Source organism: Hibiscus syriacus, unplaced genomic scaffold, assembly GCF_006381635.1.
Source record: "Hibiscus syriacus cultivar Baekdansim isolate YM2019G1 unplaced genomic scaffold, ASM638163v2 tig00111769_pilon, whole genome shotgun sequence".
Taxonomy (NCBI): domain Eukaryota; kingdom Viridiplantae; phylum Streptophyta; class Magnoliopsida; order Malvales; family Malvaceae; genus Hibiscus; species Hibiscus syriacus.
Window position 1 is genome coordinate 1,274,538 of NW_024063172.1, and position 72,089 is coordinate 1,346,626.

General features: G+C 35.7%; 3 protein-coding genes and 3 pseudogenes across 3 annotated transcripts in view; 2 read left to right on the top strand and 4 right to left on the bottom strand.

Moving 5' to 3' along the window:
* Nucleotides 1-25,573: 25,573 nt before the first annotated feature.
* Nucleotides 25,574-28,280, top strand: LOC120170005 (annotated as a pseudogene).
* Nucleotides 28,281-31,592: 3,312 nt separating this feature from the next.
* On the top strand, nt 31,593-32,175 carry LOC120170007 (annotated as a pseudogene).
* Nucleotides 32,176-32,584: 409 nt separating this feature from the next.
* Nucleotides 32,585-34,543, bottom strand: LOC120170008 (growth-regulating factor 1-like). Its single transcript, XM_039178073.1, has 4 exons — nt 34,146-34,543; nt 33,803-34,041; nt 33,271-33,628; nt 32,585-32,958 (listed from the first exon to the last, which is right to left on the bottom strand). Exons 1-4 carry the CDS (start codon nt 34,499-34,501, stop codon nt 32,826-32,828), a joined length of 1,086 nt encoding a protein of 361 aa, XP_039034004.1. The 5' UTR covers nt 34,502-34,543; the 3' UTR covers nt 32,585-32,825.
* A 10,058-nt stretch (nt 34,544-44,601) lies between these two features.
* LOC120169810 lies at nt 44,602-54,531 on the bottom strand (annotated as a pseudogene).
* Nucleotides 54,532-55,898: 1,367 nt separating this feature from the next.
* LOC120169655 (auxin-responsive protein IAA9-like) lies at nt 55,899-58,580 on the bottom strand. The gene is made up of 6 exons (XM_039177760.1): nt 58,438-58,580; nt 57,131-57,786; nt 56,795-57,021; nt 56,550-56,691; nt 56,259-56,320; nt 55,899-56,018 (listed from the first exon to the last, which is right to left on the bottom strand). Exons 2-6 carry the CDS (start codon nt 57,748-57,750, stop codon nt 55,981-55,983), a joined length of 1,089 nt encoding a protein of 362 aa, XP_039033691.1. The 5' UTR covers nt 57,751-57,786; nt 58,438-58,580; the 3' UTR covers nt 55,899-55,980.
* Nucleotides 58,581-71,667: 13,087 nt separating this feature from the next.
* The window catches only part of LOC120169587 (AP2-like ethylene-responsive transcription factor AIL6), a 2,731-nt gene continuing 2,309 nt past the window's right edge, over nt 71,668-72,089 (bottom strand). The window contains exon 8 of the mRNA XM_039177704.1: nt 71,668-72,089. This exon is cut by the window's right edge and continues 41 nt beyond it. Within this exon, the coding sequence (XP_039033635.1) occupies nt 71,672-72,089 (418 nt within the window). The 3' untranslated portion in view covers nt 71,668-71,671.

Genomic DNA, 72,089 nt, shown 5'->3' on the forward strand with positions numbered 1-72,089 from the left:
AGTTATAGGCTCTCCGCCTCTGTATCACTCCACCACATTTTTTTCTTTCTGTTTTTCGATTCTAAAACCAAACTTGTTCACACCGCTATTGAAGCCTTTATCGGTGGCAGAAGGCGCCGACACCGCTAAGCAACCGGCATTCTAAGTTAACCCCCCCCCACATGGATAGTATATTCTCTTTTACTCATAAAGCTTCCAACTTTGGTATCAACCCACCACAAGACCATGACCGAACCATCCGAAGAAAGATCGGGAACGACCAAAGGCCGGAAACCCATTTTCCCAAAACCGGTCGCGACGGCGGTGAGTTGAAAATTGATCGTTTGAAGCAAGGAAACGGCGGAGAGAATGAGCCGAAGAAGAAAGACCACCCCGAGAGGGGAAACGAAACGACTGCGTTTTGGACGGTTTGTCCGTATTGTTATCACATGTACGAGTACGAAAAGAAGTACGAGGACTGCTGTTTGCTTTGCCAGAATTGCAATAGAGGATTTCATGGACTGGCGGTGATGCCGCCACCGGAGAGGTTTCAGGCGAACGGGAACGTCGGGGAGTATTATTTCGGGTATGATTTTTTCCCATTAGGCTATTCTAGGGATAACGGTTTCTTCAGCGACAAGGAACATGGCGAAAAGCAAGCCGTTGTGGAGATTTCCGATGACAGTGACGATGAAAAGAAGGTTTGTGAAGCGAAAAAAGATGGTTTGACGAGGAGAGTGAAATCCGTTCCAAAGAATCCAAAGAAAGTGTTTGGGAGAGGGATAAAGATACAGGCAAAGGAGATGATTGAGAAGATGCACGTTGTTGAAATGAATGAGGAGTTTTGGAAGGAAGTGGATAAGAATGGCGGTGGTGGTTCCAACGAAGATGACGGGTTGGACTTTGTTGATGATATATTTGTGGGGTTGAGGGATATTTGCTGATGGGAATCAATGCTTTTCATCTTTTTGCTAAGCTATTTCGAATACAGTGGTTGGATTAGTATAGAGAGGTTTAGGGTTAGAGAAGAGATTTATGGAAATATTTAATCTCATAGCTGAAAGTGATATATACTGTTTCTTGAATTCACAATGCTTGTTATTTTTATGGTCCTAGTAACGGCAGCTTCGATTATGTGGTTTCCACCTCAATTCTCATGCTTAATTTGTTCTTCAAGCTATTAGTTTGCATGATTTGAATTGTAGGTTAGAAGCAGGGATTTAAATCTATAGATATAAAGATTGCGGTAGTACTTTTGGTTGTGATGTGTGGATATAACACTATTATTACGTTCATTGCACGTATCGTAGTTGAACAATAATATTTTCTCAGAAGATATTACTATCATTATGTAACGATCATTACCTTAATAACGGATCATTATTTAAATTGGTGACTAGAAGACTAGTTAAGAAGAGTTTTGTTGTTAATATTTTCTATGTTGTGTAATTCCAACTTATTAATCTGTTCCTACTTTAGTTTTTCAGGAATAGATCGAGATAGAGATTAACAAGGTGATTATTCTTGAAAATTTTAAATTTTTATATAATTTAAATAGTTTTTCATGAATGGATAGAGATAGAGACCAACGGTGATTATTCTTGAAAATTTTAAAATTTTATATAATTTAAAATGTTTTATTAATATTTTTATTTTTATTTTCCAAATTTTATAAATTTATTTTTTGATACGAAACTATATCATCATTGATAAAAATAGAAGCACGACAAAATCATTTGTCAAGGAGAAAACTCCATAAAATTTTGACCAAACATGTATACTTACAAAATGGATAATTTAACATTTATTATTCTTTTATTAAAATTTAAGCACAAACAACTAAATATATTATATATTATTTATTATCATACATTAAATTTATGTGTTGAGTAACAAAATAGGTGATATAAATGAATTGTTATATATTGTAAATTTAAAAAATACATCTGATCGAATTGGGTGACCAAAATAAAACAAAAATTTAAGTTTAGTGATGATTTTGAAAACAAAAAAATTGACTAACCAAAATAGAATCGCACGAATAGTTGAGTAACTAAATATATAATTTACCCGCGTATTTTTAACATATTGGGAAAAATGAGGTAAAGATTTAAACTTTAGGATCAAACGTCCAAATAGTACAATGCAGGGGAAATGGTGTATTTAAGCCTAATATATAAGGGTTAACTACATGAATTATTAATTATGTTTATGTTTTGTCAATTTGGTCATCGATTTCAAAAAACTTAAGATATGGTCACTTTCGTTTTTATTTGATTAAAATGTGGTCACTCTGAGTTAATTGCCATTAGCCGTAGTTAAATATTTTGATATAATCGCATATTTGGTCCCCATTATTTGCATATCTCTCAATTTAATCCCACTTTTAATACATTAAAATAAATTTAATCCTCCAATTGAATGATGTCACATGTCATGCCATATAGGGGTAAGCGTTCGATCAAGCCGAGTCAAAAAATTTTGTGTTATTCGAGTTGAGGAGTTCTATTTTACAACTCAAAGTTGACTTGAAATTTTTTCGAGTCGAGTGGAGTTTATAAAATTCAAGTCGATTCGAGTCAAATTTTCAAGTTTCTGTTTAAATTTAACTATAAATATTTATAATATTATGATATTATTTGATCCTAATTATATGTTTTTTATAACTATACAATACATGTGTATTTCTTCATATTTTTTCATATGCGATATACATTTATGATACAGAGTCGATGGACTCAACTCAAACTTAAAAATCAATCCACTAATTACTAAATATTTCAAGTTACTATTCGAGTTATTCAAGTTGTTATTCGAGTTATTCAAGTTGTACTTTACAACTCAGTTTGAACTTGAAATTTTTTTGAGTCGAGTTGAATTTATGAAATTACAACTTGAAGTTAATTTGAGTCAAATTTCCACGAGTCGAGTCTAAAAACCAATTTTTCGAGTCGAGTCGAGTTTATGAAATTACAACTTGAAGTTAATTCAAGTCAAGTTTTCACGAGTCGAGTAAAGTCGAAAAAATTGATTTTTCGAGTCAAGTTTTGCTCACCCTTAATGTTATACGTCACCATTCGGATGGAGAACTAACTTTATTTTAATTTAATATATTTATTTTTACCAATCAAAGAGTGACATGTGTTACCCTCTGATTGAAAGAAAATTGGGAGAATATTTTTTTTTATTTTCATTTAAAAATATAATTTTATGTTGAATTTTATTTAAAAGTTTGACTATATTTAGATAATATATAAGTAATAGGGAGCAAATGTGTGATTATACCAAGTATCACGTCACATGTTCTGTTAATTGTTAGCAATAGTTAACCCATGATTATCATATCTTAATAAATAAAAACGAAAGTGATCATATCGTATGGTTTTTGAAATTGTGATTGGTTGACGATCAATCGACCACAAATAGACGCTTTAAATCTCACGAACCCTAAGATAAAAATCGTGATCCCATGTAATTTCGACGGTTAATTAACGGCGAATTAAAGTTAGGATTTAGTATTTTGGATTGTTTTATAATATAAGAAAAGTTAGAATTTTTTTATAAACCTAATAATATTTTTAATATTTTTTATATGTCGGAACCGTCTTTCGGTTGTGCCCCGGAATTGGGCTTCGACTTAAAAAAAAATGGATTGGAGTCGCCACCGATTATTTATTTAAAATAAATAGGTTAATCGGATACCTTATACCTTACCTGATCTGCGTCTTACCAAAGATATGTCGGATTCGGGAGTCGGTTACAGCTAAGGAAGGATTAGCACCCTTGAACTGCCCTTTCGGTACTATATAATTTCCAGTTGTCTTTAATTAAGAAAGTTGTAAATTTAAATTAAAATGTAAAATGACGATCCAAATTACTTACCTTAGATTGCTTAAATTGTACCCTTAGAAAATCAAGACACATATTAGATAAAGAATGCAAATAAAAACACCTAAGGTAAAATGGAAAACAAATAAGATGAGGAAAATACAGAGTATAAAAATAATGTATATGGTGGTAATAATGATAAAGATATAAACAATGGGAAAAATAAAAAGATATATATAATAGTAATAAATAAATAAAACTAAAAACTAAAATAAATCACCATAATCAAATATGTACATGTAAAATAATAATAAAAAAAATAATGAAAATAAAATAAGAAAATATATATATATATAACAATAATAGAAAAAAAAATTGTAACATAATAGCGTATAAAGTAAAACACATAAAGTTAATACAAACATATAATAACATTAATACCATTTATATAATAGCTAAATATAAGAGGGAGGAAAAATATAATAATAATAGAAAAAAAATAAATAATGTAAATAAATATAATAATAAAGAAGTAAAAAAATAGGGTAAAATACAAAATGTGTACATATATACATATATATATATATAATATAACACATAAATGAAATAATACTATACTAATAATAAATGTATACGAATGTATAAAAAACTAATAATAGTATAAAATATATATAAATATTATAATGTAATATAAAAAGGTAATTAAAACTAATGTAAATAAATATAATAATAAAGAAGTAAACAAATAGGGTAAAATACAAAATGTGTACATATATACATATATATATATATAATATAACATATAAGTGAAATAATACTATACTAATAATAAATATATACGAATGTGTAAAGAAAAAACTAATAATAATATAGAATATATATAAATATTATAATGTAATATAAAAAGATAATTAAAACTAAAATCCCGAGAAAGGACTAAAATGAAAGAACTGCAGCTAGAGGTCAAATTCAAAACAATATCAGGGTCAAGATAAATCTTTAGAAGCTGCGAGGGACCAAAAGGGTAGTTTACCCTAATTTATTGCAAAACGCGGATCTGATATAAACGGATCAAATGTTTTTTTTTTTTCATTTCATTTTATCTTCTTCTCTCGCCCGAGAGCAACCCCATCTCTTCTTTTCTCTGCCTTGTTCTTCAGAAATGAAGAACACAGGCAACATTTTCCAGAAACCAACCGTTGGCCTCCTCGCGCCGCCTCGCCGACCGCCTCTGATCGGCGCCGGCTGCCAGTCATCGGCGGCAAAACCCAAAAAAATTTTACTTTTCCAAAAGCTTTTTGAATTCCCTCTTCAAAAACCGAAAGATTTTTTTTAAAATAGGCCTACCGGGGTGTAGATCTCGAAAACAAGTCTCGAAAAAAAAAACATATCTTTGCAGGTTTTACCCAGAGCCAATTTCAACTTCACAACGAAGGATATTGGACTCCAGACAACGCAAGTTCAACTTCACGACGAAGGGACCGCTAGTTGTCAACAAACATTTCTCAATTTCAGAGCCAATTTCAACTTCACAACGAAGGATATTGGACTCCAGACAACGTAAGTTCAACTTCACGACGAAGGGACCGCTGGTTGTCAACGAACATTTCTCAATTTCAGAGCCAATTTCAACTTCACAACGAAGGATATTGGACTCCAGACAACGTAAGTTCAACTTCACGACGAAGGGACCGCTGGTTGTCAACGAACATTTCTCAATTTCAGAGCCAATTTCAACTTCACAACGAAGGATATTGGACTCCAGACAACGCAAGTTCAACTTCACGACGAAGGGACCGCTGGTTGTCAACAAACATTTCTCAATTTCAGAGCCAATTTCAACTTCACAACGAAGGATATTGGACTCCAGACAACGCAAGTTCAACTTCACGACGAAGGGACCGCTGGTTGTCAATAAACATTTCCCCATTTCAGAGCCAATTTCAACTTCACAGCGAAGGATATTGGACTCCAGACAACGCAAGTTCAACTTCACGACGAAGGGACCACTGGTTGTCATTAAACATTTCCCAATTTCAGAGCCAATTTCAACTTCACAATGAAGGATTTTCGGGCTCAGTTTGAACTCAACCTCACGGCGAGGGAGTAATTCTGTGATTTAGTCCAATTATCGGATTTCAACTCTACGACAGAGGACATTCGATATTGTTAAAATTTGTGTCTTTAAATCTTTGCTCCATTTTCGTTACACGATAATGAGCAAAGAGGGGCAGCTGTAGACACACATTTTATATATATTTATATTATACATTATAATATATGAGTATTATTATTATTTCAAAACTAATACATTTACATTTCTGTAACAGGCCTTTACAAATTCGTTAGGCCTAACTGTGGCCCATCTTCAGCAGCCCAGAAGCCCTAGCACGCCCTCACCAGCAACGTCGTTTCCTCTACAGACTCCTCCACGTCGAAGACTCATTGTCCTTCACGTTTCCCTTGCTCAGTAGTTGCAACACCAATCTCGCCAACAACTCACGAAGATAACAAAGAATCAGTGTTGTAATCATATTAGAACTCTAAAAAATAGGTTTTTTTTAGACTATAAATAAGCTATAATCAACACACAAAAGGAGGAGATCGGTCACTGGATTCACACACGAAATCACTGTGTAACAACTACTCACACACAATAGCCAAGAAAGTTCAAGCACTTGTCAATATTTTCGAAAAAGATAATAAAAAGGTATCGTTTTTTTACCTTGGTTTGTGCTTCATCGTTGCATGTTGATTTGTTGCTGGGTTTTTCGCTTGGAAACGACCAAAAAGACGAACGGCCGAGGACCATATGGGTTTTTTTTTTTCGAGACTTGTTTTCGAGATCTACACCCCGGTAGGCCTATTTTAAAAAAAATCTTTCGGTTTTTGAAGAGGGAATTCAAAAAGCTTTTGGAAAAGTAAAATTTTTTTGGGTTTTGCCGCCGATGACTGGCAGCCGGCGCCGATCAGAGGCGGTCGGCGAGGCGGCGCGAGGAGGCCAACGGTTGGTTTCTGGAAAATGTTGCCTGTGTTCTTCATTTCTGAAGAACAAGGCAGAGAAAAGAAGAGATGGGGTTGCTCTCGGGCGAGAGAAGAGAAAATGAAATGAAAAAAAAAACATTTGATCCGTTTATATCAGATCCGCGTTTTGCAATAAATTAGGGTAAACTACCCTTTTGGTCCCTCGCAGCTTCTAAAGATTTATCTTGACCCTGATATTGTTTTGAATTTTGACCTCTAGCCTGCAGTTCTTTCATTTTAGTCCTTTCTCGGGATTTTAGTTTTAATTATCTTTTTATATTACATTATAATATTTATATATTATATTATTATTAGTTTTTTCTTTACACATTCGTATATTTATTATTAGTATAGTATTATTTCACTTATATGTTATATTATATATATATATGTATATATGTACACATTTTGTATTTTACCCTATTTGTTTACTTCTTTATTATTATATTTATTTACATTAGTTTAATTACCTTTTTATATTACATTATAATATTTATATATTTTATACTATTATTAGTTTTTTATACATTCGTATACATTTATTATTAGTATAGTATTATTTCATTTATGTGTTATATTATATATATATATATGTATATATGTACACATTTTGTATTTTACCCTATTTTTTTACTTCTTTATTATTATATTTATTTACATTATTTTTTTTCTATTATTATTATATTTTTCCTCCCTCTTATATTTAGCTATTATATAAATGGTATTAATGTTATTATATGTTTGTATTAACTTTATGTGTTTTACTTTATACGCTATTATGTTACAATTTTTTTTTTCTATTATTGTTATATATATATATATTTTCTTATTTTATTTTCATTATTTTTTTTTATTATTTTACATGTACATATTTGATTATGGTGATTTATTTTAGTTTTTAGTTTTATTTATTTATTACTATTATATATCTTTTTATTTTTCCCATTGTTTATATCTTTATCATTATTACCACCATACATTATTTTTACTCTGTATTTTCCTCATCTTATTTGTTTTCCATTTTACCTTAGGTGTTTTATTTGCATTCTTTATCTAATATGTGTCTTGATTTTCTAAGGGTACAATTTAAGCAATCTAAGGTAAGTAATTTGGATCGTCATTTTACATTTTAATTTAAATTTACAACTTTCTTAATTAAAGACAACTGGAAATTATATAGTACCGAAAGGGCAGTTCAAGGGTGCTAATCCTTCCTTAGCTGTAACCGACTCCCGAATCCGACATATCTTTGGTAAGACGCAGATCAGGTAAGGTATAAGGTATCCGATTAACCTATTTATTTTAAATAAATAATCGGTGGCGACTCCAATCCATTTTTTTTAAGTCGAAGCCCAATTCCGGGGCACAACCGAAAGACGGTTCCGACAGCTTGGCGACTCCGTTGGGGAATTTGAGCTTGAGATCGTAACCCCCTTGTTGACGTTGTAGGTGTTCACATTGTTGATCTCTCGCTCCTTGTTTTTTGTGGGAGGCTTTTTACTGGAGTCTCCTCCCTCAATCTTTCCTTGTTTAATGGCCAACTCGATCATTTCGCCGGCCATGACTAAATCTGAGAAACTTCCCGATGTGATTGCTACCAAGTGCCCGAAGTAAGGTGCCTTCAAGGTCTGTACAAACAGCTTTCTTGTTTCCTTTTCGTCCAAGGGCGGATGAACTTGCACAGATAAATCCCTCCATCTCTGTGCGTACTGTCGGAAACTCTCATTGTGTTTCTTCTCTAGGCCTTGTAACATGACCCGGTCTGGTCTCATATCGTTGATATGCTTATACTGCTCCAAGAAAGACTTGGCTAAGTCTTTCCATGTCTTGATATGAGTTCGACTAAGCTGGTTGTACCACCGAATAGCTGAACCGGACAGGCTCTCTTGAAAACAATGGATCAGGAGTTGATCATTCCCTCCATATCCTGTCATCTTTCGACAGAACATAGTGATATGGGCTGAAGGGCAGCTATTCCCGTCGAACTTCTCAAACTCAGGAATTTTAAACTTTGGTGGAAGCACCAAGTCTGGAACTAGGCTTAGCTCCAATGCGTCCACTCCATAATAATCATGGTCTCCCTGGACCATCTTTATTTGATCTTCTAATATTTTTATCTTTTCTTCCATCTTTTTGGCTTTATCTTCCTCGTCAAAGTCTGGGACATTATAATCATCCGGATGATCATCAGGGATGATTGTAGAAGTTTGTATCTTCACAGCAGGTGCAACTTTTGCTTTGGTAGCGAATGAGTCCCCGGGTAGTGCTGCTTTCCCTTTAGTAGCAGATGCGTCCCCGGGTAATATTCCGGGTGAGAGAACCACTTGCGGGGTTGGTGGTATGGCCACCCCCTCGGAAGAGATGCCCCCTGACGCACTAGCTTGCTGTAGACCTGACAACTTGGCTACGATTTGGTCGACCAAGGACTCCTGATTTTTCTTGATGGACTCAAGAGTACTTTCACTGTTCTGAGCCATCTTATCTTCTAGCTCCTTTTGAAGTCTTGCCATGTGTTCTTCGATCTTCTCTATTCTGGCTTCCATTTGTCTCTTTTCTCTTTTCATGATAACTGGGCTGAAAACCGAGCCCAAATTGGTCTAATTTTGTGATAGGAATGACAGGATTGATCACCCCTTGCAAATATTTCCCAAAACCTCTCCCGGTTCTGGCGCCTCGGCCTAGAGTTTGCTTGATCTCCATAATCAAATATGTACATGTAAAATAATAATAAAAAAAATAATGAAAATAAAATAAGAAAATATATATATATATAACAATAATAGAAAAAAAAAATTGTAACATAATAGCGTATAAAGTAAAACACATAAAGTTAATACAAACATATAATAACATTAATACCATTTATATAATAGCTAAATATAAGAGGGAGGAAAAAATATAATAATAGAAAAAAAAATAAATAATGTAAATAAATATAATAATAAAGAAGTAAAAAATAGGGTAAAATACAAAATGTGTACATATATACATATATATATATAAATAACACATAAATGAAATAATACTATACTAATAATAAATGTATACGAATGTATAAAAAACTAATAATAGTATAAAATATATATAAATATTATAATGTAATATAAAAGGTAATTAAAACTAATGTAAATAAATATAATAAAGAAGTAAACAAATAGGGTAAAATACAAAATGTGTACATATATACATATATATATATATATAACATATAGTGAAATAATACTATACTAATAATATATATACGAATGTGTAAAGAAAAACTAATAATAATATAGAATATATATAAATATTATAATGTAATATAAAAAGATAATTAAAACTAAAATCCCGAGAAAGGACTAAAATGAAAGAACTGCAGGCTAGAGGTCAAAATTCAAAACAATATCAGGGTCAAGATAAATCTTTAGAAGCTGCGAGGGACCAAAAGGGTAGTTTACCCTAATTTATTGCAAAACGCGGATCTGATATAAACGGATCAAATGTTTTTTTTTTTTCATTTCATTTTCTCTTCTTCTCTCGCCCGAGAGCAACCCCATCTATTCTTTTCTCTGCCTTGTTCTTCAGAAATGAAGAACACAGGCAACATTTTCCAGAAACCAACCGTTGGCCTCCTCGCGCCGCCTCGCCGACCGCCTCTGATCGGCGCCGGCTGCCAGTCATCGGCGGCAAACCCAAAAAAATTTTACTTTTCCAAAAGCTTTTTGAATTCCCTCTTCAAAAACCGAAAGATTTTTTTTAAAATAGGCCTACCGGGGTGTAGATCTCGAAAACAAGTCTCGAAAAAAAAAAACCCATATGGTCCTCGGCCGTTCGTCTTTTTGGTCGTTTCCAAGCGAAAAACCCAGCAACAAATCAACATGCAACGATGAAGCACAAACCAAGGTAAAAAAACGATACCTTTTTATTATCTTTTTCGAAAATATTGACAAGTGCTTGAACTTTCTTGGCTATTGTGTGTGAGTAGTTGTTACACAGTGATTTCGTGTGAATCCAGTGACCGATCTCCTCCTTTTGTGTGTTGATTATAGCTTTTTATAGTCTAAAAAAAACCTATTTTTTAGAGTTCTAATATGATTACAACACTGATTCTTTGTTATCTTCGTGAGTTGTTGGCGAGATTGGTGTTGCAACTACTGAGCAAGGGAAACGTGAAGGACAATGAGTCTTCGACGTGGAGGAGTCTGTAGAGGAAACGACGCTGCTGGTGAGGCGTGCTAGGGCTTCTGGGCTGCTGAAGATGGGCCACAGTTAGGCCTAACGAATTTGTAAAGGCCTGTTACAGAAATGTAAATGTATTAGTTTTGAAATAATAATACTCATATATTATAATGTATAATATAAATATATATAAAATGTGTGTCTACAGCTGCCCCTCTTTGCTCATTATCGTGTAACGAAAATGGAGCAAAGATTTAAAGACACAAATTTTAACAATATCGAATGTCCTCTGTCGTAGAGTTGAAATCCGATAATTGGACTAAATCACAGAATTACTCCCTCGCCGTGAGGTTGAGTTCAAACTGAGCCCGAAAATCCTTCATTGTGAAGTTGAAATTGGCTCTGAAATTGGGAAATGTTTAATGACAACCAGTGGTCCCTTCGTCGTGAAGTTGAACTTGCGTTGTCTGGAGTCCAATATCCTTCGCTGTGAAGTTGAAATTGGCTCTGAAATGGGGAAATGTTTATTGACAACCAGCGGTCCCTTCGTCGTGAAGTTGAACTTGCGTTGTCTGGAGTCCAATATCCTTCGTTGTGAAGTTGAAATTGGCTCTGAAATTGAGAAATGTTTGTTGACAACCAGCGGTCCCTTCGTCGTGAAGTTGAACTTGCGTTGTCTGGAGTCCAATATCCTTCGTTGTGAAGTTGAAATTGGCTCTGAAATTGAGAAATGTTCGTTGACAACCAGCGGTCCCTTCGTCGTGAGTTGAACTTACGTTGTCTGGAGTCCAATATCCTTCGTTGTGAAGTTGAAATTGGCTCTGAAATTGAGAAATGTTCGTTGACAACCAGCGGTCCCTTCGTCGTGAAGTTGAACTTACGTTGTCTGGAGTCCAATATCCTTCGTTGTGAAGTTGAAATTGGCTCTGAAATTGAGAAATGTTTGTTGACAACTAGCGGTCCCTTCGTCGTGAAGTTGAACTTGCGTTGTCTGGAGTCCAATATCCTTCGTTGTGAAGTTGAAATTGGCTCTGGGTAAAACCTGCAAAGATATGCATATATGTGATGTTATGGATGTCATGCTCTTAGGTATGCCTAAAATGCATATGCAACATATGTTATTCTGAGCTCTGGAGAGTTCTCCGGTGGCCTGTCGTGGTTGACTCTTGAGCTTGAAGTTCCGATCTCTGATCTTGAATTCTTCAAATGTTTGATGATTTTTTTTTTTTTTTTCGAAGACGCTCCTCAACCATCTCAAGCATGTGCATGGGCCTTGATCGGCTTCTGGGTACCTGTACTTTTCAATGAATCTTTGTACAGTAATATGCGATTACCTTTCATAAAAATAAATAAACCATTAGGTTTAAATCTAATTCAAGATGCTCAAAAGGAATTGGAGGAAAGATGGTCTTTATTCATAAGGGAGGAGAATAACAAATAATACATGGCAAACATTCTGGAAAACGAATACACAATGATGTGTAAATGAATGTCTTAGATCTCGATAACGTGGGTCTGAGCTGAAAAGCCGTTTGGTGACTTTGAATGCAGCCTTTGCCAAAGGATCTTTGAAAATGCGACAACGTTTGGGAGAGTGCAACATTTCTTCGATTTGTTGAGTTCGTAGAGGATTCATGTGCCGGGATGTTTCCACCGTTAATATCCAAATCGCCCTTTCCGGGTTTTCAACTTGGACCCATCCTTGGTTGCAAGACGCCCTTTGCGGGTTTTCATCTTGAACCCACCTTATCTTCTTTCTTCTTTTTCTTTTTTCAATTTAGGGCGCCCTTTCGGGTTTTCACCCTAAACGTTTTTCTCTTTTTTTTCTTTTTTTTTTTCAACTTTTTTTTTTTCAACTTTTTTTTTTTTTTTTTCAACTTAAGACGCCCTCTCGGGTTTTCATCCTAAGCGAAGTATTTCTTGACTGCGTCCGAGTTAATGGGATGTGGCAGCTCAGGTCCGTCCATTTCAGCCAGGATAAGGGCTCCTCCGGAAAAGCCTTCTTCACGACATAAGGTCCTTCCCAATTTGGCGTCCATTTTCCTCGGAAATCTTTCTGGACTGGCCAAATTCTTTTAGCACTAGATCCCCTTCACGGAATATTCTCGGCGCACCTTTTTGTCGTGTGCTCGGATCATTCGTTTCTGATAGATTTGACCATGATGTATGGTTTTCAGTCTTTTTTCATCTATCAGATTAAGCTGATCATATCTGGATTGTGCCCACTCTGCATCATCTAGTTTGACTTCTGACAAGACCCTGAGAGACGGAATCTCGACTTCAATGGGTAGCACGCTTCCATTCCATAGGCTAGTGAAAATGGAGTTGCCCCAGTCGATGTACGTACCGAGGTTCGATAAGCGAACAAAGCAAAAGGCAACTTCTCGTGCCAGTCTTTGTAGGTTTCAGTTGTTTTCTCCACTATCTTCTTAATATTTTTGTTTGCTGCTTCTACTGCTCTGTTCATCTTTGGTCTGTAAGCAGTGGAATTGTGATGTTTTATGTTGAACTGTTCGCAGGCCGCACCCATCATCTTGTTGTTCAAGTTTGTTGCGTTATCGGTGATAATCCTTTCAGGTAGACCATACCGACATATAATTTCTTTCTTCAGAAACTTGCAAATAGTGGATTGAGTGACACTGGCGTATAACGCAGCCTCTACCCATTTCGTGAAATAGTCAATTGCTACGAGAATGAAACGTGACCATTCGAAGCCTTCGGATGGATTTGCCCGATAACGTCCATGCCCCACACGGAAAAAGGCCATGGTGACGTCATTACATGAAGTGGATGGGGTGGAACATTTATCTTGTCTCCATAAATCTGACATTTATGACATCTCCTAGCATAGTTGATGCAATCACTTTCCAGTGTGGACCAAAAATATCCGCATCTCATTATTTGTCTTGACATCATATGCCCATTTGCATGTGCTCCACAAACCCCATCATGTACTTCTTCCACTATCATTTTTGCCTCTTCAGCATCGACGCACCTTAACAGAACTTGGTTATGGCTTTTCTTGTATAAAACCTCTCTGTCAAGGACGTATCCAGCTGCCAACCTTCTAAGGGTTCTCTTATCGGTTTCGGTGGCTTTCTCTGGATAACTCCGATGCTTGATATACTGCAGAATGTCGAAGTACCAAGGCTTAGTATCTTTCACTTCTTCAATTTGGTAACAATGAGCTGGGTACTCATACGACTGCATGTTAATTGGCATCATTTCAGACTCCCCGCCAGCCTTGAATGTGGCAGCCAAGGTAGCTAAAGCGTCAGCCATTTGATTTTCTTCTCTAGGCACGTAGTGGAAGGTGACTTCGTCGAACTCTTCGAGCAGATCCAACACTAATTTTCGGTACTCTAACAGCTTTATATCCTTGGTTTCCCACTCTCCTCGGAGCTGATAGATTACTAAGGCTGAGTCTCCATACACCCGCAAAGTCTTTATATTTTGTCCCAGTGCAGCCCGAATTCCCAAGACACAGGCTTCATATTCTGCCATGTTATTGGTACAATCAAAGTTCAGTCTGCTGGTAAATGGGTAGTGACTCCCTTCTGGGAGACTAGAATTGCCCCGACGCCATGTCCTAGTGCATTTGATGCCCCATCGAAGTGCATTCTCCAGGAACCGTCCGTTGAAATGCTTGCTTCCTCTAAAGATATGGCCATTAAGTCCTCGTCCGGGAAATCAAAGTCCAGCGGCTCATAGCTCTCATCAGTTCTGCTTGCCAAAAAATCGGATATGGCGCTGCCTTTTACCGCTTTCTGGCTCACGTATTCGATGTCAAATTCAGACAAAAGCATCTGCCATCGAGCTAACCTTCCGGATAGAGCAGGTACACCCATCATGTATTTTAATGGGTCTAACTTGGAAATCAGCCAAGTGGTGTGATACAACATGTATTGTCGAAGTCTTTTTGTAGCCCATATCAGGGCACAACAAACCTTCTCAATAGGAGGATATCGGACCTCGCCATCGGTGAACTTCTTGCTTAAGTAGTAGATGGCTCTTTCCTTCTTCCCAGACTCATCGTGTTGACCCAGAACACACCCCATGGAGTTCTCGAATATGGAGAGATACAAAAACAGAGGTTTTCCTGGGATAGGGGACATCAGGACAGGAGTGTGAGACAAGTACTCTTTTACCTTCTCAAATGCAATCTGACAATTTTTATCCCATGCTCCAGGGCTATTTTTCCGGAGGAGACGAAAGATGGGGTCACATTTGTCGGTTAACTGAGAGATGAACCGAGCTATGTAGTTTAGTCTGCCCAGAAAACCTCGGACTTCTTTTTGGGTTCGTGGTGGAGGTAGATTCTGGATAGCCTTAACCTTATCAGGATCGACCTGTATGCCTCTCCTGCTGACTATAAAGCCTAATAGTTTTCCAGATGTTACCCCGAAGGTACACTTGCTAGGGTTTAGTCTCAGTTGGAACTTTCTCAATCTCTGGAAGAGCTTCCTCAATTCTTGATATGTTCATTCTCGGTTTGTGCCTTGACAATCATGTCGTCGACATAAACCTCGATTTCTTTGTGCATCATGTCATGGAACAGGGTCACCATAGCTCTCTGATATGTTGCCCCAGCATTCTTTAATCCGAAAGGCATCACTTTGTAACAGAAAGTTCCCCACATTGTGACGAAAGTGGTCTTCTCCATGTCTTCGGGATGCATCTTGATCTGATTGTACCCCGAAAATCCATCCATGAATGAAAGTAGGCGTTCCCGGCTGTATTGTCCACCAGAGTGTCTATGTGTGGCAGAGGAAAGTTGTCCTTGGGACTGGCCTTATTAAGGTCCCGGTAATCGACACACATGCGTACTTTCCCGTCCTTTTTCAGCACAGGCACTATGTTGGCCACCCACTCAGGGTATTTGGCCACTTGGAGAAAACCGGCATCAAATTGCTTCTTGACTTCTTCCTTGATCTTAAGGAGCATTTCTGGTCGCATTCTTCTCAGTTTTGCTGCACTGTTTGAATTCTGGTTTGATTGGCAGTTTGTGAACTACCATATCTGTGTCTAGTCCCGGCATGTCTTGATACGACCAAGCAAACACATCTTCGTACTCCTGAAGTAAGGCTATCAGTTTTTTCTTGCTTCAGTCGAAAGAGTTGTGCCGATTTTAACCTCCTTTCGATCTTCCTCAGTGCCCAAATTTAAGATTTCGATCGCCTCCTCATGTGGCAGTATTTGCTTTTCTTCTTTTTCTATCATTCTCAACAATTCGGTAGGCAAGTTGTACCCTTCTTCATTATCGCATTCTTCAAATTCCCCAAGACAAATGGTCGATTCAAAATCCACCTCCGGATCAGGTCATTAGTGCCCACATTATCATTATCTGGGAACCTGAAAGGAGGAAGATGTGTATGTGTGAGAGGATAATATCCCACACGGAATGGTCAAAAACTAACTTTGAGAGTAACTGGAAATGAAGTACTGGAATGAAGGAGATAGAGAATGAATTCAAACATAAAAGAAAAATTTGTTTGCCATGAAAAAAATGCATCTTTTATTAAACTTAAACAAAACATTTATTCACCCTTACAAAAGATCACCTATTGCCCCGGGTATAGGCAAATAGGGATAGTTCGAATATTACTCTGAAAGATTCTTGTAAACCACAGGTAGTTCTTCCACCGACCAACTGCTAGGCACGAACCCTGTGGCGAAGGCATATCCCGGATCTATCTCCGTTGTCAACCTCTTCTGTGGTCACGACATTAACGCTCAGATCTTCCAGAGCCGTTTCTAACTCGATGTGGTGGTCTCAAACACATAACCACCTGACTTGAATGTTCTGAAAAGCGGCGGGAATGTCATGGGCTTCCTTTGAAATTCGTTCCCAGTCAATCTGGCCAATCTTCTCTCCCGTTCTTTTGGATCTCCTTTCTCTTTTCATGATAACTGGGCTGAAAACCGAGCCCAAATTGGTCTAATTTTGTGATAGGAATGACAGGATTGATCACCCCTTGCAAATATTTCCCAAAACCTCTCCCGGTTCTGGCGCCTCGGCCTAGAGTTTGCTTGATCTCCATCCTTGTGCATTTGGAGAGTCGAGGTCTTGGGATTCTTTTTCCTTCTGCCACAATGTGGCATTCACAAACTCCAAGGAGCGGAACGAACATTCTACCGCTTCCTCGTCTACTTCGATGTATGGAGCCTCCGTGGTCACGCTTGCCACGATATCTTCCTCAGCGTTGATAATTACCAAGGCCCCGTTAATGACAATTTAACTTTCTGGTGCAACGTGGAGGTACTGCACCTGCTTGATGAATCCATGGCCTTCCCAAAAGACAGCTATAGGACGGCATGATATCCATCACAAGGAACTCAACATCATAGGTGGCTGGTCCGATGGTCAATGGTACCTCAATCTTTCCGATTACCTCTCTTTTGGTCCCATCAAATGCTCGGACCACATTCTGACAAGCTCTCATATGAGAGGTATCTATTGGCAGCCTCTTCAATGTAATCAAAGGCATCACGTTCAAGGCTGAACCATTATCGATTAAGACACTTGGTAAAGCGTGCCCCTTACAGTAGGTAGTAATGTGTAATGCCTTCGTTCGGCCTCTTCCTCCTGATGGAATCTCATCATCTGAAAACGAGATGAGATTATCAGCTTGAATATTGTTTACCAGTCGATCCATCTTGCTGACTGGTATGTCGTGTGGCACGAACGTTTGATTAAGGACATTCAACAACGCTTCTCGGTGTGCTTCCGAGCTTAAAAATAGTGCTAGCATTGAAGTACGTGTAGGTAAGTTGTGGAGCTGTTCTACAATGTTGTACTCGCTGTGTTTCAAGATCTTGAGGAACTCTTTAGCTTCTTCCTCCTTTATAGGTTCATTGACAACTAGCACATCTTCCTTGAACGGTTCCAGCGGTCTTTGCCCCACTTTACTATTACCTCCTCCGGAAGTACTCACCTGACATTCGTACTTCCATGGCACTTGCCGATTGTCCTTATATTGAAAAGGCCGCGGTGCGGAGATTACCACCTTGGCTGGTGTTGTCACTGTCATACTTGCCTTAGGGGTAATTATCAAAGGGCTACCCCTACCAAATTTTCTATCTGATGATTCTCCGGTGGCACAAACATCTGCTTCCCGAGAATCTTGAATTTCTTCGTAAAATTCCAACTCCTTTCGATCCATCATGAGCTGGACTAACAATCTGAACTCTGGGCAATCTTGCACTTTATGCCCTTCTTTTTTGTGGTAACAACAATGGTTACCATCTTCATTTTCTATCATATCTGAACATGGTGCAAGAAATCCTGCTTTTACCATTTGGCTCCATACCCAAGCCAAAGGAGATTCAATTTCCGAAACCCTTGATTTAATTCTCCTTCCCCCTTCAGTAGTAATGGCATTAATTCCTGTCTCCTGATGATTGGGCAAGGGATTCTGGGCGACGTTTGGTGCCCCGGAATTGAAAGTGATCCAATTCTTGTTTCTCATTCGTTGCACAAGTCTCTTGAATGCGAGACAGCTTTCAATCGAATGCCCCTGCACACCGCCATGGTATTCACAGTGAGCGCTCTCGTCATACCATTTCGGGTAAGGAGGATTTATTGGATTCATAGGATAAGGCGACACTGCATGAGTGTCGAAGAGCTGTTGGTATAATTCTTTATACGTCATGGGAATGGGGTCAAACTGTTCCCTTTCCCTTTCTCTTCTTGGTTCTCTCTGGTTCTGTCTAGAAGTACCGGATGGTACAGCTGCTGGGGAATTTGAGCTTGAGATCGTAACCCCCTTGTTGACGTTGTAGGTGTTCACATTGTTGATCTCTCGCTCCTTGTTTTTTGTGGGAGGCTTTTTACTGGAGTCTCCTCCCTCAATCTTTCCTTGTTTAATGGCCAACTCGATCATTTCGCCGGCCATGACTAAATCTGAGAAACTTCCCGATGTGATTGCTACCAAGTGCCCGAAGTAAGGTGCCTTCAAGGTCTGTACAAACAGCTTTCTTGTTTCCTTTTCGTCCAAGGGCGGATGAACTTGCACAGATAAATCCCTCCATCTCTGTGCGTACTGTCGGAAACTCTCATTGTGTTTCTTCTCTAGGCCTTGTAACATGACCCGGTCTGGTCTCATATCGTTGATATGCTTATACTGCTCCAAGAAAGACTTGGCTAAGTCTTTCCATGTCTTGATATGAGTTCGACTAAGCTGGTTGTACCACCGAATAGCTGAACCGGACAGGCTCTCTTGAAAACAATGGATCAGGAGTTGATCATTCCCTCCATATCCTGTCATCTTTCGACAGAACATAGTGATATGGGCTGAAGGGCAGCTATTCCCGTCGAACTTCTCAAACTCAGGAATTTTAAACTTTGGTGGAAGCACCAAGTCTGGAACTAGGCTTAGCTCCAATGCGTCCACTCCATAATAATCATGGTCTCCCTGGACCATCTTTATTTGATCTTCTAATATTTTTATCTTTTCTTCCATCTTTTTGGCTTTATCTTCCTCGTCAAAGTCTGGGACATTATAATCATCCGGATGATCATCAGGGATGATTGTAGAAGTTTGTATCTTCACAGCAGGTGCAACTTTTGCTTTGGTAGCGAATGAGTCCCCGGGTAGTGCTGCTTTCCCTTTAGTAGCAGATGCGTCCCCGGGTAATATTCCGGGTGAGAGAACCACTTGCGGGTTGGTGGTATGGCCACCCCCTCGGAAGAGATGCCCCCTGACGCACTAGCTTGCTGTAGACCTGACAACTTGGCTACGATTTGGTCGACCAAGGACTCCTGATTTTTCTTGATGGACTCAAGAGTACTTTCACTGTTCTGAGCCATCTTATCTTCTAGCTCCTTTTGAAGTCTTGCCATGTGTTCTTCGATCTTCTCTATTCTGGCTTCCATTTGTCTCTTTTTTGCTCGAGTATTGTGCGGGTGATGTGTGTCTGATGCTTGCGGTGGTAAGCTCGGTGTCTGAGACATGTTCTGTTAGTTAATATGAATGTAAAAACATGGAAAATATAAAATAAACAAACATGAAATATAAAATGCAAGAAATGCAATGTATGATGTATGCAATTGGAGGCATTGATCCAGAAAAGTGTTCATTATTATAAATAATCCTTATTCAGACAAAAATGTTTTATCTTTTTAGAGACATAAAAACAGATTAAAGATACATTCGGACTAAATCCTCTAGACCCCGAACAGCTTCCAGTAGGTTGACAAGCCTTCTGCCTTCATCTGTCACTGGTTGAATGCCTTGTCGAACCACACCAGCTTCCCTTGCTAGGCCTTGAAGATGACGGGCTGCTTTTTGCACTTGATCCAGGAAATCTCGGATGGTTGCGTCTCGGGCCCTCACCCTACGTTGTGCTTGTTCCCAACGGAAACGCCATTGTAGTCCTCCGTCGAAGGGCACCATCTGAAGCTCGTTTGCTTGCCTGTTGAACCCATCTATAATAGCTTCTAACTCAGCTATCGTCTTGCCATCTTTCTCATGCTGTTTCTCTAAGTTAGCTACCCGAACTCTCAAGCGTTGGTTCTGATATTGACTATCTGCCAAGCGTCTTTGGGCAGTCTTTGTTTGTTCTTTCCAAGCTCTCTCATCAGGCCCCTCGAACTTCCTTTTCAGGCTATGAGCTTCGTCTTTCCAGTATTCAGAGGTTACCTTCAACTTGGAGTTATCCTTGACCTTATCTTGATACCCCTTTCTCAAGTCTTCGAGCTCAAAACGGACTCTTTTTTGTTCTTTTTCCAGTTTTTCTGCCCGATCTTTCTGAGAGTCAGCATCAAGCTTCCACTGATAACGTTCAGCTTCAAGTTCCTTTATCCTTTGCTTCAGCTCATTATTCACGGCTTCAAACTCGGTCTTGGCTATCTCGAGTTCAGAAGGGACATGCCTGAGATGTTCCTCCATGGTCCGGGTGTCATCACAGTCTGGCACAGGGATATTGTCATTCTTTCTCAATCTTCGCCACTCCACATAATCCGGAGTGAGCATACTTCTGGCAGCTACAACATCCATCCGGAATACTTTCCTCCACGAATCGGCTACTTCTTTGATCATCTTCTTATAGCTGTCGCCGTGATACTCAAACTCTGATCTAGCTAACCCGCATGTTGCTGGGACAAACTGACGTGCTCCATATTGTCTAAGTGCTAATAGCGGAGCATACCCGACTGCTCCCCAAAGTCCAAGTAAGGTCACAGTGTCGGAGTCACCACATCGAAAAAGAACATCACTGAGGAATAACCAAGGGGCTCTCCAAACAATATCTCGGTCTTGAAGATGCGTAAAGACCTTCATCCATCTTTCTTTCGAGGCGCCTTCATGCCATTTTAAGGTAATAAATTCACCTAGAGGTGAATAGGTGGTGCTGAAACGGCGGTAGGCAACCCCGTCAGTCTTCCAGAAGTGGCTGTGAATCCAGACTTGAAGGAGCTGAATGCACCCGGTGAATCTTCCTCCGCCAGTTCTCCGGCAATGATTGAGAGATCGAAAGGTCTCAGCCAAGATGGCTGGTGCTGGATTGACTCTTCTCGAGAGTTGTTCGAATAGCTCCACTACGGTGGCATCGATGTATCCCAAGGTCTTTGGGAATAAAATTAGACCATACAGACCTAATGCAAACAGGTCTATTGTCTTCCACTCATCAGGATGGTGCTTCATTAGTTGTTTGATATGAAGCCAAGCGATTCCTTCTCCACTACCCTTACATCGAGCTCGGTCAGTTACCCATTTTTCATCAACTCCGGCAACCTTAGCTAGTGTATTTTTGAAAGGTTGACTTTTAATGTGCTTAAGGTAGGCCCGCTCGAGTTTGATGTTTTCACAATGCAGCAGTGTAGTGTACTCTTCTATGGTGGGCACCATGTCTTCCCGGTTAAAGGTGAAGCAACTGTATCCCGGGTTCCAGAATTGAACCAAGGCTCTAATTAAGGGCTCATCAATCTTAACATGAAGCAAAAGTGCAACATCACCGTACCGTTGACTGAACTTCTGTTTCACCTCATTCTTCCAACTATCCCAGATATCCCGGAGCTCTTGTACGTCATTCTGTTTTAGGCTGATCGAGGCGTAGCTAACCAGCTCTGACACATAGCTGTCTTGAAGACTGTCTCCCTTTTCCTTCTGAGTCTTCTCGGACCATAGTCGTACCTCAGGGTTTTTAATCTCTTGTATTACAACACCTTTATCCATTAATTCAGATTATTTTGTGCGTAATGAACGTCTTTTTAGGGATCAATGGCCTCTTGTTATGATGCAAATGCTAAAAACAAACACAAAGGCAAATGGTTAGTAAAATAAAAATAAATGGAAATAAATAAAAACAACAAGAATAAATGGCAATAAAAACATAAGAAAAAACAAATGATTAGGAAACAATTGTCCTAGGTTTTGGAATGTGGTTTTGGGGTAGGCTCTATTTCTTCGAAGTCTCCTGGTTTAGGTTCTAAAAACGGTACCCGAGTTCTCCTTGCTGGTGCCCCCTTGGGCTTACCAGACCCTTAGTCCTAAACCCATCACAGGCTTGTGTGGACTAAGTTAAACTCGAGGGGACACATTCCCTTATGTCTATGCGGAGAATAAATTCACACGAAGACATAAGGTATATGAATCCCGAAGGCTACTCGCTAGGCATATGCGGTGAATAAATTCACACGAATGCGTCGCTTTCACCCCCACTTAAAGGGTTCGGAGCTCGGGTATAGAGCCTTTGGATGAAAAAAGTTTGGAAAACTGAAATCATTAGAAAACGGTCAGTCCAACTATTTACTCGAAAAAATATAACCAAAAGTAAGTAATAAGGATCGAAATGTTACCTTAAAGTTCAAACTTACCCTTTTCATTAAAAAGACAACTGGAAATTACCTTAGCCTGACCCACTTACCTAGGTCCCCAGTGGAGTCGCCAAGCTGTCGGAACCGTCTTTCGGTTGTGCCCCGGAATTGGGCTTCGACTTAAAAAAAAATGGATTGGAGTCACCACCGATTATTTATTTAAAATAAATAGGTTAATCGGATACCTTATACCTTACCTGATCTGCGTCTTACCAAAGATATGTCGGATTCGGGAGTCGGTTACAGCTAAGGAAGGATTAGCACCCTTGAACTGCCCTTTCGGTACTATATAATTTCCAGTTGTCTTTAATTAAGAAAGTTGTAAATTTAAATTAAAATGTAAAATGACGATCCAAATTACTTACCTTAGATTGCTTAAATTGTACCCTTAGAAAATCAAGACACATATTAGATAAAGAATGCAAATAAAACACCTAAGGTAAAATGGAAAACAAATAAGATGAGGAAAATACAGAGTATAAAAATAATGTATATGGTGGTAATAATGATAAAGATATAAACAATGGGAAAAATAAAAAGATATATAATAGTAATAAATAAATAAAACTAAAAACTAAATAAATCACCATAATCAAATATGTACATGTAAAATAATAATAAAAAAAATAATGAAATAAAATAAGAAAATATATATATATAACAATAATAGAAAAAAAAATTGTAACATAATAGCGTATAAAGTAAAACACATAAAGTTAATACAAACATATAATAACATTAATACCATTTATATAATAGCTAAATATAAGAGGAGGAAAAAATATAATAATAATAGAAAAAAAAATAATAATGTAAATAAATATAATAATAAAAAAAAAATAGGGTAAAATACAAAATGTGTACATATATACATATATATATATATAAATAACACATAAATGAAATAATACTATACTAATAATAAATGTATACGAATGTATAAAAAACTAATAATAGTATAAAATATATAAATATTATAATGTAATATAAAAAGGTAATTAAAACTAATGTAAATAAATATAATAATAAAGAAGTAAACAAATAGGGTAAAATACAAATGTGTACATATATACATATATATATATAATATAACATATAAGTGAAATAATACTATACTAATAATAAATATATACGAATGTGTAAGAAAAAACTAATAATAATATAGAATATATATAAATATTATAATGTAATATAAAAAGATAATTAAAACTAAAATCCCGAGAAAGGACTAAAATGAAAGAACTGCAGGCTAGAGGTCAAATTCAAACAATATCAGGGTCAAGATAAATCTTTAGAAGCTGCGAGGGACCAAAAGGGTAGTTTACCCTAATTTATTGCAAAACGCGGATCTGATATAAACGGATCAAATGTTTTTTTTTTTCATTTCATTTTCTCTTCTTCTCTCGCCCGAGAGCAACCCCATCTCTTCTTTTCTCTGCCTTGTTCTTCAGAAATGAAGAACACAGGCAACATTTTCCAGAAACCAACCGTTGGCCTCCTCGCGCCGCCTCGCCGACCGCCTCTGATCGGCGCCGGCTGCCAGTCATCGGCGGCAAAACCCAAAAAAATTTTACTTTTCCAAAAGCTTTTTGAATTCCCTCTTCAAAAACCGAAAGATTTTTTTTAAAATAGGCCTACCGGGGTGTAGATCTCGAAAACAAGTCTCGAAAAAAAAAACCCATATGGTCCTCGGCCGTTCGTCTTTTTGGTCGTTTCCAAGCGAAAAACCCAGCAACAAATCAACATGCAACGATGAAGCACAAACCAAGGTAAAAAAACGATACCTTTTTATTATCTTTTTCGAAAATATTGACAAGTGCTTGAACTTTCTTGGCTATTGTGTGTGAGTAGTTGTTACACAGTGATTTCGTGTGTGAATCCAGTGACCGATCTCCTCCTTTTGTGTGTTGATTATAGCTTATTTATAGTCTAAAAAAAACCTATTTTTTAGAGTTCTAATATGATTACAACACTGATTCTTTGTTATCTTCGTGAGTTGTTGGCGAGATTGGTGTTGCAACTACTGAGCAAGGGAAACGTGAAGGACAATGAGTCTTCGACGTGGAGGAGTCTGTAGAGGAAACGACGCTGCTGGTGAGGGCGTGCTAGGGCTTCTGGGCTGCTGAAGATGGGCCACAGTTAGGCCTAACGAATTTGTAAAGGCCTGTTACAGAAATGTAAATGTATTAGTTTTGAAATAATAATAATACTCATATATTATAATGTATAATATAAATATATATAAAATGTGTGTCTACATTATAAAAATAAATTTCAATATTACCAAGTGTTGGCATGTGACACTTAACGGGAAAACTAACGCATTGACGACCTGAACACATAAAAAGATAACGTTTATAACATTAGACATCTGGATGGGTAAAATAAACAGTAGGAACTTATTTATTAAAAAAAATACATAATTTAAGCACTTATTTCAACATTAAGCCTTAAAAAGCATACGATTAAAAAGCAGTACTTTTTGCCATTTTTCCAAACTCTTAATCCATAAAAAAAATAAAAAAAACTAAAAACCAAATCTTTAAGCAAAGGGACTTCCTTTATAAACTTTTTGGGTGTTGGTACATTAAAATGCTTTCAGCTTCCCTCTTTTCTCATTATTCCTTAGCAAAGAACGTTCTTTTCTTCTTCTTTGGTTCAATATTTTAAACTGGGTTATTCTTCGTGGAGTAAAGTTTGAATTTTTAATGATTATATTTGCAATATATTAATGCAAAAACCCAAGTTTAAGAATTAAATATAACTATGATTGTTTACAAGGTTGAATTTGGTATAAATTGATTCATAAGGAAGGAATTGCCAAATATTCTCTCTTCCCAAATGGATTTTCCTTTCCTTTTCTCGGGAAACCTCCCTCTTTTTTTCTTCTTCTTTCCTTTATTTTCTTTCTTGTTTGATGCAGTTTTGAAGGGCTGCACTATTCATGGAACTTGTTTTTAACAAATGGTTATTTGCGTTTTCACTCTTTTGTTGGCTAATCTTTTCTGTAGCATTTTCAGGTATGCTCCTTTTTCTTTTTCTTTTATATTTTCTTGAGAAACAAACAATGAATTGTTCAAGTTTGATAAGTGGAAGGATTGGATGAAGATTCTAAAGTAAGAGGGGTGAACTTAGGAGGATGGTTGGTTCTAGAAGGTTGGATTAAGCCTTCTCTTTTTGAAGATATTCCTAATGCAGACATGCTTGTAAGTAATTTAAAAAAAATGTTTTTTATGTATTTTTATTTTTTTCAATAAATAAATTTGATAATATGTTTTTATGTATATTGAAAAATGCAGGATGGAACACAGGTTAGTTTCAAGTCAGTGAGATTGCAGAAATATGTTTGTGCTGAAAATGGAGGTGGAATGGACATTTCAGTTAACAGAGATTCTGCATCTTCATGGGAAACTTTTTCAGTAAGAAGCCCCCACGCAAGTTCTTGTTATATCGATCTTACGATTCCGGTCTTGCGCGGTGTAAGTTCTTGTTCTGCGACAAAATTTGATGTCAAACCACTTGCTTGTAATGCAGTTATGGAGAGTTACTGAATCCGAATTTCAATTCCGCACCACACAAGGCCAATTTCTAACGTGTTACGGAAACGGATGCACGGTGTCCGCGACTGCAAAATCGGCTTCCTTGATGGAAACATTTCAGATCGAACGAAATAACAACGGTCGAGTTCATATTAAACAAAGGGTGGAGCCTATCTGCAGGTATCATACTCGATTCCCTCATGTTTGAGTTGATCGATCTATGGCTTTTCAAAAAGTTGACGTGAAGGTGCTGTTTTTGTTATTTTAGGCTACTATAGACAATCAGCTGACAGCAGATTACCCAGGAAATCCGGGATGGGATGACAATGCAGCCGTGTTCGAAATGTCGGTTGTAGCGAATAACTTGCATGGTGATTATCAGCTTGCTAATGGATACGGATATAGCAAGGCGAAAGAGGTTCTCGAGGTATTGTAATCACTTTCTATGCTATCTATTTCATTGTTGTCCTCGAACTAACGCTTCTTTGTCAATGGAACTGCAGACACATAGAAGAACTTTTATCAATGCAGGAGATTTTGAGTTTTTACAGAGAACTGGAATAAATACCGTACGGATTCCGGTCGGCTGGTGGATTGCATATGATCCGAATCCTCCCGCCCCGTTTATCGGAGGAACGTTAGCAGTTCTTGATAATGCATTCTCATGGGCACAGTAAGTCCTTATGTCGCTTCTCTTTGTTGGAATGCTACAATTTGAATCTTCACTACACTTGATAAGTATGTTGAAATTTCAATGCAGGACCTATAAGATAAAGTGCATAATCGACCTTCATGCGGCACCTGGCTCCCAAAATGGAATGGAGCATAGTGCTAGTCGAGATGGTACGGTAGGCTGGACTACATCAGAATCGGTTTCTCAGACATTGCATGGCATAAATTTTCTATCTTCCAGGTAACTCCCAGCAAGTTATCGGCTGGTGTCTGCGGATTTGTGGCTGCGTAAAGTTTAATCCCATTGAGTCATCTTGTTTGTTGCAGGTATGCAAACCATCCGGCCTTACTCGGAATTGAGCTATTAAATGAACCATCTGCAGCATCAGTTCCATTGGATATTTTAGTTCCATATTACAAACAAGGGTATGAAATCGTGCGGAAACACTCACCATCAGCGTATGTGATCGTTTGCCAAAGAATCGGCAATGCAGATCCAATTGAACTTTACAAGGCCGATATAGGTTCCCACAATGTAGTGGTAGATTTGCATTACTACAACCTCTTCGACCCATATTTCGTCACCTTGAGCCCTATCGATAATATCCAGTTCATATACAAGAGCAGGGAACCTCAGGTACAAGCTCTGAACGCAGCAGACAGTCCACTTGTTTTCATCGGTAACCCTGTCAACTTAGATCATGTTTTATGATTCTGTGATCTTCTATGTGTGTTATCAGTAGACGTTTTCCGTGCTTCCTGATGCGGTTTATGCATTTCTGTTCGGGTTTCGGCTTAGGCGAGTGGGTGAACGAGTGGAATGTTACAAATGGGACACAAACAGAATATCAAGACTTTGGAAAGGCTCAGTTAGAGGTGTATAATGCAGCTTCCTTTGGTTGGTCTTATTGGACTCTCAAAAATGACAGAGAACACTGGGATTTTGACTGGAACATTAGGAACAACTATCTTCAATTCAGTAAATATTCTAAACCCTATTTTCGATTAAGTGAAGCACCGTATCCCATATCTGGCATCCGTACCCGAGTCCGTTTCTGAACTGCACGTGACATACATTCTTGCAGGTAATTCACAGAAGAACATTTTAAACAGACTAATATGGCTTTTACTTCCCTTGGTATGGTTCCATCGGTGTTGAATATCGTGACGGACGGCATTGCTCGAGACTCGAACGTGACGAGGAGGATCGGGCACAGCTTTTTCATTTTCTTTTCCATTTTCCCCTGTTTTTATATTCATTGATACGCCAATGCTACGTTCATTGCTTCAGCAAAACAACCATTTCATTCATTTTGGAAAATTTGGAAGCCTAATAACATAGAGCAGAGATTATACATTAAAGAATGTGTTTCATTCCTTTCAAAACAATGGCACTGCTTGTTACTCGGACTTAAAAATGAGTGTCGGTCATGGGTCTATGTGAATCTAACACAGGTATTTTTCACATATTTTAAGAATTATATTCCTATATTTATCTCTAAATATATGTAATTAAACTTTAGTGATAATAAAAGAGTATTATTTTTTAGGAATATTGGATTCAAAAGATTATATTTAGAACTTGATTATATATAGAATTTGATATTACTTGAATAAGGTATCGAGTTCGAGTTTTTGTGTATCTAGAAAATTCCTGTTGAAAGACTTACCTACAAAAAATAAGTGTGCGATCGGGTTGATATGAGAGTGAAAACATTAAAAGAAAATGAATTAAAGTGACAACCAATAACCATTAATTAGTTAAAAAAAAAGTGACTACCAATCATCTAGTTTGGAGATAACATAAAATATTGAAACTTAGCTCCACTCTGTATTGCACATCCATTCCTCAACTTCAGGAATCAAATATGTTTTTGGCAAAATGGTTAGCATATAAGAGCGAAATGGTGGGAAATCAAGTCCAGAGGAAGAAACCCAGGGTTCTATGCCTCCATGGATTCAGAACAAGCGGTGAAATCCTGAAGAAAATTATAGGAAAATGGCCTGAATCCGTGCTGGGAAACTTTGATTTTCTCGACGGTCCATATCCCGCGAGAGGAAAATCCGGCGTTGAATCCCTTTATGATCCACCTTATTATGAATGGTATCAAGTCAACGAGGTTTGATCTTTCAATTTCAACATCTTATTTTTTTTCATGATTGGATAATCTCCATTTAAATGAAACATCAGCCTTTTTTTTCTTTGTTTTTTTTTTCTTTCAGATTTATTGTGTGCATTTTGAGGAATGTGTTGTATATTGAAGATTATATGATTAAACATGGTCCCTTTGATGGTCTACTGGGCTTTTCCCAGGTAAATGACTTGATACTTGAAATCACTGAAAGGAACCCTTTTTCAGTTTTCTGATTAAAATTGAAGGTTGGGTAATTTTATGGATTTCAGGGTCGAATGCTTGCATCTGTAACTCCGCCACTGCAAAGAGAGGTTTGCCCTTTGAAGCTTCTTTTAGAATCAATATGAGGGTATTTGTAATCCTTAACATTTGGGTTTGGCTCTCCAGATATACAATGAGACATGACCATAACAAAATCCAAGAACAATTCAAGTAAGCACAATTCAAGTATGAAAATCACTCCATGCCTGGCACCTGCAAATAATTATATGCAGATTAATAGACGATTTTCTGGGCATAAATTTGGCAAAAGCACTAAAACAAACAAAATACTCAGCACTTCAACAGATAGAGATTCCCATCAAGTTTCTCTTACCTATCTATTATTGTCTTCGAAATAAATTTGATGCTCACGTATACTATGTTCCTCATACTCTCATCTTCCATTGAATGAAACTAAGCTCTCAACATAAGTAATAATTTGCATTGTTCTTTGAGAAGCATGGATACCCAGATTTTTAAGCTCTCCTGTGGAGGGTTCAAGCATTACTAGTTCATAATCCGAGCTCTCAAGAAACAATTTACCATCTTTCCAAAACCCCAAAGGCCTCGAAACTCCAGGAACAAATTCAATACTAAATTGTTTACTCCACCATTCATTCGTAACCCATAAATCAAAAGATTTCTCAGTTCCTAGAACAATTGGGTAAACAATAATAGCACCAAGTAATCTATTGAAGCCCAAAAGTTCCCAATGGTAGGTTAAAGACAAACCAATTTCAGGCATAAGTAAAGTTGAAAACTTTTCATCAACCATATCAAATGCAAGAACAACCTTATCAGAATCACAAGTCGTTGCCGTCCAGTAATAAAACCATTTAAGTATGTATTAAACACATGACCGCCATAAGGATCCTCACCAGGAACTTCAATTTACGTCCATGATTCGGTTTTAAGGGAATACAACTCAACTTGTTGATTATAGTCATATTCACCATTTACAAGATAATTAGCAACAAATCTTATATCTTTGTAATCATCAGTTTGAGGATCGTACCCAAATCCAGAACGGCCAAATTCAGTGAAAGCCGGAGGACAAGGGCGTTGGAATGGGGATTCAGGGAGGGTTTTGCATTCTGTGGTGGATGGGTTCCAAAGAGCAACCCTAGCATGTTCTTGTAAACACAAGAATCCATTATAAGGACCAGAGATTTAAATAGTGTTTCGCAACTGTGATAACGTCGCGAAATAACAATAGCGTTCGTTGTTATATGACCGTTATACCCGTAAACTTCGTAATAGCGTTTGTTATATCCGCAATTGCGACAAACGCAACGCGAACGAAAACACGACCACAACTGCTATTTGAATCTCTGACAAGAACCATAAACTTGAGAGGAAGCTTCGTATTATCCTTGTTGGAATGGGGATTTACCGAAAAGTTTTGACCTTTCTCAGTCGAAAGCTGAGAGATATAAAAGATGTCATCAGGTGCTTTACCAAGGAGGAGATTAAGGTTGTTGTTTCTGAGGTTGTTCTATGATGTTTTGTAATAAAAATGGAGTCTGAAAAGATGAAGACCAAGCTTTACAAACGCACTTGAAACGTGTCAAGGATTTAACCTTCGTTTTTATTTCTCCTTATTTCTTATTTTTGTCATCCTACTTCCTCCATCCTATTCCTTATTTATCGACCTAAACCAACCATATTCGACCACCACATTAACCTTCGTTCTGACTATCGCCAACTACCGTCGTCAAAGGTCAATGAGTCTCAAAATTTCTCACTACACTCACATGATCCTTCTAAACGTGAATTTATTATTCGTATAATCAAAATATAACTCAAGATCTACCATTCTAATGACAACCGAAATTCGTGTACTGGTGTTAGAAAATCAAAAGGTTATTACAGTGGTTATGACGTGGACGATATTAACATCTGTATCAGTTAATGATTTCGGATAAGAATTTATTTTATTTTATTTTAGATTTTATATGACAAAATATTAATGAAAAATACCATATAACCTGTCCAATATTAAATTAATTCACGTTATCAAGCTGTTAGTGAGTAAAATGGAAATGGTAAGAAAGTTTAGTTGCTAAATTTGAAAGTACAAGATTAAAATTAAAATAAGAGTGATAAGAAAATTTAAATGTGTAAAATCCCGAAAGTATCCCCATCTCCTACTAATTTCCTGAACTCTTTATTTCTCCAATAATGGCTTCCATCACCGAAAGGATCCCCACAAAATCTCTCTTCAAGAACCTCATTTCTTCCTCACCGGAGCCTCCCCTTTCCCGCTTCTTTTCCACCGCCGCCTGCGAGAACCGGACCCAGAAACTCGAGCGCATCGCCGACGAGCTCTTAGATCTTACAAAGCTCGAACGCTATGATTATTCCATCCTCTTCCGTCTCAAACTCGACCTCAACCGCTACGATCCTGCAGTCTCCGGCGTCACCCGGGGCCGGATCGGGCGCGGCGGAAACGAAAGCCGCGGAGAAGACGGCGTTCGATATAAAGCTGGAGAAATTCGATGCGGCGGCAAAGATAAAGATAATTAAAGAAGTGAGGTCGTTTACTGATTTGGGGTTAAAAGAAGCAAAAGATCACATGGTGGAGAAAGTTCCTGTTGTGGTTAAAAAGGGAGTTGTGAAAGAGGATGCTGAAGCCATTATTAAGAAACTCCAGGAATTGGGTGCTACAACGGTACTCGAATGATTCTTTTTTCTTTTCCCTCAACAATGTTGTAGAATAATCGTTGTTTTGATGAAATGAGAACAAGAAAAACAGATTTCAAGATTGTTTTGTTCTCGGCATGACCATTGGAATTTGAAAGTGAAACTTTGCTGCAACTCACTTATAGAAGATTGGGATGTTTTGGTTTATTGAAATTCTTTCAGTTTTGGATGGATTAGATTAGGGAGATGATTACACTGATGAGATAGATCAAAAGTTATTTGAGTTAGGGTTTATCGATTGGTTTAAATTTTATTTTTTATATTCAGTTTAATGATAATATGCCGTGTCCTAAGATAATGTTATATTATTAATTAAAAAAATAAAAAAAATATCGTGTTAGTATTTCTGTTAATTTTACAAGGATTGTGTATCAAATTAAAACATAAATTAAACATTAAGTATGAATTTTTAAAATATATATATATAAAATTTGGACACCAAAATTGAATAAAAGGGGCTAATGGTTGATGAGTTCTTGCAGCTACCTGGGTTGCTTGCAGTATTGGTTAGGACCTCTCCAAAAGGACCTCCCATTGAACTTCCCCAAGATATTGGTATCCAGTGAGCTTGATTCTGGTTCGGGTCACTAACATCGGTGCTGACCACCGAACCCATTTGGATTGGATCGAACTCCCGAGATAACCTATGGGGCGAAAGGGCAACCTTCTCTTGTGCGGGTGAAGACGAGGCTGATGAGAGCTCGGAAGATGTCATAGGAATAGACATAGACATTGAGAGGATTCTGCAAACGGAACACCTTGTTCTGTAATGGTAAATGTGGAGTTGTTGGATTTCAGGTTGGTGGTGGAAGACATCACAGACAACGCCCGCGGATCTTGTACCCTGCCAGCCACACAAATCCTCTTCGTTTAGAAAAACTTAAAGACATGATCGAAATAAGGGAAATCCGACCACAACAAAAGTGATTAAAAGATCAAGAAATCATTAAAATGCTTCAAGAAAGAGAATCCTAAGTCCCAACAACAAGGTGTTGTCAAAGTCACCAACGTAAAGATGAAACAACGGGTCTACTTTAAAGAGAAGAAAAGAGCAGAATGTATCCCTACTCAAACTGTTCAAAGCAATACCATCTGAATCCGATAATACAAATGCAAGCAACAATAGCAATCTCGGATTCACGATCGATACTTTTACCTGTTGACAAGGGAGTTCAGTGAATGCTCGATAGCACCAGATTGCAAGTTCTTAAAACGGTGCAGCTGTGCTATCGTGAGGCTACTGGATGTACAGCCGCCAAATATCGCCGATGCCGACATTGAGGAAGACATTGGCACCGCCTTCATATTTGCGGTCCCAGAGGCAGCATGGCCAGTCTGGCCTTCCACAGGCTTTCTTGAACGATGGCGGCCCCTATTTATGTGCCTTTCACAATAGTTTTGATCGGGAACAGCATCCCGGGAGCACCGCCATTTCTTTTCATCGTTTCGACGACACCTACCCGGCTCAGGGTCAGTGCTGACCGAGTACCCCAGATGGAAAGAGCCCCATCGCACTACATATAATAAAGACAAGCACACAAAAAGGATAAAAGGGATTCAACATCAAACCTACTGTTGCTTTTTTAGCTAAGATTACTTTTGAAATAAAAAGATGAACAGAAAACTTTGAGATCACTGCAAAATCAAAAATTCCGTCACAAACAGCAAATTAAGGATACGGAACTTACGTGAATTGGGGGGCAAAGATGCAGCAGATGAGCTGGTGAAGCCATAAGGATAAAGGGATTTCTTGAGAGGGATGATCAAATTGGAAGGCACTGCCACATTACAAGTGATGTATTTGTAGATCAATGCCTGGTGTTGTAACTCGGTCAACTGAGTTGGAGTTAATGGCCCTCTGAAACCATTAAAACCCTCATGCATGCTTCCACAACCAGAACCAGAACCACAATATTGGACCATAAACCTTAAAAGACAAAAAAGAAAAGCAAGTAAAAAGACCCTTTTAAGCACAAACCCCAAAACCCAATCTTGTAAAAACCAGAAACCAAACCAAACATCCGAAAGAACCAATCTTTTTTGTTACCTGCTTGGGGTGTATGTTCATAATAAGACAAGCCACTGTTTTGTGTACCCATCTCCAAAAAGTCACCATCTCTGTTGATGGAAGGAGGTTCAGATTTGAGTGAAGATAAGCTCAACATATGCTCTTGGTGGCCTCCAGAATTAGATCTCAATGGCATTGTCTTGGGAGTCAACAAGTCATCACTTCTTTGAAACTTCGAACATTTCCAGTGTTCTTCAGCTGAATCAGAACATCTTTCCTGCTTGGGAAACCCAGATCCAAGAAGCTTAGGCTGAGCTTGAGATGGAGCTCCATTTGCGGGACCCGTTATACCATCCGGACCCGCAAACCCGAAATCCATTTTTGGAGAAGGAACCAATCAAAACAGCCTCTAAAAAGCATGAGTTGAAGGCTTGGAGGAGTGTTTGAAAACGAAAAAAGAGAGGTGATCATTAAAAGGTGATCTTCAAGTATGTGCTTTTTTTCACTGTTTATTGAGGAAGTTTGAAAAATAAAAAAGTTGTGAAACTGAGGGAAGGGACAGAAGACAGAGACTAAAGTTCCAACAACCAACACAGTGTAACCGCATCTCGCCATCCCCTTGCAAGTACTTAGTTCATCTCCTGCCCTCATTTTTACTCTACAACATTTTTATTTGTATTATAAAGATGAAAAATATATATTTTTAATAAATATCAAGATAAAAATTATAGATAACAAAATATTATAAAAAAATCAAAAATTATAATAAATATATTTTACAGTGGTGTATTTCTCAAAAAAAATTACCGGTAATCGGTATATTTATCGATATAACATCGATCAGATTATATTTCTCGATCTAATATTCGTAGCAGTAAAACGCGCCCCCTGAACCGCGTTATATGTTGATTTGGCGTCACGTGGGGTATAGCGCGCCCCCTGCACAACGCTATACGCTGACATGGATTACACGTGTGTATAGCGCGCCCCCTTATCCGCGTTATACGGTACGCTATACGCCATGTAGGGGTATAGCGCGGATCAGGGACCGCGCTATACGCCACGTAGGGGTGAATTATATTTAACGCGGTCTCTGGTCCACTCTATATCTTTTATCTGAATAATTACATATAGCGCGGTGCAGGTACCGCGCCTTATATGATTATAAATACACTTCTCCTCCGGTTAAATTTCTCACATCTCCTCGCATATCTCCTCTCAACTTATAAATTAATACAACAATTCCGTCAACGAGTAATAATTCTGGCAATCTTCTCATATTTGATTAAAAAATTCGTGCGATTTTTCGTTATAAGGTAATTTTGTTATAATTTTTTAATTATACTTATTGTTTATTATTATTATTTGAAAAAATACTATACTAATTATTTTCAATTAATTTTTATGTTTGTAAAATTGAAAAGCGGAAGCATACGTCGAAATTGTTTTGCGGTGCAGGTAATAATATAAAATTATATTATTTAAATTATTTATGTTGATGTGTAAAAAAATTATTGTGTTATATTTTTGTTCATATATAATTTATTTAATCAGGTTTGTTTCAGTTTTTTTTTTGCATATATAATATTGCCGCACTTTTAAACTCAAAAAATGGTGCGACTTTTAGCTATTGTTTATTATGATGGTGAAATTCGAGAAGATGAAACCGACGTTGTTTTCATATTAAATGAGCGTGTTAAAATATTATTCAAGAGAAACATAACTCTTGAGGAGCTGATAACGAAGATTTCGAAGAAGATTCATGTTGGAAGTAGTTGAAGAATGTCGCCGTTGCAGTACAGATTTCCAACATCATTGTTGCCATTAACTCATACAGCGTTCGAACTTTCGAACAATGATGATATTCAAATGATGGTTGAAGGTCAAAGTAATTATTCAGACGTCGCTATTGAGATGTATGCACATTTTGTTTAAGTGCGTATTGTTCGGGGTCAATCATTAAGCTCTCACTATGGGCTGGCTGAACAAGTTGACAGCCCGACTACAGTAATGTGTAATGATTTTAATGCCATAATGGGGAGACATTCATCCGTAACTCCTTACGATATGTACTGAGGTAGGTCCACGAACAATCCGTATGACAACACCGCGTCCAGTTCAAGGGGAAGACATTCATCTGCAAATTTCTTTGACCTTAATATGAAGATGTTACCGTTTCAGCAAAGTGTCGAGATATATGATTTTTATCCAAGCGAAGTAGACTACCTTCCATTATATATCTGCAAAAGAATTATATTAGTAAAATATTAAATAAAGTAAAATACTTAAATAAATTAAATACATAATATTAAAAATATTATAAAATATACCTTAAACAGAGAGAATATTTGAGAGAAATCGAGAGAATTTGAGAGAATTTAGTGTGATGAAAGTGATTGAGGATGTGGGTATTTATAGGGAGGATTGAGGTGTGAACGGGTGGGTAATTAAGGGTATAGCGTGCCCCCTGTACCGCGCTATACTCCACGTGTCAGATAACCAGGTATAGCGCAACCCCTGATCTGTGCTATACTCCTACGTGGCGTATAGCACGGATCAGGGGCCGCGTTATATACACGTGTAACCCATGTCAGCGTGTAGCGCGGGGCAGGGGGCGCGCTATACCCCACGTGGCGCCAAATCAACATATAGTGCGGGGCAAGGAGCGCGCTTTACTGCTACGGATGTTAGATCGAGAAATATAATCTAATCGGTGTTAAATCAATAAATATACCGATCACCAGTGATTTTTCGAGAAAAATACCAAATACAGTAGCACGACATATGTAGCGTGAATTGCATGTCTACTCCAAAGTGGAGATGATAAGTGGCGCAGCATTGGAATATCCAAAGTGGAGATTGAACTCCACTCTAGCGCAGGAGTTGCTCTTAGCACACATTTATTTTTAGTTAATTGTTTTCTTCAATGAAAGTTAAAATTATGAAATTCTCCTTGTACTTGAGGAGGAATACTATTTTACTTCTGTAATTTTATATCGTTTGTATAAGAATTAGGGAGTAAAACTCGACTTAACTCGCTTTTTTTTTTTTACTTTTGAGTTATTCGAGTTATTTGAATAACCTCAAATTATTGATTCAGATTTTAAGTTTGATTTGAGTTGAAATTTATAGATTTCGAGTTACTCGAAAATCAAAAATCGAAAATTTGATTAAGTATTTTGATAATTTTACAATTTAATATATTATTTCATTATTCTTTCATTTTAAGTTCATTTTTATCAAATTTGAACCGTTTGTTCCTAAATCATCATAGAAAATGTATTTACCTCCTCTTTTTGATAACAAGTTTTTTTTCCAATTTTTCTCTCAACTTTTCGTAATTTTTTATTATTCAATTCATCATTTATTCTAAGTTCGTTTTTTTATAAAAATTTGAACCACATGTTTATATACCACTATATACCTATGTAATTTCAATTCTTATTTTTTACCAAAAATGTATACTTTTTTTATTTAATTTCTTAACTTTGTATTTTATTCAATTTGGTCTTTTAACTGCAATTGTTTACAAATTCTTTCTTCTCATAAATTCTTTCTCTCTTTTATATTATCTTCAATATTTTACCCTCAAAATATTTTCTAATATTATGAATATATTTTTTAATTTTAGATTGTATTTGATATATTAAATAATATTATAATGTGAAAAGAATATATATATATAATCTTATATGAAATATATCGATTTCAGTCAGTTTTACAAGTCGGGTTAACTTTTTACATCCCTATTCAGATGTCCTAACCAAGATGAGTTGTGATAAACCCTTATATAAATTTATAATTTCTTCAATATTATAAATTAACAATTCTATAAAATTAGAAATATAACTATGAGAACTTCTTTACGCGTAATTGGTTACAAATGTATTGCATCATCTTCAGTTTAATCCTTAATAAGGTTTTCAATAACACTAACTCTCTAATACCTGTGGTATGTATTATATTTACTTTGTCATATTATACATGAATAACATTCAATTAGTTAATACAATATATATATATATATATATATATATATGTGTGTGTGTGTTTTATTCATTAAGGACAATGTATATTCAATTTACGTTGTCCCAATATTATTAATTTATAAAAGTTTTACCATATTGGAACATTTCAATAAATTTGATATAATGAATTATTAACATATATTAATTGCATCACTATAAAAAGTAAAGAAACAACTCATTTCATTATTACAGATTCGCAATAACTATATCACGTTTATTGTACGTTGAGGGTGCAATATTTATACATGTACAACTTACTTATAGTTTAGGTTAATCTGTCGACTCATGGAGAGCCTACGAATTCTTAGATATGCCATCGCTCAACTTTCATTTCTTCTTCTTCTTAGCCTCTATTTTACAGAAGGAAGACTAAAGGACCTGGAATTCAGAAGGAAGGTAAATATAATCGTGTTTAAAATATTATATAAATTTCGATACGTTAATAATTCAATATTTAATTTGTTAAGATATTCAGATATTTATATAAACTTGGTGTTATGTTACAGACTAAATATGGGGACGAGTATGACTGTGTGGGGCACTACGAGCAACCGGCTCTTCGTCATAGTTTGCTAAAAAATCACAAGATTCAGGTTAATTTTATTAAGAAATTCCATAATTTCTAAGTCTTTAATCTGAGGGGAAAAAACTTGTATTTATGTAGCTTTCAATTGTTTGTACATTGACAGATGAGCCCAAGTTTTGATCCACAACGGGACTATACCAATCCTACTGGAAATGGAACACCGGACAACTCTATAGATGTTGTCTTAATGGATCCTTGTCCTTATGGAACAGTCCCCATTCGGAGAAGAAGCACGGCGGAGTTGTTGAGAGCGAAAGCTTTGTTCCGACGACAGTTTCCGAGCTTACACAAAACAGCCGATAATTTCTCACCTGGATTCGCAGTAAGCCAAACAAACTAATTAGTTCACATTTTTCTTGGAACCCAAGGTTCATAGAATCATCCTTGAGACATATGTATGACCTTAGTTTGCAGGAATCGTGACCAGAGATAATCACGCAACGGTTTATTACGGTGCCGGAGGAATGGTAAGCATAAATAACCCGGCTGTTACCAGTTAAGCGCATCTGTAATATCACTCGAAGGCGGCCCTCCCGATCAGTTCAGCGTTATAAGGGTCGGATGGATGGTAAGGATTCTTCGTAACCAGGGGATGTCTGCCCTCGCCTGTCTCACTCTGTCCATCCCTGTTGGCAACGTTAATTCTTTCGAGATTAATAAACCGTGTCTTTCTTGGAATTCCAGGTTAATGTTGATCTTTACAAGGACAATACTACTCGATTGTACACACTTTGGGGCGTATGCATTTCTCTTCTTAATCATTCGTCTTTGACTTGTGATTTATATTCGATCTTTCCGTTGCGTTTATGCTCGTTTTATGTCTACACTGAATAATTGACTTGGCCATTTGCGTTCCTCTTAATCAGCAACGTCAGAATGGGCAAATGATCGGCTGCTACAACACATACTGCCCTGGATTTGTTCAAACAGACCCTTCCATTGCACTCGATATGACCCTTGGCCCAATCTCAGTTGTTCGAGGACCTCAATATTATATCAAACTTTCAGTGACTCAGGTTTACGGATCTTTCCTTTTTCATTACATCTTGAAGTAGTTACTTACACCATTTATAACTTGAAATCTGTTGTAGGAGAAATCCACGAGATATTGGAGGCTCAAATACGGCAACGACGACAGGCCGGTCGGGTATTGGCCGGGCAGTTTATTCACCAACCTAGGCAACGGTGCACCCGGATTGCGTTGGGGAGGAATGGTTTCGTCTAGTACGGGTCAGGTGCCGCCGATGGGAAACGGCGACAACGGAGAAATCCATAGCTCCCACTTCAGGCAACTGGTGCTCCAATATGAAGCGGGGACGTCTCTAAATGGATCGGTAGATGTTCCGTTGGACGTATTGCAAACAAGGTGTTACAAATGTGGGAACAACTATTACAAGGGAGAGTTTTGGGGATACAGCTTTTATTTTGGGGGTGATGGTGGGGATGCTACCCAATGCTGTTAATTTTACCCAAATATCTTAATTTCATTTCAATATTCAACAATAATAATAATAATGAATTAACAAATCTTTTCAGTTATTTTAATTATAATATTATATTATATTTTCATTTTGATTTTGATTATATTGTTAGACGATTTAATCGATAATGATATGATGATAAAATTAAGGCTTAATGTCTAAATAAGTGCCTAAATTATACCTTTTGAGTCAAATAAATAATTATATTTTTTGGTCCATCCGGATGTCTAACGTTACAAACGTTAGCATTTTATGTGTCCGGGCTGTCAACATCATTAGTTTTCCCTATTAAATGACACATGTCACAACATGACAATTTTAATTTTTTAAATATTAAAATATTATTATATTTATAAAAACCGTATCTTTTCTTATATTATAAAATAACCCCAAAATCTCAAATCATAACCTTAATCTATCGTCGCTACCTTCTCCAGCCAAGATCATCGTCGTCAACGTAGTCCTTGCCATCATCCAAGTTATACGTCGCCGTAGTTATTTCCGATTCACCATCGGAATCGCATGGGATCTCTATTTTTATCATAGGGTTTGTGGGATTTAAAACGTCGATTTATCGTCGATCAGTCATCATCCGGTCACGATTTCATAGGAGTTTTAATCGTCGTGGGGAGGGGAGGTCGGATGTTTGACAACAAAGGACGGCGGTCGGCGTGAGTTTAAAGGTTAAAATGAAGGTTTTCAAAGTTTGTGGGCTATTTCAAAATTTATGTGTTTTATTTTTTAAAAATATAAAATTTTATATAAAATTTTAAAATTATATAGTTATGATATGTGTCATTTAACAAAAAAAAAGTGTAGGAACTTATTTAATACAAAATATATAATTTAGACACTTATTTATTATTTGGGCATTAAGCATAAAATTAATAATTATTAACGTAGATACCACATTAAAATTGCATCGTTTTATTAGAATAACTTGAAAGAAAAAAAATACAAACTGTGATTCTGTGAACGGCTAGGCCCTTTTTAGTCATTTACTTACCCCAAATCTCTTCACACTCACACGGGCTTTACATCCCACCAAGCTTTCCCCTTCACTGCTTCGCTCCTCCGCAAATTCGAACGGTCTTCCATTTCTTTCTTTCTTCCCTTTTTGAAAAAAAAAATTCGAATAAATTATTTTCCTTAAATTAAATTTTTTATTTATTTTCAATTTCCTCTTTTTCCCCCTTCACTTTTCTTCAATCTCGTATGCCTATATGAAATGATTTGGAATTTATCCAAGTTCCTTGTTTTTGAACTTTGAAGCTTTAGTTTATTTTTTTCAATTGATTTGACACTGTAAATCATTTCAATCGCGTTTGAATTGTTTCTTCGTCGGTTAAATTCTTGATATACTTGAGGTGATTTCTTTTCTGAGTTATATTTGCGATGTTAATGTGATTGAGACCTTTTTGACTTACATATAGTATGTTCATAGCCTTGAATCATGCATTGAGTGGAATTCCTGTTGAAATTTTCGGATTGATTATAACATTGGAGTTTTATTATTAATTTTGTTGCAGGTATCGTATTTCCTGTCTGACTTCACTAGCCGAAGCTTGATATCGGTAATTTGAGATTCATCTGTTGTCTATTCTGATTGCCTTTCTTTTTTTGTTAATTCTGATTTTTTTTTTGCTTAGTTTTGTTGATATTTTTTGTTAGATTCTTCTTAGAAGAGTTTTTTCATAGTATTGCATTATTTACATGTGATGTATCTTTGAAATTGATTGTTTATGCTAATTTTTAAGTTTGATTATTGTAAGTTTTTGTTCATAAGGTGTTGTAAAAATACTTTGAACTCATTGGACAAGAACTGGAAATTAACTTATTGATATATTCAAATCAAACCCGTAGATCATTCTTCTTTAAAGTTGACATTGATTTGTTTACCTGAGACTTTAATAGCTCCATACTACCACAAATGTGTTTTTCCTCGTTTTGTACTCAATTCAGCCTTCAACTTTATACTTGCATTTCTAATTTTTTTTTCGTTGCGTAAGCATCTAATTTTGCATTCTCACGTGTGATTGAGGAACTCACCAGGCAGTTCTGCAATCTTCTGGGGCAATCAAATGATAGCCCATTGAGTGTCACAATAGCAGCAGGAATCCAAGCATTGCCACCTCTTCTCAAGTGTATTACCTGTATGGCAGGGAAGCAGCACGAATGGCAATCGATGAAGCAGTTGCCCGTGCCGGTCAAGTTGGGCAAGGAGTTTCAATTTCATTCCATATTTGTCTGCCCCGTATCCAAGGAGCAATCAACCGATGATAACCCGCCAATGCTGATGTCGTGTGGTCATGTGCTTTGCCAACAGTCTATCAACAAGATGTCAAAGAACGGCTCGAAAAGTTTCAAGTGCCCATACTGCTCGACTGATATCAATTTGACGCAATGCAGGCAACTGATTTTCTGATTAAAACCCTAATATGATAACGTGTTTATATTAAGAAAACTGTTTCCTTTAGACTGAACTGAAAATGCGGAGAACTAGAACTCGTTGCGATGTGGCCAAAGTGATGAAATGGTGGCAATTGCTGGTCAGTAATGGTGTTGGTGTTAATCGACGAACTTGTTGTAAATAGACATTCTTTCCCATATACATGCTGGTAATAGAAAAAAAAATACAAGTTGGGTTTTTCTTACATGTGTGATGAATTCTAGTCAATATCTAATAATCTCTCCATTTACGATTATCTTGATTGTGCTGAATGTGGTAATCCTTACCATGGTCTATCACTTGAAGGTGCTACGTGCAAGTATCGGTTCATTTGTAATGTATCCAAAGAGAAATACTGCATTATCCACGGCCCATAGCAGGGGATAAGGATAAGGATCATGTTGACGATGTTTGAAATTAAGGTGATCGAAGTGTTTTGATTGATGTAACAAAAAAAATAGGGTAAACTACATTTTGTCACTCAACTTTGTTTGTGTTTTTCTACCATTCAACTTTAAAAATTTTCAATTTCATCACTAAATTTTTCATTTTGATCACTCGACTATTAAGTGTCTCCATCAGCACCAAATCCTTGTGTTTTGGGGCTTTTATTTGTAATTTTTTAACCTTCTTTCTCATTACCACAATCCTTCTCCGTCGCTTTTTAACCCCGTCAGCTATCATTTCTAGCATAATCTTTCTTTCCTCTTTCTTCTTATCGGTTTTGTTCTCTTTGAAATCTCCTCAAAATCGACAAAACTTAAATTAAAGCTTCAATTTATCTTGGTCCAATCACTAATCTCTGTCGTTTGATCAGTGAGAAATTGAGTTATATTATTTTTATCATTCTTCTTGACATCCTCATCATTCAGATTTGAAAGAAAATACTTTGATGTTGGTTAACCGAAGAAAGTATGAAAATATGTTTGATAGGAAAATTTTAGGTGTTTTTTTTCTTTTTACATACATTTACCAAGAAAAAATAAACGACATTAAAGATTTAACGATTGAGTGATCAAAACGAATTAAATTTAAAAGTTTAATCATAAAACTATTATTTTTTTAAATTGAGTGACGAAAGCAAATATATATGTAAACTTAAGTGACAAAAATAATTTATGTCATGAAGTATTAACAAATTGAGTGACACATGTATACCTATAGGTTTTGTCTTTAATTGTTCAATAGGTATATGTTTAAAGATAATATTTAAACATTTTAAAAGAATCTAGGGTAAAAATCACGGGCAAAGATAGAAAAATTTCACTATGAGAAAATAGGAATTACAACTTCTCTCAATCTAAAAGGAGAAAACAATAACAATTCTCTCTTGATAAAAAGGAGAAAATAATTCTCAAGAAAACTCTCTAATTTATCTAGTATTGGGAGAAAGTTAGAATGATTTGGGATGGATTTGACGCTAAATGGGTTAGGATATTTATAGTTGAAGCTTAAGAACTAATCTTATAAATACCCTAAAGTTTAGAGACTAAAAGAGCAATTTTTCCATACTATTTTCAACAAAACATGCTGCCTAACTTGGACCAAATTAGCCGCCGTTAACTTGGACTTTCAATCTGCAGCCGCCGTGAACTTGGACTTCCAACGATACAGTCAAATATAGTTTTTGATTGAAATCTCAAGTATTCATAAGGCGGTAATTATATTTTGACTGTGTACTTATTAAATTCAAATAACATTATTGACAGCTTAAAATCAACAAATTTTCACTATAATATTCGTCTTCGATGTTTATATTCGGGTAGTGTTTTATTCAATGTAGTAATTCATACCATTCTAAGTCGTACATCATGCATTACATACCACCTATTTTCAGTATCACAATTACGTTCACGTGATTTCACACTTCAATTCTTTATTGCTATAATGATTTATCAGGGAACTCGCCTCAAAGGAGGCTGATAGGAACAACTCTCACCTTCCTTCTGCAATGCTCTCCCTGAATTCAGTAATGTTCACCGGAGACAGTATCGGTTGATCATCTGCACTAGTCTTTTTCTTGCTTTTGATGCTACTGTTGCCATGATCCCATATTTCTGATTCTTCTTCATTCATGAAGTTGCTTGTTATGTCCTTGTAAACCCAGTCCGTTACATAACTTGGTTTTGCTGTAACATTGCTCACTTCAGTATCTCCGGCCAGCATACCGACAACAGGGGACATGGGCGGTCGCATCGACGGCGACGTCTGAGTGCATAAAAGCGCCACCCTCATCACTCGGAGAGCTTCGTTTTCGTCGAACTCCGCTAATGTCAGATCGAGCAGGCTCAAGAATTGGCTATTTTCATACAAGGTCCAAGCCTAGACACATTGTAGGAACAAACTAATTAGTAATTACCCGACAGAATCGAACAAAAGTAGTACAAATGGGAAAGATATATCTTTCGGGATTACCCATTCAAGAAGATAAATTCTGTCATTTTCTAAGGTATTATCACAGTTTGGTCTACCACTTATAATCTCCAAAGCAACAACACCGAAGCTGAAGACATCGACTTTCTCCGTAAGATGCCCGCGCATCGCATACTCCGGTGCCAGGTAACCACTTCAAGATGATCACATCGCATCAGTGAGTAATGTTCGAGCTAGTATGGCAGGACTGATGAACAAAAGGGTTGAAAGTTCTTACATTGTTCCAGCAGCACGAGTGGTGATGTGTGTTTTCTCGTCGTCATAAAGTTTTGCCAATCCGAAATCAGCTATCTTCGGGCAGAGCTCTGCATCGAGCAGAATATTGCTTGCCTTGACATCCCTATGAACAAACCTCGGCCTTGACTCTTCGTGAAGATAAGCTAGCCCCCTTGCTGTTGATAAGCAGATATTGAAGCGGGTTGGCCAATCAAGATGCAAGTCATTTTGTCCTGCATTTATAGTAAATGAATCCCAAACAGTTGTTCCATTAATCCACACCAAAAAAGAGCATGACATTATTACATTCTAATGTTCTCGTACCGAAGAGTGTCTGATCAAGACTTTTGTTCTCAAGATACTCGTAAACGAGGAGGCGTCGTTTTCCTGCAATGCAACATCCACGTAGTTGGACAAGATTACGATGCTGCACTGCTGATATGGTAGCTATCTCAGTGAAAAATTGTTCTTTCCCGTATTTTGTTGCTGCAGAAAGTTGTTTCACAGCTACAACTCTGCCATCAGGAAGTGTACCCTAATGCACACTACAATTTAGTAACATTGTGTAATAAATCATCATTGCATGACAAGCTAAAGCCATAGTTTACCTTGTATACAGGTCCGAACCCCCCTTCTCCTAACTTGTTCGAAGGGCTGAAGTCGTTGGTCGAAGCTTTTAGCTCGGAATAACTAAATGTGTTTGGTCTAGGGTTGATGCCAAGAAGCACTGCAGAGTCAAGTAAGGCAATTAGTAGGTTGTAACTGCAAAATATGATATGTGTTATACGATAAAAGCCGATGTTCTTACATTCCTCGTCGTCGTCTTCTGTTATTCTCTTCATGCATATAATTGAAAATATAAGTATCAAAGCCAATGCTACAACAGAAACTGTAACACCAGCAATCAATGCTGTGTGGTTCTTCTCTTTAGGATTTTCAGGCGGTATCCCACTGACATTTGGTGTGAAGTCTGAGAATCAAAAGAGATTTGTTTGAAACAGAGAACTGAAGATAAGTCCATGAAGATCACTTAATGATTCACAAGAGTCGACGTCTCTTACTTGGAGTAACGCTAATGGCCGAAATGGATGGACCGTAATAACCTTGCTCTGGTGTGCAGCAAGTCCCCTTACCAGCCCAAAACAGGTGAATTTCAAGGTGGTTTTCAGTTACATTAACAGGGAAATCCATAGTTATTGCTCTCAAAACACCGCCAGTCCGCTTTGATATATCGAAATCCCTTAATTGACGAGTTCCCTGATGAAGCATTAACGAAATATCATGCAATAAGTATTTCTAAGTGTAACATTATAGACAGCTTAGAATGATATGAATTTCTAAATGAAGCGAAATATTACCTGAATATAAACGTCGAAAACACGCCTTCCCTGGCTCTTCCAGGACAGCGAGGCGCGGGGAAAGCTGTCTCTGCAAAGAACAATCTTGCGGTATAGTGTCCATTCTGAAGGCCTAGACCATAGTATCTGAGTGATCCAGGGGATATCCTTGAAGCCTGATACAGCTCGGGAGTGTTGGTCCTCCTTATTTGCGATAAGGTGTTTTGCACATACTGTTGATTTCGTCTATCTGCAAACAAGCCTACATTGCTAACCGCCCATTTCTGTGTGGCGATCACATTAAATGCTGCTGCGCCCAGAGTGCTGTTTTCAGCATCAAACGGTTTCCCACTAGACATCATCTCTCGTCCGCCACACTTGATCGAGAAGTTCGCATCTGCAAATGCCGACATCGAAATGTGTTAGCAAAGCATAAGCATTGGTCTTGATTAAATGCTATAATTAAGACCTCAAAAACAGATACTGGTTCCAAAGTTTAAGGAAGTACATCGTGGAGGATTTCGATTGCACGGGAAGCTTCTTTGAAGGCATTCTAATCTTGGTAAAAGCCTGAGTAATTTCAAAACAATTTCTTGATTAGGAACTTCAAAGAAAGTGCAGGAGAGGAGAAAACAGGGTGCTGCAGGGCCATAACTCACCTTTTGCTTGAGCTGTTAAATGAGAAGTTGTTGGCCACAAGGTTCCTACATAAAATTTCCATGAAACAAGTTCTTATAAGTATTGATTAGCAATTGGACCTTGGTTCCTTCTTTAAAGGGTGATATCTACAACAACGAAGTGACCGGTTTTACAATACATACAGTTGTAAGCCTGTGTTTATCCAAGAAGGCAAGTCCCCTGATAGAAAATTGTACGATAAATCTCTGCATAGCGAAGTATGTCAGCAGACGGTAAGTATGGAAGACGACGTCGACTACTACGGCTAATATGACATAAGCTGGTGTGACAGTGATATAATGACTTGCATAGTCCTAAGAGAGTCGCTCTTTTGGCTGGGAATGGAACCTGATAGACTGTTACTTCCAAGAAACCTGGCCATTCCAACACCATGAATGAAGGGAATGATGTCAAGTGAAAACCATAAGCCTTAAGCTAAGATTTTTCAAGTCTTGAAGGGGATGGCTTTCATATATTTTGTTGTGCTTACAAGTATTGGATAGAATTCATAGTGAACAAAGCAGTTGGGATTGTGCCTGTTAAGTTGTTGAAACTCAAATCCCTGGAACAGAAAGCAATTTGGAACATGAAGCAGGCAAAAATATCTCATATTATTGAAGCAGTTAACTTTTAATAAAACTTACAGCTTTTGTAAAGATTGTAATTCCGTGATGTAAGATGGAAAAATACCATTGAGCATGACATTTCTTAGAACCCTAGAGGAAAAATAAATATGTTAATTATGTAAATTCAGAAGGAATTAAAAAGAAAAGAAAAAGAACACAAATAACTCACAAGTCATTCAAGCCCTGCAGATTTCTAATGAAATCAAGAGAAGAACTCCCATTGTATATATCTCCGATTCGCCTACACGATATACGAGCACAATAAACAGTACATGTAGAAGAAAAACGTACGTACATGCATGCATGGTATCTCTACTTACAAAGTAGTCAATGAGGGTAAATTGGCAAGACTGGATGGTATTGGTCCTTCAAAAGAGTTCCCTTGAAATCTCCTGCATAAACATTTGACAGATTGATACAAAAAATATGGGCAAAAGCTACATCCTTCCGAGTCTTGAAGATTAACCAAGATGACTTACAATTCTATAAGATTTGTCCAGTTATTGCCAATAAAGTCTGGTATTTTGCCTGTGAATGGACTGTCAGATGCCCACCTGAAATTGAACATAGATTACCGTTAATAAGGGAAGGTAGTAAGGATTTAAATGAATCGAGCTTGAATGAAAAAAAGTTGTATTTGTGTTTGTTTCTTTATTTTTGAACCTTATCATGTTCGGTCCGTGTTCGTTTATTTACTTTTTGATTTATTCGTGTTCATTTGTTTAATGTTTGTGAACTGTTTAATGTTTGTGAACATAATCATTTAACATTCACACATATATTGGTTTAATGTGCAGAAACCAACACTTTCTTTTAATATTTTTACTTGCAAATGCTATTAGTTCTTAAGTTTCTTAGGGTTCACAATTTAAACTCTAAAGTTCACCTTATGTTCAATTTAGTCCCTAATTGCATCAGTATTTGAAATGTGAAAAATAAAAGGAAAAGTAGAACGAGTAAATGAACTTATAAAGAGTTGATAAATGAACCAATAAAAATGAACTGAACATATCTTTGTTTGTGTTCGTTTGTTTATTAAATGAACATTATACGAATAAATGAACATTATACGAATGATTTATGAATAATTCGTCCATCGCTATGTTCATTTACACCTACGTAAGGTAGATAAATTGCAGGAGTAGGAGACAGAAAGGGAAATAAAATCAAGACGTTGGTGTTTCTTACACTTTTTGCATCTTAACAAGATTAGCAAATGTTGGGGGAATCTCACCACCCAAACCAGAACTGTCAATATATCTGCCAAATCCATAAAACAATCATTTTCACAGGGTAACCTGTAAACACAATCATGTACATCCCCTACAAACAACTTACAGTTCTTCGAGGTTGACTAAATTACCAAGTTCTGGGGGGCAATACTCCAGAGAAATTATTATTACCTATAGACCTGCATGAGATTGATCCACATGATTATTTTGAAGAAACTTAAAAAAAAACATGAGTTTTTTGTTTTCCAATTCTTACAGCAAAGATAGCTGGCGAAGGTTTCCAAGCTCCTTTGGAATCGGTCCAGAGAAATTGTTGTGGGCGATTGACCTTTACAAATGAATAATCCAAATAATTAACAGTAAGAAAAATGAAAGATATACATAGAAATCAGTAAGAAAAATGACATTGATCCACATGGTTATCGTTGTTTACTCACAGTGACTCTAATCTAGACATATTTCCAATGAATGATGGCAAGGGACCAGAGAAGTAGTTTTGATCAATATTCCTGCATTCACCAAGCAATATAAATAATTATAATCACACACAGTTACTGAATAAACTAACCTTTTTCCATAACTAAAAGAAGAAAAAAGAAATATTGTGACTATTTTAAAATCTCTTACAACAATGTCAGAAAAGGCAAATCCAAAAGCTCCCTTGGCATCCCTCCTTGTTTATTTAGAGCATATACCCTCTTGTTAAAAGTGTTTAAAACATGTAAAAAAAATCGATAGAAGATGAAACTAGATTATCGATAAAAATATAAAAAAAACTAAAATATACGATAGTAATGATCATACAGTCGAGTAATGTGGCAAACAGTGGCACGGTTGAAAGAACAGTCGCATGTGATAGCGGGGTTATTGAGAGGATCCTCGAACTCGTTACTTTGGGTGAGAGCATTTCCAGTGCATGGTTCTCCACTTATGTTCCATGAGTCTGCTGCTTGTGCATCCCATTGTTGGAAGATTAACAATTGGTGAAGGAAAAATAATAATTGTTAGTTGTATTAGTTGTTTTTATTTAAAAGCTATATAAAAGTATGAAATAATAATATTGTTATTACTATTTATATTTGTTAAGGTTTCGTCTAATTTCATCCCTAGTGACATAAATAGAGGTGTGTTCGTTTATTATATTCATAAACAAGCTCGTTTATCTATTCGTTTATTTATGTTCATGAACAAACTTGTTACTCAGTTTTCCTTTTCCTTTTTTTACATTTTAAATATTAGTGATGGTAGTGATTAAAATGAACACATAATAAAAATTAAAATTTAAACTATGAATTTTAAAGAGTTTAAATACTAATGGTGTGGTTTTATCATTTTGATTTTGCTTGAAACGGCAAAGCTAAAAATTGAACATATAAACCAACGCTAAACAAACATATTCGTAAAAATATAAATGAGCACGTTCACGAATGACGAATATTAAGCGAATATGTTCGTAAACAATAAATAAATGAACACGAAAACCTTCAAAAATTTAAATATCACAATTAAATGAAAATCCGTATGTGAACTTATAGTTTATAATCCTTTATATTCTTTTAATTTAATTTTGATTAATTCGGAGTAAGTATAATATAATATATATTCTAAGATAACTCTCAATTTTTTTCATAATGCTTACGTCCATGATATTCATGGTGCTCGAACTTGAATCTTTAAAAAATACCAATAATTCTTGATAAAAATAAAAATATAATATTAATTATTTTTATAGAAAATTTAATTTATTGATAAAAATAAAAATATAAAAATAATTTAATTTAATGATTAATAAGATAAGATAGTTTACTATCTCATTTAAAGATTATATAAAAAGCACGAACTGAGTGATCTCAGTGACAAAATTATTGTAATTTTTTGAGGTCCCGAATTCGAGCATCAGGAATGTCATGGGTGTAAGCGTTTAATATCAAATATTGGTTGAATGTTATATTTAAACAAATATTGTCTCATATTTAACGGAGATTAATAAAAGAGAAATTTTGGTCTGAAAAATAGAGAGGGTAACTTAGTAATTTCCAACTAAGATGGTTGGCAAAATTTATAATCGTATATATATATTTAATCTAATTATACAGGCTTCAGGAGTTTCAACGTACACATCTACAAGTCAAAACCAACAAGTCTTAAAAAAATGTTTGACAATTGATATGGTGGGGACATAGTCTTTTAAAGAAGTGTCAATTGATGGTGTGATTATATTAAAGAATTGTCAATTTATGCTTTTAAAACATATTGACAAAATTTACATGTTAAAATAGCAATGGATATCCCATAGAAATTCCCAATATGAAATGATGTTTGATTGATATAAAATGTTTGTTTTTAATAATTTTAAGAGTAAATTATACCGTCACTGAATTTTATTATTTCTTTCTCTTATTTTCTTCACTCAACTTTTAATTTAATCAATTTGCTTACTGAACTTTACATATTGAATCATTTTGCTCACTATTCCGTTAACTATTTAACGGCGTTATGATGTGGCACATGTATCAAAACGAAGTCGTTTTGAAAAACTCAAATATACTCCAAAACGACATCGTTTCGCTGAGTAAAATAAGAGAGAATAAAGTTAAGTGACTCATGGTGTAATTTACCCTTTTTCCTTCTCTTCTTTATTTCCTCTCCGTTGGTCACTGTCGACTGCCGTAGAAGGTGGTTGTTCGGTCCCAAAATTCATGGCTCGGTTCGTCTCGACCCCGAGTCCGAATCTAGTGGTTGTTTCACCAGAAAATTTTCCAAAACCCGTGAATTTGAACTGAAATGTTTCGATTTTCTCACTTTCAATCTCAAATTTGAGTACTTCGGAGCAAGTTATGACAAAATGGAGGTTGGATTCGGATTCAAGGTGTCGAGACGAAGTGACCCATCCCATTTTAAGACCGAACGACCACCATCTACGGTGGTCGATGGTGACATGACCACCTTCTGTTTTTATTTTATTATTTTATATTAAATACTAATAAAAATACCACATCATCAGATGTTAGAGAAAAAACGGTCGAATGAGCAAAATGGTTTGATTGTAAAGTTCAATGAGAATTGAAAGTTGAATGAGAAAAAAAATAGTATAGTTCAGTGAGGAATGGTGTAATTTATCCTAAATTTAACAACTTCTATGATAGAAGAGAATGTTGTTCCATTTAGATGATCTGAGATCGAACAACTGCATCTGTAAGGTGTGTGTACGTTATCAATGATTAAGAAAATTTTTAAATATATATTACTTTACAATCATTTTAGACTATTTAAAAATATAATTAGTTATTAGTTTCACGTACAGATTTATGCATAAGTATATGAAACATGCATATTATATGGTTTTATCTTATGAGAGAGAGAGAGAGAGAGTACCTTCGGAAGGATCAGTGGTGGCATTCTGAGCATTAGTGGACTGTCTGCATGAAAATAAAAGTAGGAAGAACAAGTAGAGGAAGGAGGACATTTTTATTTTATTTATTTCGCCTTTACAAATGTTTCTCATCGCCCACTTATATAGTTATATTAGCATCTTCTTGTACGGTTGCACCTAGATTTTTTTCTTCAACATCGTACCATAGAGTGACACGTGCAGATACCTCTCTTCTTAGGCTTGGTCAAACAAAATAACTCGTGCATTAATGACCACCACAACCCACCATGTTATGCAAAGACACTACTTGAGAATGTTACAGGTTACGTGACAATATAGATTGTCTAAAAACAAAGTCATCTTAAAAATAAATTGTTATTCACGATTCGAGTGATATTAATAATAAAAAGATTGTTGTTATCTTTTAAGAATTCGATTCAAACACCATAAACATTTATTAGAGGTAGGAACGCTTGATGTAAATTGATTGAGAATTATATTATCTTTAAACAAATACTACATTATACTAAGAGATGAAACTAGGCGTGGACGATCGCCCCCTCAAAAGAAATTAAAATTATATATATATATATATATATATATATATATATATATATATATATATATATATATATATTCTATTAAAATTTTGTTTTCATCCCCTAAAAATTTTATAGGTTTATTTCTTCTTAAAATTTTATAAGTTCGTCACTCTTAACTTGAAATTTTGTGTTCGATCCCAAATTAATATAAAAACGATAATATTCCATTATTTGTCTTAGTAATTGAATAGATTAATAGTATAAAAAAATGTATATATTTTTTTAGAAAAAGATTGTTTCATCCAAATAATAGTTCTATTTTGAAAATTTTAAAACTATAAATATATCATAAGTGAATAATGTTTTATATTATGCAAATATATAGAGATTTGATGATTTGATGGATGTAAGTCACTATACAATCTCAATTATATATATGCCCGCAACATATTACTGTACGGGCAGAAACAGAAGTCAAGGTTGATTTGAATGCGGGGCATCGGCTGACAGCATGATGATGGAAGGGTGAACTAGGACAACCCAATCATGCTATAGAAAGAAATCATCGTTATCAGAACGGATGAAGCAGGGGTGAATACAAAATTTTACATTAAAAAGTCGAAATTATAAAATTGGTGGGTGGATGAAGCCTCTTGGATTGAGAAATATACTGGCAGAGACAGATACGTTGGAAATAAAGTAGCTGACTTTATCATGGAGATCGAACTTGGAAGATACATGAGCTTAAGAAGGTGATTTCCGAAAGACACTGTTTACCAAACTAAGAGTATACCCCTAACCAGATGTGACACTGAACATGGGGAGGACAGAATCGTTTGGGGTTTTGCTATTCTCGGTGAAATCAGCTTTCAAAGCAATCATAAGATCAAATCTCTTGAACCAGCATGTCCAAAATCTGGATTGGGTTTAGAAAGTAAACACAACTGAACGAATTAAATGCTTCATATGGCTCAGTATGCTGAACAAATTAAACACAAACGAGGTTCGATTAAAGAAAAAGATGACCCAGGCTGATAAGTGCAAGAGCTGTCAGGGAGCAAGCGAAACGATGGAACATACTTTAAGACATTGCAGAGTTGCAAGGAAGGTGTGGAATGAGACTGAAGCTAAGCTTCATGATGATGGTTTTACATCCATAGAGTTTAAGGATTGGTTAAGAGGAATTGTCAATCTGAAAAAATGAATAGTGAGGGGATAAATTGGGGAACACAATTTACAGCAATCATATGGGGACTGTGGAAAGCAAGAAACGAAACAGTGTTCAAAGACGGTAATTCCAATGCAAATCAAATCCTTCAATGTAGCAACAAACTCACAGCAGGCATCAACCACGCAATAAAAAGCATCAATAGAAAAATTACCAGTGAACCCAAATGAGTAAAGTGGAGAAGACCGCTGAGAGGGCATTAGATTCTAAATACCGATGGAGCGTGTAAAACTAGAGGACTGATAAGGGACGAAAACGGGAAATGGATACACGGCTCCGTGATTAACATCAACAGAACAACGAGTGAAATGGCTGAAATTTGGGGAATCAGGAAGGAATGATCCTTGCTAATTCGATGGGGGCGAGAAATCTGATTATTGAGACGGACGCGAAATGGGTCATTGAAACCCTGTAAAAGGAAGAGTCGGAAGACATGCACAGGGAAATTATCATTAGAGATTGCAAAAATATGATGAAATAATGATGGGTCTCGGAAGTAAGACACGCCTGGAGGAGGGAAGGGAATCGCTGCGCCGATTGGATAACAAACCTCGCTTTCATGAGAGACAAAGGGACACACTGGTTAGAGTAACCACCAGATGAACTCCAGGCGTTCTTACAAGCAGGCAGCCATGAGATTGAATTTCTAAGGTGGTAGACTACAAAACATAGTTGTTTTTGTCATATGTACCCAAAAAAAAAATTAAATAATGAGAAATTAAAATTTGAAAAAAAAATGATTGTCCCCATCGTATATTCCTAAACAGTGGGCGAGGAGGTGATATCAATGATTCGATGGGAAAGGAGTGTCGAGGGGTCATCAATTTAAAGAGGATCTGGGTTCAAGTGTGTGCGAGAATCAGAGCTATGTTTTAGGCTTGATGAATGCTATAATATCAATACCAACAAGATTTGGGTAGTCTTCGATGTTGAAAATGTTATCTCCAACTAGTTTATTAAGTTCTTCGATCAGGGACGCAGTCAATTCCAATTTAAGAGGGGTAAAATATAATTAATCATAGAAAATGAAGGAATAAAAGTATAATTAACTATAGAACATGAGAGAGAAAATCAAAATAAACTAAAATCTGAACCCTAATTTAATATTCTCCCATATACTTCATTAGTAAGTTTAACCACTCCAAATTATTTGTCAAATTAATTTCTTTAATTTTTACAAAAGCTTTCACTAAACTTTTTATTACCAATTTACTATCTTCTTACTTAATTTGGGTCCAGTTAGCTCATAAAATCCAGCCTTCACTATTTCATCTCCTTCCCTCTCCCTACTTCAATTCCTAATTTCCCCCCATTTCTGCCATGGTCAAAACAAATGCAAATGACCAGCTCACAAGTCATCACAAAAGACACAGATAAAACAAAAGCTAGTTTTACGATTAAACACACATTTAACAGAATTTGGTACATCTAAAACATTACGGGTTCCTACAACAATAACTTTTTTTTGGATCAACACTGAACAATTATCATAAACTTCAAACAGGCAACAAATTTTGTGCAATCAAAACATAGATGACACTGGAATATGATAATAATCTTCCTTTCAGCACACAACACTCCGTTATCACAGCTTCCTCCACAAAAAGGAATTTCAGCTACAAATTTGGCGGTCAGAAATCATCATATGTTTAACAGTCTTTCTTGGATTTGTCCATTGCTCTAGGAGCTGTATGACAGAAAATAGTGGTTAACAACACCAAAACATCGTGTTTCATCCGGTTATGCTTCAATAGGCAAAGTGAACGCGGGGGATATACACTGCTCGTTCAATAGACCCCGGAAATTGTATAATAGGAGTGCAAATCATATGCATACACCCAGATCCCCACTAGGAAGTGACATGCAAACAAATATATTGATGAATTTGATAGATTCTGCAGGAGTTCACTAAACATAATCTACTTACCTAATCCAATCGCATCAGTACTCTTCATGATTTTCAACCTCTTGCATGTTTCAATGAACATCCTGCAACAATATCAAACTACAGTTCAGAGGTTGAAGGTAACCTGTGTGAAGAAATCTCAATCTATAAGTTTAAATTATGCAGCGCTTATATACCACATTAATTTAAGTATTAGCAAATTCAGTCTAGAAAGATACATTCTGCCCATCCAATTTAGGATTTACAGGAAAAGAAGCATTTGGTAAAATAAAAGGCAAAGGCAAATAGTAATTTTAAGTGAATGAAGCTTACTCCCATGGAACATCCCCGACCAGCATCCAGTCACCATCTTTATCTTCGTATGTAAGCACATATTCTGATCCATGAAAAAGATCCTTCAACTTGCTCTCACTCAAGATTTCTTTCCCGGGAGAAGAGTGAGCCCCATATTGACCTGAAATCGTGATAAAAATGTGATAACCAGATCTATGTCAATAGTCGGAAGTTTTCTTTTACTGCACATTGCTTGCATCTACAAGGCAACTAGTGCAGCTTACCAAGGGTGAAACAGCTGAACATCTTCTCCAGAGCAGAAGACAGTTCCCGATAGGTCAAATACATTCTCAAATCTACCTTCCTCAGATAAGGAGCTCCGTCCATACTGACCTTGACAAAAAGAGCAGCAGGCCCTGGTTTTCCATCAACTTCGTCATTGTTCTTTGATGAAGTGGCCAGAGTTTTAGTCCTAAATGATCTCACTGGAGGCCAACCAACAACCTGAGCCCTGTCAAAGATGGGATGTCATAGGAACAACAAAAAAGGTCAAGATATTCATAAAATTCCCTTGATCTCATCAAAGCTTAAGAATCCTCCCTGAAGCTAATTATACTTACTTAGCAGCAGGCGCACTGCTGCTGTTGTTAGAAACACTGGTTCGGTTAAGATTGGTTCCATTAGTGGCACAAGGTTGTCCTTGTATAGCATTTGCAGGCACATCTTTCTTTACGGATGCTTGAGCTACAGAGTATTTTCCATGTGACAGAGGTTGCAGAGATTGAGAGTCCAGACCAGCACCATGGAACATCCAATTTTTTTCAGTGTACATAGTGCCTTTCACCTCGGAGAATCCATCCATGGTGTCGGAGAACCCCCTTTTGTTTCCAGCAACAACACTTTTCTGTGATGACGAGCAGATTCCATCTTTAGAAGGAAGTAAAGGAAACAGTGCCTTCTCATCAAGTTTCCCCGAGTTCAGCAAGCAAAGCTCGGTTTTTCTCTCAGGGGACTGGGATCCTGGAAGACCAAGCCTCAGTTCAGTAGCCTTCAGATTCAGATTATTCTTGTTACGCTCCGATAAGCTGGTGACACTAGAGCTGTCAACCGAAGAAAAAACTGATAATCCAAGATAATTCCAGTCCTTTATCTCCAAGCCGTTTGGGGGAATACAGTCAACAGGTGGAGAAGAAACACTACTCTGCCCTTCCTCCTCCACATCAAGCAGTGGCGGAGACATCCGAACTCAAATCTTCTCAAAACTTTCCACTTTAAACTAGATATAAAAAACAAAATAGATATCACTTCTGTAAACCTCAAGAATAACACCTTTTAAGCCAAATTATTTGAAAGCACAAGATAAAAACCACAATAAATTATAAGTCACAATCTATTACAAGGATGTCCAAATTAAACAATCAAAAGTAATCATTATCGTCAGTTCCAGGTGAAAATCCACCCATGCATCAGCTGTTTCAGAACCCAAAACATCATCCATGAAACACACTTGAACCCATTTTTTTTTCAAACAACTTCAGCTTAACATAATTGGCCAATATGTGTCATTTTATTGCTTTTAAGGGCAAAGCCCTCACTTTCTAAAGCTGAAAGTAAAGTGGATAACCTTCATTAAAGCATTCTAACACTATACAACTAAATTACACACCAAAAACAGAGTCCAGTTTTTACAAACAAACAAAAATCTTACCAAAAAGAATAGTGAAAATGAAACAAAACATGAAAAAGATAATAATCTTTTCCCCTTCCATTTTCTTCTGTTTTACGGGCAACCAAACAGAAGGAATAGATAATTTCACAGCAAAAATGAAACGGGGATCTTAATGTTGATCTCAGGCAAAGCTGGAAAATATAAAGAAAAACAACAGACAAAAAAATGCAAACCTATGTATATAAAAGAGAAGCTTACAGCGTAAAACTGGGTAGAGTTGTATAGTAGACAAAGAGAAGAAGATGGGTTACTGCTTTCAAAAATTGCAGGCGAAAATGCACGAACTGCAGAGTAAAATAAAAGCAGAGAGAGAAACATAGATAATAAGCTTAAGACCCTTCTTCCATTATATGCAGAAAGCAACAATTGCCATTAAAGAAACTCGAGAAGTCCCACCAATAATAATAAAAATAAAAATAGAAGAAGGGGCAAAAGAGAAAATAAACACAAGAATGGGGGCAGGTTGGTTTTTATACTGCGCCAATCTAGGGTGGGAAGGTAATCTGATCCGACGGCTGATTTTGGTTTGGAGATGGAGCGATCTGGACCGTTTGATTATTCCCAGAAGAATTTATAAATGTAAATGTGTCGCTATTCCAGGTAGCATTTCAAGTAAACTGGCTTCGATTGGTTGTTGCTTTCTAGTTCAGTCTCTGGGTTTTGTAGGCGTGAAGTGTCGATTTCACCCTTAATATATATCCTATTATATTATTTTACATAAAATTCAAAGTATAAAGTATATAAATGGACCGTTAATTTAAAAAAAATACGTGATTATAATATATAAATAGTTAGATGATTATTTTATAATTTTTAATAATTGATGGATTTAAAAAATAATATCTTATAATCAAGAGACTATTTTATAATTTTTAATAATCATAAAATTTAAAAAAATAACATCATATAATCGTAAGACCACTTATATATTTTATTGTACATAAAATACGATCGAATGAAAATCTAGGAATGGCAAGTGTCCAATATGTATTTTTTAATTATACATAAAATACGATTGAATGAAAATCTAAGAATGGCAAGTGTCCAAAATGTAATTTTTAATTATTTAAATTTAAATCTGTTTATAATTTGTAAATTATTTAATTTTTCAATTTTAAATATTATTATTTAAATTAAAATAAAAACTGGATGTTATTTTTTATATATATTTAAATATAAAATTATAGTTTAAGTTTTTAATCATATTTCAAGTATTCGTATTCACACAAAAATTGAAATAAAAATAAATTTAAAAAATTATAAAATAAAAGATTCAAACAATAATTCTAAATCATGTAAAATATATTAAACATAACAATTAAAAACATATAAAATATTTTATCAACAATTAGTTGATAACATAATTTGTTGATAACATATATTTTGAATCATATATATTAGTGTTTAGTGTGATATAAAACGACAACATTTTGGTTTGAAACGTAAATGGGAACGGTAATTGATGGTTAAACGAAAATAAGATTATTGTCGACCCAAAACTATCAAAATTCAACCACTCATTACTCCTTTACACAACCTTTGTAAGACATGTCTATGTGCCATAGACATAATCATTAACTTTGTTTCTTGTGACATCCCAATCTCACCTTGATAAGCTTTGAAGATTCTTTAAGATATGTAGGACATATTATGGGTAAGTTATAAGTTTAATTTTTATATTCTAATTATTTAAATCATTAAGTTAGAATTTATTATTATTTTATATATTATATGCAAAGTATGACTTGGTAAGGTTTTTTATTAGTTTGAGGGTTTTTTTCATGCTAGAAAATAATACATAACCTCTATTATAAATCTACAAATCTATAACATTAATGACTAAATCGTTATATTTAAAATATTAATTAGAAAAATAAACTTTTATTTAAATATAAAGGTTCAATTATATAGTTTAACTAAAAATATTTTTTTTGGACAAATCTAAAAATAATTTTAAGGAAACATAAAGTGGGCATTATTAAGAAAACTTAAGGATATAAACGAAAATAAGACTAATGCTTAGGGTTAATTTTGTTCATATCCATATGCTTAAAAGGAAAATGAAGAAAGTTGTGGATAAAATAGAAACGGAGGGGGAATGATGTAGAAGGAGCATTAATTAAAGGGTTAATTAAAAATATATATGTTTCAATTATATTTTTTTATTTACCATTTGTATCTAATATTTTTGAATAAAATAAATATTTATTTTATTATTATTATTTAAGGTCCATGTAGTTAACGATTGTCATTCAAAATATGATAATGATGGATATATAAATTTTTTAAAAATATAAATTTTTAAAAAATAAAATTATTATTTTTTAAAAATTCCAAAATTTCTCTAGAATCCTTTAAAAACTCCTAAAATCACTAATTGCATACTCTCTTTATTATCATTGACCATCTCCGATCATCAACGTCGTTGTCGAACGACCACTCACATGTTATTATTCATTCACTAGTAGATCAGATGCCAGTTGATTGGATGTGTTTGAAAAAAATATAATGACTTGTAGGAAAATTCTTTATGTAATAAATAATATTTTTTTTATTAATCTAAGGTGATTCGCAATCTACTACCTTGATCTACCTGGCTACATCTGTCTTTATTCTCAAACGTGTAACTGTTTTTATATTTAGTATTAGAGATTTAGAGATTTAACTTCAAAATTTAGGAAAATAATAAAGATGATGATAGGTTAAGGGGTCGGCCGCCATTGTCAAATGATTATTCGACGATGACACTATAATGAAAATTTAGTTTTAAAGATTATAAGATTGTGTTTTGAGTGGTTGGTGAATTTTTTTAACGATTGTGATCGACCTTATACACTTAAAATATTAAATATTTAGGAGTGCAAAAAATAAAATTTAAATATTTATTTTTTACATAAGCTTAATTTAAAAAAATCATGGATTGGAAATGAAGAGGGACAGAGGAAAAAATGGGAAAGAGGTGTGATTGGAGGGGACAACTAAAGCGGCATTTCTAAGTCAGTCTGCCGGGATATGATCACTAGACAACCTATATCATTCCCTCCCTTTTATTAATTTCCCCTTCTTTTCCATCATTACCCCACCTCTTTCTCTCTCTCTCTCTCTCTTAAATATTTAATAATTTATATCGCCAATTGTTTTTTTTTAAATCAACTAATGGAGATATCATTAATAAATGAATTTATAAGAAAATAATAAAAAAGGAACGGTGGTGTTTATATTAGGGTGGCGTGTGTGAGAAACGGGGTACATTGTTGGGCATTATTATTAGGCAAATTTATTTTAAAAACCTCAAATAAATAATTTTTAAAGAATTAGGACCTTCACGAGATTATTTGAAAGAATAACCCTCAAATCATTCACATAGGACGACCTCGCAAATTACAAATCGCGTGTTAAGTTCTTACACCTTCCAATATGCGGGATACAATCAACGTGGGCATACTTTCCAGGTAAGACAATAAAACAATTGGATAAAATGACATCGCACATTGCGAAACACGATGTAGCCTTTATGATCCAAAATATCACGAGATTTATAGGGGACATCGCAGCCTGCAAAGTGCGAGGTTCTTTGAATTCCCTAACCTCCTTTAGTGTCCATAGCCTTGTTCGAAAACTATTTTCGGGTGAGAAACTGATTTTTTAAATTTTTAATTATAAACACGTAATATTGTAATTTATCTTTAAGATGACTATAATATCATCATATATAAGACATTTTATGCGGGGTAAAATGACGTTGAAAATTGTTAGAAATCATGATTTTGTGAAGGAAGAAAAAAATAGTTTGATAGACATATTATAGTGTTATTTATGGCTTGTAAATATGAGTGATTTTAGAATTTATATGCTTAGAGATATAGTATTGGAACTTATATTTATTTTAAGGCTAATTTGGCCACAAACAATATATTTTAATGGGGTAAAAATCGTGCTGGAAAAGGTTGGAATGCATGATTTGGTGCATGAATAAATGAAAAGAAAGTGAAAACTAAGAAATATGTGTTGTTAAATAAAAAAGAAATAATGCAAAAAGCTCATTTAATTAATACGTGGTCTTGAGCGACTGGATATTTATTCTTCATGTGTCCGAGATTCCTACATATAGAGCATAATTTCGGTTGTCTGATTCTTTCTTGATGTTCGACCAAATTCTCGTCACAAAAAAACGGGTTGACCGTGGACGACCAGTTTTTTTAGTCGTAATGCATAATATGGTCGTATTGTAGGTTCATCACCAGCTTCATCCGGATCCCATTAATTTCCAATGGGATGGAACTTATATTCATAAACCTTGAATATAGTTTCAAGTAAGTAAACCTTATCAACGAATCTCATGTAGAGTATCCAGACAGAAGAAACAACAACAATGGTGTGCGCACATGGGTACTTGAAAGTTTGAAAGAATCAGTACTCGCATGTTTTTCTCGTAAATTAACCATGTATGTGTTGTGTTATATGTATTTCAATGGCCTCTCAAATTCTAATACACGGAAGGATGGCATTTGGCGAGATAAGCATATGACACCCATCGCGTTGAAATGTTGCTGGAACGTTTGTAATTTTCTGAGGATGTCTGAGTGGATTTGGTGGCCACCAGCCATCCAGTCAATGTTTGCCTTCCCAAGGTTGCAAAAATGATTGACAGCTTATGTCACTTTGACAACAAAAGTGATAGGAAAATGTCACACTCCCTTTAGTGATGAATTTATTGCCTCATCCAAGTTCGTTGTCATGTGACCATATCGTCTACCCCAATCAAATGATCGAAGCCATTTCTCCTTTGGGATTCTAGTAAGGTAGTTGAAGCCCTCAGAATTCATATGTCAAAGTTTCTGCATCAGATCCTCAAACTCACGTACGAACTGTGTGTAACCTATTAATAAAAAGTGGAACAATAAATTTGAAATAATTTTTGTAAATATATGGTAAACCGAAAAGGGTAAAGACGTACCCATTCGAAGCACCATTAGACGCTCATCTTGACTCTTGAACTTCTGTAAATTGTTTGCAACAATATGTCATAAATAGTATCGGTGTTAAATATTGGGGGTTGGCAAGACGGGCCCATACGACAGAGTGCGTATTTGATACCAACGCCTCTATTAGAAATAAGACAAATCCCATCATCTCTATCATGAATCACATGTGATAGAATATATGTTTATAAGTTCGTAAAAAAGAATTCCCAAAAGTCGATATCTTCATTTTCGACAATTGCGAAGGCGATGGGAATAGTTTTTCTGTTGTCGTCTTGTGCAATCGACAATAACATTATTTGAGTGTATCAACCATATAATCAAGTGTCATCGAAGTGTCGTCGATTTGAACAATATGCTTGCAGTGTCGGAATGCATTAATGTATTGCGAAAAAAATCCAAAAGAGCCTGTAGAATTGGCAGATATCTTGTACAACATGATCATTTTTTTACACCAAAACTGTTTCCAACTTCATAACTATTCCCGAATATGTTTCTGTATCAGTCTAAGCCATGGTCGCAATTCATTGTATGATTCCTCCCATTAACCGAGCATTTTTTGTTAGGCTCGATACCTTGCATATCATGCTTTGTGGTAGTCAACTGTGTACCCGTATAGCGATGTAACTGAAGCAATACGGTCGCAACTGTAACATGTGGATTTGAGCAGCACAATGAAGGCTTCAGAAAGCAAGAGCACATCCAAGTTACGACGATCTTGTTTCAGGATATTGGTGGTGCATATATATGGTTGAACGTATTTTGTGAGTTTCCAAAGGTTGTTAATCATCTTCAACTGTGATACACGAACACTCCAATTATATCCCTGCTTCTTGTAGAGACATTCAATGATGTATTTAGATATAGCATTTTGCAAGATGTGTGGTTATGCTAACGTAAAATAAATATCGTGGGTTACAGAGTGTGAATTTCACTGAAACCTATTTTTATTAATTTATTAGAAAAATAACTCCCAAGATGAATCGACTAATGAAAAATAGTTCGCATAACTGAAAATTGTTCGATAAACGTCGGTAGTCAATTAACTCAAAATAAAATATTTTATTATAAAATAATAAAATAGTTCACATAATAGAAAATATTTTCACTAACTCAAAATAAAATAGTTTAGTACAAATATTTCAGTTTTGAAGAACAAAATAAAGAAAAACTATAATGCCTATGTCTACCAGTTTCGCATCGTAGTGGACGACGAGTCTGACGCGGACGTAATTGTGATTCATCTTCCTCTTCAGCAATATCCTCATCATCATCCGGACCAGCAGTTGTATATGGAATCAATCCACCACTAGCACTGAAACCGGGACCAGTGTAGAATATGCTATGCGACTGTGTTTGCTCAACAATACCGGATCTAAAGTAGTCGCCAATTGTGTCAGTAGTGAATTCAAATGGTCAAAGACGTCGGTAAGGAACCCTTCCAACAATTACCCCATTTGTTGAGATGTTGATTGAGTGAGTGGGTGAATACAGGGTCATGGTGAGTCAACGATGTTTAAGGAGTTCCCTATGTTGTTGCCGATGAGGAGGATGCACCTTGTTGTCTTATTTTTCTCTGCCTTGACTCCACCTACGTTGTCTCCCCATCCGTGGACAACTCTTTGGAGAAACATATAATTCTCGTGCATACTCCTCATCGGTCAATATATGTGGCATCCCATATATCTCGTACAACCGTATATAATCGTATGTCACGCTGAGGTCGAATATGGGTTGAGTCATGGGCTTCCTCTCGAATATTCGGACCCACTCATTCAGATACACCGCATTATGGTCTGCCCAATTAATTTTCATTTTTCTTGTCACGTCAATCGATGTAACTCATCCAAGCAAGGTGGATGTGACAGAATCGATTGAACACAATTAAATTGTTGAAGAACATGCTCTATAGGATGCCACTCGACTATCTATAAAAGATCAGCAGGATTGACATGATGTACACGGGCGCATTAGTCACCAGAATGTCATACAATATACAGTCGACAATAGCATCATCGTAGTAAGGCCTCCACAAGAATTATATAATTAAAATTACATAACATTGTTAGCTAAAAACCTCAAATAAATTAAATTATTCTAAAATTATAAAAAAAAATCGAAAGAAAATATTTTATTACCTGATGTCCAAACTTATCGATCAATAGTCTAAAGTCCCGTTAATGTGTAGGTAAGTGGGCGTGAGATGTTTCATCAGTCCACCTATCATTAATACAATAGAATTGTAATATTTGTTAGTAATATTATAAAAATATATATAAAAATTACTTTTTACCTCTTAAGTAACAGAAATTCATATGGGACATGTGTTTTAATGATTGTGCATAAAAATGGCATTCAGATCCAGGCCCACGACTACAGCAACAATAAAGACACTCCAATGACATTTTTCATCGGATTTACGGCTCTACAAAGTTGCTGGAACAAAATGCCAAAACTGTCGACTCCCAACTTATATTTCTTGAATCACTAAAATTTTGCAAGTGATTCAACCACATCAGATGCACCTTATTTCGGGATTTGTCTGACATTAAAATCCCCACAATAACTCGTAGTATATACGCACGAGCAAATCGCTTCAAAAAATTAATAAAATAATATAACTACTTAATTTCCAAAAAATTAAATAAATAAATTAAAATGTTAATAAATATTCATAGATAAAAACATTTATATTTATCTCCTTAACTTCATGCTCCGCATTCTGTGGTAGGTTCATAAAATTTTCATCCAAAAATTTAATTTTTATTTTTCCACCATCACGTACATAATCAGGCGGATCAATTATGAACAATATCTCACATACTTTTCTAAGGGCGTCAGCAACACCAGTAATTGCTATTTCATCAATAGGCAAACCCAGATGAAATGCAACATCTTGCAAGGTAATAGTTGTCTCCCCACAAGGTAAATGAAACGTGTGCGACTTCGGTCTTTATCTTTCCACCAACGTATTGATAAGTGGAGGATGCAATTTCACATCATCACCAGTTATATTACTGATATATCCGAAAACCGTTAAATGTAAATACTCAATAATATCCGCATCGGACTGTGTTACACGATTTATATGACACTCTAATACATGTTCATATCTATACGAAATATAAATATTAAAAAATTATTTAAATACCAAAACAATTAACTAAATCAATTAATAAATAGATAGTAAAAAATCAAAATAATATTAATTAATTTACCTCATCATTTAGTCTCCAATAATCGAATACGTGACTTCGATCATCTTAATAGACTCGTCGTCATGATATGAAATCTTTGAATCTTTAATTATAAGAAAGGCAGGGTATAGTGATGAAAATGTGTGGAGAGTCTAATTTATAACCCTTCTCGTACTCGGAGAAACACGGTTTTAAATGCAACTCGCGTCCTGCAAGACTTGAGGTACTGAAAATACACTGAATTCCTAGTACCTCGCGTTGAGATTTCTTTAATTCAAATTCAAATTTCAAAATATATTATAATTATTTTTTTATAAAATATTTATTTTAATTACTATATTTATATATTATTATATTTAAATATTTATTACATTTAATAATTAATATTATTAGTTATTTTTATTATATTTATTTATTATAATATAATTTTTCATTATTTCAAAATTTACAAAATATATTATAATTATTTTTTATAAAATATCTATTTTAATTACTATATTTATATATTATTATATTTTAATTAATTATTATATTTAATTTAATATTATTAATTAATATTATTATATTTATTTATTATAATATAATTTTTCATTATTTCAAAATTTACAAAATATATCATAATTATTTTTTATAAAATTTCTATTTTAATTACTATATTTATATATTATTATATTTAATTATTTATTATATTTAATAATTAATATTATTATTATTATTATTATTATATTTATTTATTATAATATGATTTTATTTATATGTTTCAAATTAGGCTATTATACGGAATCCAAAAGAACCTCGCGTTTTGCCGCCCGCGAGGTCTCCTATAAATCTCGCTATATTTTGAATCATAAAGGTTACTCGTTCTTTGCAACGCACGATGTCATTTTATCCAATTGTTTTTTTGACTTACTTAAAAAATACACTGCATCGGATGTATCTCGCGTATTGAAAGTGCGAGATTTAATATGCGGTTTACAGCCGTACATCGTTTGATGTGGATGATTTGGGTTATTCTTACAAATAATCTCTTGAGGGTCTTATTTATTTAAATAATTATTTATTTAGGATTTTTAAAATAATTTGCCGCATTATTAGGGGCGGAGCATGCCCTTGAGGAGGGAGGATCACAGACCTCACAGCCGCTCATGTCCCGTGCATGCCACACACCCATCCTCACCCTTACATCACTCTTTCTTTGAGATATCGAAATATATTAAAAGTTAATAATTAAAATATATTTATATTGAAATTACATTTGATGACACATATATTATAATAAATATAAAGATAATTAAAGATAATAAAATTGAAAAATTATTAATTGGTCGAATTATTAGAAGTATTTATATTTTTTTATGTGAGCTTAAATTTCAATATTTATTTTAAAGATATAACATCTTTATGTTCATAAAATAAATAATTTTTTTAGTTTCATACTCTTAAATTAAGAAAAAATTAAATTAATTTTAATTAATAGAATCAAACGTTGACAGTTGTACTAATAAAATTAAACTTTAACTATTACAATATTCATATGATATATTACCGTTATAATATTGATGTAATAGTCTATAACGCCAACTTGAAGGTCCATAATATTGAGACGATGGTACGATGGCAATTTGGATTAAACGATATCTCCATTAATTACAAAATAGAAACAGAATCTCCATGAACCACCAAATAAAATTTGATTGAAAACCTATGTTCTACATTTCTAACAAAAAAGCACGACAGTAGATGCTTGATGGTCATATAGTTTATAACTCCTCCTATTCCATTTCACTGTCCATTTGCGGCGTCGGCGTTCTTTGATCCAAGTATTCTTGTTCTATCGTTTCCTTGAGGATGAACAGCTTTTGTATGACCACATGTTGACTCATCTTCTTCGCTTCTTTGATGTCGGTTTCTTCTTTATTGAGCATGTAAGCGTCCAGCATGATCTTAATCCATTTGTGCAGCTCTTTTGTCGTACTGTAAAACGGAAAACACACAGAATATGTCATGCCACCATAATCTGATGGCGACTACTTTAATCCGAAGAAGGGAAGAAGATTTCTCACGTGTATAAAGCGTGAGGACCCTTTGCTTCGTGTTCATTGCCTGGAGAGAAAGCTGTTGCCAACGCAGAGAACCGCTCTTCGGGATCTGTGATGTTTAGCAGATGCTTGAGCAACTTTATCTCTTTCGGTGCAATGCTCTTAAATCTGCTCTTTGTCGCTCTGTATAACTGATACATGATGTCTTTAACCTGCAATTAGATGTCGAAAACGAAATCTAAAACAATAGGGGAAAAAAACTAGCAGTAGCTGGCAGTGGCATATACTTCATTGAAACTTGAAGCTCGTAACACCGAAAAGGATAACTAGACTTGAGAACCACCGCGTTTGATTCAAAAGTCAAAACATCCTAAATATCACGTTTTACTGTCATCGATTATGTTCGGTTTGAAGTTTTAGTACATCTAAATATCTAATGAGGTTTCTAGACATTAACTTGTTTAATCATCAGTTTTAATTATTGGATGCAATGCGTAACATGTGAATATGGTTTATTTTCTTCACATCTTAAGGCATGTGCCACTATCACAATGTCTATCCATTTCATCATCGATCTGCAACACTCATTCCTTATTAGACTACTAATACTCACATTAAAAAAAGCAAGGAGAAGAAACGAAATCAAGCTATGAATCTCAAGTGTCCCGATACAGAACCTGAGAACAATATACCAATTTGAGCCTATTTACTAAGTTCCCAACAAAAATGTAGTTTAACTTGGGATGTGTTTTCGGTTCAGGCCTCAAGTTCCAAAATCACATAAAACATTCACATTCATGGTGCACATCTTTATCACTAAAACCAAATTTATCAAAATCGAGCCACGAACCTTATCTTAGAGCATACCAAGTTCGTTTTTGGGTTTGTTCAAGTTCCAAAATCACATAAAACATTCAAATTCATGATACACGTCTTTATCACTAAAACCAAATTTATCGAAATCCAGCCATGAACCTCAAGTGTTTCGATACCTATCATAACTTATATTCTATAGTGACAATTAAGGTTTTAAATGATATATCTATTTCCACTCCCACTCTGGGAAAATACTTTTGAAAATGATTGTATTTTTCATTTCTTGAGATTCTTCTTTGTAGTAGAAATGTTTTCTTGCAGAGAAAAATTTTAAATTATGGGGGCTTAACAGATCTGTTCCTGTGAACTCTAATAGCAGTTCCGCTGGAGAGTTAAACCAATACAACCACTCGGTGAGTTTAGATGTGAAGGAACAATTAGTGTGTGACATTTCCTTTTACTGTTTTGATTTCTTGTTCTCTGTATGTTTTAGCATGCATCTGTTTGTATTCTATGTGTGGTGATGTGTTCATATCTGTCCTCTATAATCATTCTGGTATCTACAGGTAAAAGTTCCTAATTTTATTGGAGGGAAATTTTTGGGTCACTGGGTTCCATGATCATTGACGTAATAAATCCTGTGAGTGAATGCGCTTACTTTGTTATTTGCTCTTTCTCATCCTTTTTGATGCAGTTTTTACATCAGCCATTTTACTTGGGCAACACAAGAGGCTGTTTCTCGAGTCCCTTCAACTACCTACGAAGAGTTTAAAGATGCAGTTAATGCAGCCAAGCAAGCTTTTCCCTCTTGGAAGAACGCACCAGTTACAGCTCGCCAGCGCATCATGTTCAAACTTCAGGAGCTCATCCACAGAAATATTGTAGGGATAACAGAATCTGTTATTATTCATTAATTTATTGTTTAAACTTGGTTTATTTCATATTCGCAATCTTCAGTTATTCCCATTCTCCTCAGAATAAGCTTGCAATGAATATTACAGTGGAACAAGGCATGGCATTAAAGAGTGCACACGGTGATGTGCTGCGTGGTTTAGGTAGCCATTTCTGATCTTTCAGGAATGATATAATTTACCCTTTTTTAATATTTGTTATCATGGACTTATTTTTTTCGATATTTGTTATTGTGGAGTTATCCTTATTTTTTAAGGCTTGTTATTAGAAAAAATTACTTAAATAATGATATATAACCACAACAATGACTATTATACAGTGATAACGATATCGTCTGAAACTGTAATGTCAACAATCGTTATGTCCACAATATTATATGCTATTAAAATTTCACAATCACAATACTTGTAGTGACTGTCATCTGTTATGTTAACAATAGCATTTCACAATCACAATACTTGTAGTGACTGAAATATCATCTGTTATGTTAACAGTAGCAATAAACGCAACGCGATTGAAGATACAAAATTATGAATATCATTCATCATTAAATTTTGGCAAACCATGCGCATTGGGGAATCGAACTCCGGTCAGTACCGTGGGAGGGTACTATGATACCACTACACTAGCTGCGCTTGAATACCTTAATTACTAATACAATTTTAATCGAAAAAACAAATTCATTATCAATTACAAATGATTGAATTAAAATGAACAGAATCGTGAACTAAATTTAATAACGCTGAGAGGAATTAATTAGTAGATGAATTATATTAAAATTTCTATTTAACTTCATCAAATTCTATCCATATTTTTTAAATTTTAAATATAAAAAAATACTTTTGTTGATTTCAAAAATAGATTAACTGAAACTTTTGATCAATCATTCATGAAAATTTAGCAAAATATTTGCAATTGAGGATTTGCACATTCTAGCATTTGCAGTTTTTTGTTTGTTTGTAATATGGTACTTTGTATTATAGGAATAACAAAGTAACCACAGCCCAAGACCTCGTTAAAAAATCTAATCCTAGTCAGAGGAAAAAGAATACACCTTGGGGGTGGAACAGAAACAAAAATCAGACCATGCGAACAGCCACAATGGACAGCATAGCATGGGACAAACCCCAGCCTTACATCTTTAAAACCTGAACAGCCATTTAGGACAGACTAACCTTGTCTAGGAACAAAGCCGAGTAATGAAACATAATGGGTAAACAAATAGCAGAAAAGATAACTTTAGAACCAGTGCCCATGAAAGCCAGCATTTGAAGATAATTACACTTTACAAAATCCAGCTTTCTAATGTTCAGCTGCTATTCTTTAGCCTTCAAAACAAAACCCTCTTCTTGCCAAGGTAAAAAAGAGGTAAAGATAAAAGATCGATTCCGATCCATGGTCAGTTCATCGAGTCGGCCCCAGAGAGCTTCGAACAATTCGCTACTTAACGTTAGCTGCATTGGTGTTAGAACTGCCCGGGTTATCATTAATAAGGCCGGTGAGGCCATAAGAACTCAGCCGCTGGCTGCAACATTACAGTTGTAGGTGTTGTCGTTGTCGATGACAATCCGGGGGGCTCGCAGCTGCCTACGTTGGCAGACTGAAAGTGGTGGTAGAGATTCTGTTGATAAAATGCTGTTGCTGCTGCAGCATCGTAAGGGATTCCGCAAGGAATGTCGGAAACTGGCTGCATGGGAGCGAAACTTATACCTTGGCTGTTGGAGCTGCACCGGGGTAGCTGTTGTTGTTGCTCATGGTTTACTATCCGGTTTTGGTCCAATTCAAGTGAATGCTTTTGACGCTTAGCTGCCCCACCAATGGGAAGGGAACTCTTGCCAATGGCTTCGACATCGTACCGGCTCATCTCAAAGTTGGTCACTGCATTCGCACCTCGGAGTTTGATG

Coding starts and splice junctions, on each gene's coding strand:
- LOC120169655 (XM_039177760.1), bottom strand. CDS start 57,750: ATGTCTCCGCCACTGCTTGATGTGGAGGAGGAAGGGCAGAGTAGTGTT. Junction 56,692..56,794: donor GTTCAGCTGTTTCACCCTTG/GTAAGCTGCACT, acceptor TCACGATTTCAG/GTCAATATGGGGCTCACTCT. Junction 56,321..56,549: donor GTCGGGGATGTTCCATGGGA/GTAAGCTTCATT, acceptor ATATTGTTGCAG/GATGTTCATTGAAACATGCA.
- LOC120170008 (XM_039178073.1), bottom strand. CDS start 34,501: ATGGATTTCGGGTTTGCGGGTCCGGATGGTATAACGGGTCCCGCAAAT. Junction 33,629..33,802: donor ATCTTTGCCCCCCAATTCAC/GTAAGTTCCGTA, acceptor TATTATATGTAG/TGCGATGGGGCTCTTTCCAT. Junction 32,959..33,270: donor CTGAACTCCCTTGTCAACAG/GTAAAAGTATCG, acceptor TGTGGCTGGCAG/GGTACAAGATCCGCGGGCGT.